The sequence below is a fragment of the Bos javanicus genome, chromosome 12, assembly GCF_032452875.1.
Source record: "Bos javanicus breed banteng chromosome 12, ARS-OSU_banteng_1.0, whole genome shotgun sequence".
Classification (NCBI taxonomy): Eukaryota; Metazoa; Chordata; class Mammalia; order Artiodactyla; family Bovidae; genus Bos; species Bos javanicus.
The window spans coordinates 86,145,978-86,217,401 of NC_083879.1; the positions used below are offsets into that span (position 1 = coordinate 86,145,978).

General features: G+C 51.2%; 1 long non-coding RNA gene across 1 annotated transcript; it reads right to left on the reverse strand.

Annotated features, from left to right (window-relative positions):
* Positions 1 to 25,527: 25,527 nt before the first annotated feature.
* Positions 25,528 to 30,883, reverse strand: LOC133258621 (uncharacterized). Its single transcript, XR_009740105.1, has 3 exons — positions 30,107 to 30,883; positions 28,005 to 28,178; positions 25,528 to 25,923 (listed from the first exon to the last, which is right to left on the reverse strand). It is a non-coding gene; the product is annotated as an uncharacterized LOC133258621 (long non-coding RNA).
* Between the last annotated feature and the right edge of the window lie 40,541 nt (positions 30,884 to 71,424).

Below are 71,424 nucleotides of genomic sequence, written 5' to 3' on the forward strand. Positions count from 1 at the left end.
AGGCTCTGGGATCCGGGCCAGGGTCTTGGCTGGGGTCTGGGGTCCGGGCTGGCCCAGGAGATAGGCCCGAGGGGGTTGAGTCTTTCCCTCCAAGGACATCAGTGGCCTTCCAGCACCTTCTCCTCCACCCCCGTCCCCGCCCTGGGCTCCAGCAGCAGAACGGCAATTTATTTTCCTTCTCAGCTGCAATTAGGCTTCCAAGCAGGGTGGGCCGTCCCCTCCATCCCGACTGGAGGCCACAGGCGCGTGCGCAGGGTGAGCCTTGCCACCGGGCAGTGCTTTATTCGGGGGCTCAGGCCTGGGGCGCGAGGGCCCTTCTTTCTGCAGCAAGACCCACGCCTGCATGTGAAACGCCATCAGAGCTCCCGTCCTCCAGGGCTGTTCTCTTTAGAATAACAAAAACACATCAGTGGTGAGTTTCAGGGTTAGTTTTAATAAAAGAAAACCCTTTAATTTACATATATTTCAGGCTAAGTAAATGAAAATGCATTATATCACCACTGTTCTAGGGAATAATGAGCTGCAGCTTCAGGAGAATGTGTGCCTGTCAGAGTCTGCACCCCCCGCTCTTGGGAGGGGCCGGGGCCTCACTCCTGCTCTGTGATCTGGGCCGAAAGTGCCCCCACGGGAGGCTGGGGGACAAACGGATTTGACGTCCAGCTGCAGACCCAAACCTTTGCACCCGGGTCATGTGCCCTGCAGGTGCATGGAGCTCGTTTCCACAGGGCAGGGCAGCCCTGAGGTGGGCACTTCTGTCTCCTGAGAGCCGGGCTGGTGGCATTGGGCCTCCAACACCCACACAGAGCCAGCTGGGAAACCAAAGAAAGGACATACGTGCACACACATGCACACACACGTGTGCATGCACATGCTCATACATGCACACATATACACATGTGCACACGCACACACACACACGCTCACACACATGCACACGTGCATATATACTCATACACACACACTTAGGTGCACACACAGACATCACTTCCCTGCACTGTATTGGAAGGAACGCATCCTTGGGAATCCCTTAAAAGCAACATTTCCAGACCTTAGTGGAGCCTGACGTTTCCTGTCCTCTGAAGGGCACCCCCGAGAGGCTGTGCTGGAGCCGAGGGTTGTCGTGTGGCACGTGGGGCCTCAGTCCAGCCCCGAGGACCATCCGTCAGCTGGTGGAGTGGTCACTGCGAGTCCTTCGTCACAAGCACCTTGGCCAACCCCAGCGGGGGCCAGGCTTCCCCTCCAGGAGGACGCCCCCTTGTCCATCTCAATACGGAGGACAGCTGGGAAGGGAGTGCGCCGGGAACCAGCGCAGGGATTGCACCTAGCGAAGCGCACCCACAGCCACTGAGGCGAGGACTTGAGGGTTTGGGGCCAGGTCCAAGCGGCGTCTGTTGGCCGCTTGGAGGATGGGGGAGATTTGGCGGGTGGTCCTGGTCAGGAGCTGGCTGTCCGTGTTCCATACTCAGGCATCTGTGGGAACTCTGTCTCTCCCCTCTCAGGCCTTGGTTTCCTGTGGGCACAGCTCTCAGTTTCTCCCTTTCACGTCCTGGTTTGTTTTAGGTTAAAACCCTTTCGGTTCTCGGATCTTGAACATTCGTTCGGGTCTGGGAGTCCAGATGGGCTGAAGGAGGAAACCACCAGCTCGGAGCCCCGACCTGCTCCTCCGTCGCATCTGGGACCTTCCCCTGACGTGGAGGAGGCGGCCTGGCACGCGGAGCTGTGACCCGGCCCTGGAGTGGTGGGCAGGGGCTTCACGGAGGAGGCGGGGGCTTTCCTGCTGGCCCGGGAGGGCAGCAGAGGACAGAGCCAGCCACCTGCAGGCCGAGGAGTGCCGAGCGGCCCCAGGTGCCCTCAGAGCTGCAGCTGCAGCCTCCGTCCCCCGGGCTTTCAGTGGCATTTGCACCCTGGGCAAGGATACACTGCCTTCTCTGTTTCTCCAGTTAATCAGGTGACCTGAAACCAGATAAGAGCACTGGTTGCCCTGATGACACCCTGATGACACAGCTGGGGAGATGGAGGGAAAGCTCGCTTTCTGAGCAGTGGAGTCATTAGTGAGGCCTGGAGTCACTGCGTTTCTAGGTTAATGGCCACAGAAAATCTGGGAAGGGACAGCTATAATTTTTCTCCAAAAAGTGCTGCTTTTTCACTCTCATGACAATAAAATGCCCATGAAGGAGCCTTGGAGGGCCTTGTCTTGAAGCTCAATGACCTGATAATTTCCCCAGAAGGCTGTCTGCGCTCCTACTCGAAGGAATGCCTTATGCATCTGTTAATCTGGGCAGCAGGTCATGAGCTGGACTCATGCATTCCCCCACCCCCCAACCTCCCAGGGGACTATCGATCATCCATGAAGACACGAGTGTACCTGCTGAAGCGTCTCACTGGGAATCGGAGACCCTGGCGTGTGCCGGCATACATGGCCACCTGGGCACAGCTCCTGTCTGCTTGTAAAATCCTAAGCAAACACTCAGCTAACAGTACAAGGCAGCCAGCTGCTGGCTCTGCCTTATCATCGAAGTCACGGTAAGACCGTTACTATGAGCCGGGGTAACCCTCCTGGGGGCTTCCCGGGTGGCGCTCGTGGTAAAGAATCTGCCTGCCAATGCAGGAGATGCAGGCTCAATCCCTGGTCAGGAAAATCCCCTGGGGGAGGAAATGGCAACCCACTCCAGTGTTCTTGTCTGGAGAATCCCATGGACCGAGGAGACTGGCAGGTGCAGTCCATGGGGTCATAAAGGGTCGGACACAACTGAAGTGACTCAGCACGCACGCACGCTTGTTACCCTCCTGATGTTTAGAAAAAGGAATCAGACAGTCTGCACCTAGAGGCCGGGGAAGGGCTGTGTTCCTGCTGAAATTTCCTGGGAGGGACGTGCTGCTTTCGTGGCGGTGACATGTCTCCCCTCTCCTTCTTAAACTGAGTGGAGCGGGAGTGAGTCCTGCTCCGGCCTGGCTCCGGGGGCAGCTCTCCTGCTGCATCAGACCTTCCTGGGGGAGGGCGCGCTGTGCCCCCAGCCTGCATCTGCGCTCCATGCTCCTTGTCCGCAGACTGCCCGCCCTGATGGCATGTTGGTGACAGATGCCTTCTGACATGCTGAGAGGAATCTTCTGCCACTCAGAGGGGTCGGGGGAAAGCTGCGTTAGAATCTTCCTCTTCCTGTTTCTCTCCCCACGGAACGCAGCCGGCCAAGCTCGCCTGAGCGGGTCCTCACGGGGGCTGGGCGGGGTATGGAGGCTCTCTGAGCAGCAGCAAGGCTCCAGAGGGCGATGCTGAGCCAGAAGGGCAGGGCTTCTTGGTGAATCCTGGGTCCTCTGTGTGGAGGGGCCTCGAGCTGGGGGAGGAGGGCCAGGGCTGCAGAGCAAGAGCGAGGACCTCCTGGGTCTGCGGGCGTCGGGTGGGGGTCTTGAGTCAGGCACACATCGCTGCTTCCGGAAGGCCCTCCCAGGCTTCTTGTCTTCAGCACGACGTCTGGAATTATGTCAGTGGTGGAGTGTCTCCGTGGACAGCAAGCTCCGTGTAGGGGACCGCGCTGTCCTTGCTGGGGTCCCCTGAGAACACAGGACCCCTCGGGGGAGGATGGACAGCTCATAGTCAGTGTGGTTGGGCCCAGGTGCCCCCAGCTACGCTGCTCAGCGACCAAGGCCACAGCCAGAAGGCCCTTAGAGTGTCCCACCCTGAACGCTCTACAGGTCGAAGCAGGTGGCTGCCCAGGGTGTTTTTGTTTGATCTTGAATCATTTGGATTGGGATTGTGGGGCTGTTTTCCAAGTGGAAGGCAGAGCGTCTGCTAAGCTCATTCCTTGGGTTACACGAAGCTCGCATTTGGGATGAGCTGACATGGGTTAGGCTCAGACGACCCCCCCACTCACCCAGCCTCCCTTGGGGGGGAGGTCGTCACTGTCAGAAGCGTGATAGCAACTGTCAAAAGTGCATGAAATCAGCCGTGCAGATGGTGAAACAGAAGTCACGGCTGCCTTTGTTCTGTGACAGGGGGAACATTTCAAATTCTTCATCAAGGAGCAAACGGAATTCCAACACTTCCACATCTAATAAAGGGGCCCAACCCCTTCTGGGGTCTCGTAGCTGATGCTGGGTTGTGCAGAGCAGGTCAACCCCTCTAGCCCAGGAGTACAGGCTGGTAGACCGCGGGGACATCCTCACCAAACGGTTTTGTCTGATATGAAATCTGAATCCGTGCGGCAGCCAAGACACGTGTTCAGAAGCGACCCAGGCCCACCCTCTGTGCTCCAGGCTCCTGGGTCCTGCACACAGGTGGGGGTCTCCCCGCCTGGGTCCTGTACACAGATGGGGGTCTTCCCGGCTGGGTCCTGCACACAATGGGGGTCTCCTTGCCTGGGTACTGCACACGGATGGGGGTCTCCCCTGGCTCCTGCACACGGATGGGGGTCTCCCCGCCTGGGTCCTGCACACAGATGGGGGTCTTCCCGGCTGGGTCCTGCACACAGATGGGGGTCTCCCCGCCTGGGTCCTGCACACAGATGGGGGTCTCCCTGCCTGGGTCCTGCACACAGATGGGGATCTCCCCGCCTGGGTCCCGCACACGGATGGGGGTCTCCCCCCAGGTCCCACACATGGATGGGATGTCCCCACCTTCTCCGTCGTCCGTTCCTGGGCCTGGGACAGACCCTCCCCAGGGCTCTGCAGCTCCGGGTCCCCTTGCTCCCCAACCTCAGTGATCCTCATGGGGTGGCCGCCTGTGTCCCGGGTGGGAAGACCAGAGGGTCTCTGGATGGAGTGAGGCTTGCCTGGTCAGCCACCCTGATGGATTCCTGGGGAGACCATGCAGATGAGACCTCCAGATGCCTAGAGTTCCTCAGAAACTCCCCTTCTCGGGGGCAAACTAGGAGCTTCACTGTCCTAACCTGGCTCAGAGGTCAGGAGGGTGTGACTGAGTCGCATGCGTGTGTGCTCGGTGGCTTCAGTCTTGTCTGACCCTTTGTGACCCCATGGGCTGTAGTCCACCAGGCTCCTCTGTCCATGGGATTCTCCAGGCAAGAATACTGGAGTGGGTTGCCATGCTCTCCTCCAGGGGATCTTCTCAACCCAGGGATTGAACCCATGGCTCCTGTGTCTCCTGCATTGCAGGCAGATTCTTTACTCCTGAGTCACCCGGGAAGCGGAGCTGAGTGTTAGGAGCTCCCAAGCGTCCTGCTGGGGCAGCTGTCTTCCTGCCCCTGCTCAGACTAAACGGTGCATGTAAGGGTCAGTGGGGCCCACGATCTGGGTCGGGTGGGGATGCTCCCCGGAGGCGGCTCCACTGTCCTCTCCGCAGCCACCAGCTGCCCCGGGTGGGGAAGGAGCGATGAAGGAGTGGAGTGGTGGGGTCAGGGGGTCACTCCATTTCTGACTCCCGAGGACCCTCCGTACTGTCTCCATAGTGGCTGCAGCCACGTGGTCCCCTCAGCGGTGCACAAGGCTTCCCTTTGCTCCACACCCTCTCAAACGCTAGTTATCTGTGCTCTTTTGGATAACAGCCCCTTTGACAGGTACGAGTTGATGGCTCATTGGGGTTTTGACTTGCTTTTTCCCGGTGATTAGTGATGTTTCCAGGTACCCTTTGGCCATCTTCATGTCTTCTTCGGAAAAATGTCTATTCAGGTCTTCTGTGCATTTTTTAATCTTTTTTTTTTTCTTGATATGAGTTATATGAGTTATTATGCTAAATGAAATTTCAGAAGGAGAAAGACAAACCCGGCATGTTTTCACTTCCGTGTGGACTCAACAAAACAAATGAACAGGTGGAACAAGGTGGAAGTAGACTCGCAGAGAACAGTCTAGTGGTTACCAGAAGGGTGGAGAGTGAGGGGCGGGCACGATAGGTGAGGCGCATTAAGTGGTGGGAATTACCAGTTAGAGAGTCAGTCAGTCGTGGGGGTGTGATGCCCAGCACGGGTGAAATAGTCAATATTATAACAGCTTTCCACGGTACACAATCTATAGAAATACTGACAGAATCAGCGTGTCGCACCCCTGAAATTAACGTAATATTGTAAGTAACTGTACTTCAGCCTCAAAAACGACTGTTAAAAAGGGGCAGCTTTGAAATCTACACATCCCCATCCAAATACAGGTTTTCCTCCAACAGAAGGAGATAAGGAGTCAGGCACCGTGTGCCTTTAACTCACATCAGGAAGTAAGCTTGGCTCGTAAGTCTTATAGACTGTCATGCGATGGGGTCAAAACAAATACGCTGCGAGGTCCTGTGTACATGATCCAAATAAATACGGTGGGCGGGCGGCTCTGAGCACACCTGTCTGGTCAGCCTTGAGTGTGAACAAAGCATGTGCGTTTCTCTGGCTTGTACACGCCTTAGACTTTCATTCCAAATGCTAGAAACCCCACCAAAACTAACTTGAGCAAAACAGGGGCAGTCCTCAGCTGGTTATCCCACATGTGTGTCTATGTCCTGACCTCCTCCTCTAAGGAAACCGGTCGGACAAGATCAGGGCCCGCCCACGTGGCCTCACTGTAATTTAATCACCTTTTTAAAAGCCCAACTCCACGGGCAGTCACACTCTGCATCCTGGGGGGCTAGGGCTTCAGCATGTGGTTCTAGGAGACACAGTTCAGTCCACGGCAACAGCCTGCCCCAGCCTTGCCCTGCACACACGACTCTTGTCCCCGGATGGTGGCCCGGTGTCTAGCAGCAATGCTCAGAGCCAATGCTGTCAGGAATCTGGTCCAGCCTCGTGAGTTTAGTAGGGCTTTGTCAGTCATGTTTCAGGAATAAGAACAATGCTTTCCAGTTTAAAATATCTAAAAATACTAAGTATCTAAAATATTAAACTATCTAAAAATAACCTCTATGTTATCATTTTCTTCTTAGGTTTTCTACACATTTTCCCCCCATAATTTAAAAAAGCAAGGTAAGAAACTAAAATTATCAGTGCTTTTAAATTCGGGAAATTTTGTTGAGAAAATGTGAGCCCTGGTTGTTTAAAATCAATGTCCACCTTTCAGAGGGTGCTTCCCCAAGCGTGGGCATGCACCCCAGGGACCGCCGTCTGGGGGCTGAGATGGGACCGCGGTGGCCTTGCTCTGATACATACCTGTCACTGGTCTTCCGTGGATTTGGGGGAAGGAACCCTCTCCCACCATTAAGGTGCCCTGAGAGGGTTAGTCTGCTTTTGTAACCCTGCCAGAAATGGCAGCTCTAATCCAGCTGTTGAGGAAGCCCGGCCGGGCGGGGCTGGGGTGTGGGGCTGCTGCTCTGCCCCTGAGCCCTCAGTCCCCGCGGTGCTGTGGGGAGCATCCTGCTTCTCCTGCGGCCGTCTGTCCTGTGCCCATCCTGTAACTGCCCACTGCCGCCTACTCCGTGGAACGTGAGTTGCTAATCCACGAGAGACCACTGTAAAAGTGCCTGTGAGCTGCTGGGAATTACCCAAGGGAATGACGCATCGTGCAATGTTATACTTAACAAGGTGATCTCAATGTGAAGCTGGGTACGTTTTTATTTGGAAGACTGGGCTGTACATATAACGATCTAGTTAAACCTGTTAGCGTAAGCCTAGAATTTTGGTTCCAAAAATACAGCTTTTAACCAAATGGGAAAGCTTCCTAGAGGATGCAGGACTTGGATTGGCCTTCTGAGTAAGGCTGAGTGCCAGGCTTGGGGCAGCAAAGCGCTGCAAACCGGGGCCTGGGGTGGGCAGGCAGGGAAGCAGGCATGAGTGTTCTGGGCCCCGCGCTGGGTCCCGGGCTCGCCGCCCGGCCTGCTCTCCTGGGCTGGACTCGCCCGCGTGGGGACAGAGCAGGGCTGGTGGGAAGTCCGCTTCCTGTTTGAGGCGATGTTTCTCTGCGGCTTCTCTGGCTCTTTTGTTATTAGTGATGCTTACCCAGTGCCTGGTTTGTGGCGTGTATAATTAGCAGGAGCCCCGCTTTCCGTCAGTTCAGACGTGAAAGTCTATCTAAGGAAAGTGGAGCAGAGCAGAGCCGGGGCGGGGGGCGGGCAGAGCGGCATCAGTGCTCCTGGTCAGGGCGGTCAGCCCGGGGACGCACTGCTCGTGTGCACGCGGGCGGCCATCCGCCTGACACAGGCCCTCTGACAGTGACTCGTCTGTGATTTTGCTGTGATTCGGAGTCAGTGTCTCCAGCTTCCTGCAGACTCTGAAAAATGCATATGGGACCCGGAGGGGAGGGACGTGAGCCTGTGTTTCCAGCAGCTCCCAGGAGATGCTGGAGCCTTGGGGACCATGCTCTGTCTGCGCAGCAAGGCTCCAGGCCCCTCTGAGTGGAGTCTGAGGACCGTTGGTCCCTGAGCCCTGCACCTGCCGGGTTGGAACCCCTGGGAGGGAGGACCCAGCTGCAGGATAGAACATGTGTCCTGGCTCAGCGGGGCTCCGCCTGCAAGGGACCCCTCCCTGGCTCTGCCCTATCCTAGACCTGGGGCGCCTGAGCCAGCTCGCCTACCTTGAAGTTCCCAGAAGGAGACGCTGGGGCACCAGTTCAAGTCACGCTGGTTATTTGGGAGGGAAGAAAGCTGAGTGTTGAAGAATGGATGTTTTGAACTGTGGTGCTGGAGAAGACCCTTGAGAGTCCTTTGGACTGCAAGGACATCCAACCAGTCCATTCTAGAGGAGATCAGTCCTGAGTGTTCACTGGAAGGACTGATGCTAAAGCTGAAACTCCAGTCCTTTGGCCACCTGATGCAAAGAGCTGACTCACTGGAAAAGACCCTGATGTTGGGAAAGATTGAAGGCTGGAGGAGAAGGGGATGACAGAGGGTGAGATGGTTGGATGCCATCACCGACTCAATGGATATGAGTTTGAGCAAGCTCCGGGAGTTGGTGATGGACAGGGAGGCCTGGCGTGCTGCAGTCCATGGGGTCGCAGAGTCAGACACGACTGAGCGACTGAACTAACTGAACTGAGGGGCCGATACTGAGCCCCTTGCTCTGCTTAGGTCTCTGCAGAAGAGATGCCTCCCAGTCGTCTATGTCAGAAAACGCGCTTTCTTCCCCTAAGCCTTTTCCCATCTAGCCTCCATCCTGTCTCCTAAGTATCTGTAAGCCCCTTCTCTGAACCTTCATCATGGCCGCCTGCTCTGGGCGTGGACGCCCAGCTGGCCTGCACTCTGCTCTCTGTCTGGTCCCAGTCCACGGGTCTCTCCAGAAATCTTGGATTTCCTGCTCTTTCCTGCAGAGGTGCTTGGCGGCTCCTCCTTGTCCGCAGGAGGGGCTCTAAAGTCTTTTGTGAGGCTGCAGAGGCTGTGTCGTCGGCCCCCACCTCCTCCAACCTCACTTCACACCCGTCACCCCGGGTCTAGGAATCACCCCTTACTGTGAGACCCTAACCCTGACACTGCAGGGGTTACCCAGCTGCCTGGCATAATGCTGGGGAGGACCACGTGTGGAGGCCTTTCTTACCAGGCAGCGGGCAGGCAGCTAGGTGGTTGGTCAGGAAAGGTAGAAGGACAGTGAATAAACTAATAATCGTTTATTGGTGGGACATGTGCTCTCCCATCAGAGGGCTCCCGTGTCGGGAGGGGCTTCGGTAAAGAGTCTGACCAAGCCTGCCCGTCACTCTGGCCTCCTGTGTGCCCCTCACGGTGGTCCGCACGGGGCGGCTGAAGCGCCAGCAGCTGACTGCTCTGCTGCTCTTCACCGCGTGCAGCCTTTTCTTGTGAAAGGACTCTTCTCAAGACTCTTTATCCTCGTCATCTTCTGTTGGTTTAAATTTGATGTTCCTCGATCTCCATCTCATCGCTTCTAGGGTTTTTCCACTTCACCTCTAGTGGGTTTTAAACTTGTATCTTAATCTTCCCTCTCCCTCATCTTTTGAGCTTTTTATCTCCATGGGTTTTGGATTTAGCTTTTATTTAAATCTCACCAATCGTATCTTATTTTCAATATTACTTCGCTTTTATAGGAGCATTCCCACATGCAAGCACTCTGGATCAGACAGTTCAAACACAAAGTATCTCTGCGTGAAATTCGTAAAGATGTTATCCTGTACTTTCTTCTAAATGAAAAGAAAACGCTGTCACATGCAGGCTACTAATGCCGGGGTTTTGTGCGTGAGGTGAGGTGGGCAGCCGGCTTCTGGGTTTCTCTGGACGACCAGGGGTCCTGTTCTCGCCTCGCTCATCCACAAGCCCTGTTGGAAATCAGCTTCCCGCATGTGGACCCATTTCTAGCCCCTATACCGGACTTCACTTGTTCATCAGCCACCACCACGCCCCCTGATTACTGAAACTGCACGGCAAGTCTCTGAGTCTGGTTCATGGTTTTCCTGCTTTGAGCTGCTTGTGTGGTGTTTACAGTAATGTGGGTTTTAATGTTTTTTGTGCAAAAGTAACCTCGAAGTCCTGTGTGCACGCGGCTTTTATTTGCTAATGATTTTGTCAGTATTTTTGCACTTGTGTGCATGCAGGTTTTTGCTCACGTGAATGGTTGGCCTGTCGTCTCTTTTATATTATCCGTGATCTTGGTAACTAGCCCAGTAGGATGAGCTGAAGGAATGTTTGTTCTTTCTATGTTCTCTGGAATAGTTGACTGATGGAGTTATGCAATGACTGGTAGTACTCGTCTGTAAGACCGCCTGTATTTTCTTTGCAGATAGATTTTAAAATATTGATTCAAGGCATTTAACGGTTTCAAGAGCATTCAGTCCTGTAGGGGTCAGTTTAGATAACTTGTTTTATGTAGGAATTTGTTATTTTCGCATTTTTTGCAAATTATTTGTCCTAGATGTATTCTAATAATCTTGGATATTTAAATTTTGTTGTTTATACAGTTACCTAATTTTTCATTTATACTAGGCATATTTTATCTTGACTCTTTTTACGTTTATACTCATCTAAGATTTGTTAATTTGATGAATCTTTTTGAAGAATCAAACCTACGCTTTGCTTGTCCTTTCTCCCTTTCTCTCCAGCTGCATGGCCTCTTGTTCATCACTGTCTCCCTTCTTTTGCTTTGCTGACTTTACTCTGCTATTCTTGCAGGCTAGTCTGTTCTTCCAGCCTTTTAAAATTGTCTAATATAATTTGTGCGTGTACTAAGTCACTTCAGGTATGTCTGACTGTTAGCGACTCGATGGAGCGTAACCTACGAGGCTCCTCTGTCCATGTAATTCTCTGGGCAAGAATACTGGAGTGGGTTGCCATTCCCTCCTTCAGGGGATCTCCCCAACCCAGGGATTGAACTCACATCTCTTACATCTCCTGAATTGGCAGGTGGGTTCTTTACCACTAGCACCACCTGGGAAGCTTCTGATATAAATTAAGACTATAAATTTGCCTTTTATCATGACCTTGGCTGCATGTCACAGTTACTGACACCTGAAATTTTTAGTGAGTATTTTCTAACTTCCATAAAGATTACTATTTTGACCCAGGAGGCTTTTCCTTCTTCTACTTGTATTGAGCTATAATTGACGTAGAGCACTGTATAAGCTTTAAGTGTACAGCATAATGATTTCACATCATGAAATGATCATCAGGTTTTTGAAAGTGTATGTTTTGCTTCACATGAATTTGTGTTAAATTCATTTCATTATTGATTTTGAACTTAACATATTTATTGGACCTAAAATGCTACACAAGACGTATTAAGATTTCAGAAAGGTTAAGATGTGGGAAATGCCAACAGTAAGACCCCCCGATTGTAAGACACATCCCAGTTTAGATGCTAAAAACTGAAAAAGAAGACTGTGTTTTAGAGTCTGTAAAATTGTGAAGTCAGAAACGATGTGGCTATATTATATCAACGTATTAAAATGCAGTGCCCTTAACTTTATTTGCTTGTATGTGGTCAGTATTTGTAAATGTTTCTGGAGTCTTTGGAAAAATTTGATTCTTATCTCATTTTATCAACGTCTCTCAGAGTATCGTTCATATACTTTATATCCTTACTGAATTTTGTCTATTTGGTCTACTGATTATTCACAGGATGTATTTTAAAATCTGCTTCTCTGATGCTGGATTTCTCAAATTTTCCTTACAATTTCACCTATTTTTGTTTTATGTATTTTGATCAAGTTATCAGGAACAGAAGTGCTTAAAATTGTTATACTTTCCTGTTGAATTGAGCTGTTTATGTCTTTTATCAATAGGTAACAACCCTTTAAAAAATGTAACCATTAATACCTTTGGCCTTAATTTTTTGTTTTCAACTTATACCAATATGTTAATATCAGTGTCCCTTGGTTACTTTTTTTAGAACATATTTTTCCTTTTTGTTTTTGAGTTTTGCCTGTCTAAGCTCTCATTTTTTTATCTATCTTTTATAAACAACATATAACCGGGATTTTAAAAATTCAGCATGATAATCTTTATCTTTTATTTAGAAAGTTTTATTCATTAGTACTTATTATGATTAGTGATAACTGAAATTTCCTTCCACTATTTTACTTAATGCTTTCTATTGAATATCTGCCCTCCCTTTCTTAGGCTTCTCTCTGTCTTACATCCTTCTAAATTAATTGATTTTTAATTCCTTCCCATCTTATTTTCCAACTCAATTTGGAATAGATTCTATTTCTAGGATATTGTTGATTACCGTAAAATATTAATAATCCATAAGTCATTTGACTTGACAAAGTGTACAGCTAATGTTTACCCTCTTTACAAATGATACAAGAAACTTGGAGTTCTTTTATTATAAATTACATGTTGCGGTTGTTCTGTTTCTTAGTTCTATTTTGTTATTTTTAACCGCACAAATTATATGTTATTATTTTCCACAGCTAATGTTTGTTTAGACTTATCCACATATTTACTATTTTCTTTCATAAACATTCTTTGTATCTCACATCTTTTTTCTGGGGTCCTTTCTCTCTTCCTAGAGTTTTCCCTACAGAAGTGTCTCTAATGAGGGTCAATCGTGAGATTTTTGAAATATACTTCATCATCATTTTTTAAAAGTACATGGAACTGACCTATAATTTAAAGTAAACATCTATTTTTTTCTCAGCAGTTTAGATATTATGCCATGGTCTTCTGGTTTTCCCTATTACCATTGAGAAATCAGCCATATTTCTAAATCCTGTTTTCTTTTAGAAAATCTATTTCTCTCCTCCCATTAAGAAGTTTCTCTTTGTCGTTTGTATCCATCAGTGTCATTAGAATGTGTCTAAATGTGAATTATTTTTAACTACCCTTCTTGGGGTTTATGGACACCTTAAATATGAACAGTCATGTCTTTTAAAAATACTGGGAAAATTTCAGCTATTCTTTTTTCAAATACTGTGTCTCTTCCATTCTATTTTCCCTCTAGAATTCTGATCAGAAACATATTCTATTTTCTCATATTATGCTACACCTGTAAGAGGCTAGTGTGTGTTTTCTTTCTCTTTCCTTTCTTTCTGTGCTCCATTCTGAGAATGTTTTTGCCAATGAGGTCTATCTTCCAATCATATAACTCTCTCTTTAGCTCTATCTAGTCTGCTTTGTAACTTTTCTATTACAGTTTCTATTTTTAATTATCAAAATTTTCATTCTTTTAAAAGTTGAAGTCTCAGTCCACCATTCTATATACAGTCAAGAAAGATTTTAGCTTGTGTTAGTACACGTCACTCACTGTTATATTCACCACCACCTGTGGAAAGCACATTAGGAAGAACAAGATGGTTGTCCGATATCACTGACCTTCCCTTAAGTCTTGACTCTGAGACCGGAAATTGATTAGGGCATTTGTCCTGGCAGCTCAAGAGAAACCCGTATTTACTGACGTTTAAACCAAACTTTTGCACCAATACTCCTTTGAGCTGTGGCCAGTTTGTCCAAATAGGGAGGAATCCCAGCGGGGAAAAACCAAACCGTGCTAGAGATCCTCTCTCATTTAGATGATTACTTAATGACTGAAGACTAGTTTAGACAAGCTAGGTACCACCTCCTTGACAGACTGGATAGTAACATAAATGCTCTCCTGTGAGTTCTCATAAAGTAACGTTTTGTGGCAAACCCTGACTCCCGCTGCTGTGAAGCTATTTATGATCTTTATACCGTTTGTTGTGAATATTCATACACTTAACTGCAGAATCTGTTTGATTACGGTCTGCTGCCTGAGATCCCCTCGTTAAGTCAGATTAGTATTTTGTAGCATTTCCTTTCTAAAATACAAAAAGTTATTGATTCTGAAGAACAACTGGCCTTGGGGGCTTTAGATAAGGGATCGTGGCCCCTCATACTTATGCCATCGTGTTCTAGCAAGAATGAAACACCACAAAGTGTAGACTTTACACGCTGCTTGGTTCAGAGTAAACCCTCGATGAACCTGAGCGCTCTGGTGGCTGTTATCAGACCACTTCAGAGCCCCTCTGATTGTCGTACTTCCTAAAGTGGTCTTGGGGACAAGGGACAGGAAACATTGAACTTGGCCCCTTGATGCTTATGTGAGGTCTTGCATTTTACACGCCAGTGTGCCAGCAACATGAGCTTTTGGAAATTCACTAGGCACTGATGTGGTTGGAGCCAGCCAGACTGAGAGCTTAAATCTAAGTGACTCATGGGAACGTGGAACGACAAGCTTGAGAAATCAAATGAACGAACACAAAATTGTAAGACCCTCCCGGGGCCCTTAGAAGGGGCCATGCAAGAGGGAAGCCAAAGTCTCAGCTTCAGTGGCTTCTCACTGGACACGAGCCCTGACTCTGGATGCAGTCTGAGCTCCCGTGCAAACCGCGCTTTCGGAGCATCCCTCTGGGTTTGCCGTTGGCTGGTGGCCCTGCCCTTCCTTCACCCCCAAGTTCACCACAGAAGGTTTGCACAGCCCTGAGCCCTCAGCCCCCTTCATCCCCACTCAGTCTGGAAGGAATGGTTGTGTCTTCCAGGCAAAGTCTGATGGGCTTGAGGCTGAGCCTTCCAGAAACAGATCCAGCTCCGTGACCCCTGCTGCTTTCTGAGCGCAGCCCTGGGCCACTCCCGGCTGCTAATTAGGAAGACCAGATAAAGGGCGCGCCCTTGGAGTGAGGAGGGAGGGGCCAAGCCCAGAGGGGCGCCTCGCTGATCAAGGCCAGAGTTTGGGTGCAGGAAGTGGGGGTCCAAGTTCACGCCCCCATGCATCCAGAATAATCTGGAATCTAAGGCGGGCAAGAGGTCTCCTGTCCTGCTCACTGCTGACCCCCAGGCCCCCGCCCGTGGTCGAGTGACAGATTCACAGAGCAGGGCTCTGAGCGGGGCAGGAAGGCGAGCAGGACTCTGAGGGGCAGGGTCGACGCCAGAGGGAGTTGGAGACGAAACAGAGGTGAGTCCTCCTCTCTGAAAGAAAACGAGTCCTGCCAAGGAGTGTGGAGACAGACCCCAAGCCGCTGGTTGGAGAAAGACGGGGAAGTCGTTACCCGAGGGCTCCGCGGTGAACGCAGGTCTCAGGGAGCTGCCTCTGGCGCCGGGCAAGGGCCAACCACGCGGTCCCGAAGCCGCCTGCTTGCTTCCGAACACCGCCTCCCGGGGCCTTTCCCTCCGCAACCCGCCGCCTCCCTCCACGGTGGGAGCGGACGCGGCGGCCTGGGAATGTCTGAACTGACGTGCTCCGGGGACCCAGCGCCGAGACTCGGAGCACAGACCTCACACTGTGAGAGCTGGAGAGCACAAACGAAACAGCATCAAGTTACTCCCGGGGCAGAGCAGCCCCCGCAGCTACCCCGGTGACACCCTCAGATGCGGAATTTCTATGCGCCAAGCCTTTCAAAGTCTGTAGCCGTTTTAAAGCAAGAGGGAAAACCACTTTGCGAAGTAAGCATGTTAAATTATAGAAGCCTAAAATATAATCTAGTATTCAGCAACGCGACCAACGTGTTAAAAATATCTTAAGAGGTGGGAAGAATCTGAACTGGAAGAACTCAAACCTGGGGTGTGAGATCGCCTTTCCACTGAGCACTCGGTGAAGGAGTTGAAGCGATGTTTACCCAACATGCTTACCGGGAAATAAGAACACTGAAAGACGGGGTGGGAGACCAGGAGAGAGGGATTCCCTTCAAACCGTTAAGCTAGCCAGCGTGGGAAGAAGCACAGGCCTCAGGGCTGCGTTCGACAAGCCCGGCGGCGCCGCTGCTGGTGGCAGAGTAGAGGAGCCGCGTCTTTCCTGGGAGGGCGCTGAGCGGAGCCCGGCTGTGGGGCGGGAAAGCAGGCCAGGGCTGCAGGGCGCCGCTGGACGCGAGGGCGGCCCCGCCGTCGCCGCCCCTCGGCCCGGAGGCGCGGGACGAAGGCCGGGCCCGCCCGGCGGCGGCTCCGGCGCGAGGACGGTGCCGGCCTCACGGGCCCCGCCGCCGGCTTCCCCCGCTGGGCCCGGGTGCTTGGTTCGCAGCTCGGTGGTCGCGCGCTCGCTTCTAGGAGTAAGACCCACCGACCGCGAGCTCCGGGCCGCTTTGCCAGGTAGGACCCGACACCGCCTCTGCAGCAAGAGAGAACCTGGGCGAACGGGATACTTCAGACGGAGGGAACCAGACAGGCGGGGCCCGCGGCGCCACCGCCAGGCCCGGAGGTTGGGCTTAGGCTTCCCATCCGATTCTCTGTGTTTGAATTCTCAGCCTAAGGAATGACTTGACGGGCCAGGTCCTGAGCCCCAGAGGCCTCACTTGGCGATGCTTCCTCATCACTGGGGCTGCCCCGTGGGTCAGTAGTAAACCCACCTGCAATGCAGGAGACATAGGAGAGAGAGATGCTGTTCGATCCCTGGGTGGCGAAGATCCCCTGGAGGAGGGCAGGGCAACCACCGCAGTACTCTTGCCTGGAGAATCCCATGGACGGAGGAGCCAGGAGGGCTACAGTCCCTGGGGTTGCAAAGAGCCAGATACGACTAAAGCAACTGAGCACCTCATTGTTTGCTTTTTAGAAAAATTATATTGAGTATGATTGCTCTAATTGAAAAAAAAATAAATACATGCTTGTTGTAGGATAAGTGAATGTTTTAAAGTAGAGATCATAACATATGAGAAAGTGTATATCTTGTGCTTACACTTGACATCACATCATGAAAATTTCCCCATGAAACGCTTTTCTAAAGTGATTTTTGAATATTATGCAATGGTCCCTTATAAATGCACAGTTAAGGCAATTTATTTTGAAGAATGTTCCTCTTGATGAATATTTAGGCTTTTATTCCCCAAGTTTGATATAGAAAATGACAATTTAAGTCCTTGGTCATAATCTTAGTGTTTCTTTCTAATTATTTCCTCAGGGGACAAACTACAGTTGCTGGTTCAACAGGAGGGAAACATTTATGAGACACCTGAGATACTTGGAAGATCCTGACTCCAGCAGAAATTTGCACAAATGAACACACCCATCAACAAGGTAGGAAGCAGTTTCTGATTCCTAGCTACACTTGGCGGTCTGAGTGTCGGTATTGTTTAAACGTTGGCCGTTTTGACCACGAACAGTGGTATCGAGTTGTAGGTGGTTTGCTTTTGGCCATTAGTGAGGATGGAGAGTTTTCCCCTGGTGACTGGCTGCTCATTGGTCTGCCTTTCTGAATTGCCTATTTGTAGCCATAGTCTGTTCTTCTACAGAGTTACCTTATTCTCCTATTGATTGGCAAGCTCTTTTTACATATTAGGGTGTTTAATGGCTTTTTGGGTACTGTATATATTTTAAATATTTCCCCATGGTCATTTTTAACAGTAAAAGATAGGAACACTTTACGTTGTCAAATCTATCAAAATTTTTCTAAGTGTTTCTATTTCAATGCTATGTTTACAAAGTCGGTCTTCACGCTCTTAGAAAAAAGCATATAAAGTTTCTTCCTCTGGTTTTCCCTGGTTTATTCGTTGGCGGTTATCTTGTAGTTTATTTAGGTGCGTGATGTGAGTACGGGTCAAAATTTACTTATTACTAATAGCAAAGCACTTATATGGGAAGAATTCACTTAATAATTTCTCCTCCACTGATTTAAAGGCATGTCTCCGTCACGTTAAAGATGCAGTTCGTTCTGTTTCTGCGTCTTTGTCCTTGTTGTGGGGCTCTCTACCTCACCTCTGGCCGCTGCATGCGGCTGGAGTTAGCGTTACCCCAGGTGTTAGCTTTAATAGGCAGCTGCGGTCCTTCTCATAAAATGATCTTTATTTTCCTTGCCCACTACACTGTCTTATAAAGTTTGATATAACTTGGTTAAAATGTACAAAACTGTGTTGTTGTCTTTTTACTGGAATTTCTTTCAGTTTATGAAATAATCTGGGGATGAATTAACATTTCTGGAATACATACTGTGGCTTTCCTATCTACGAATATTAAATACTCCTTATGTTACTCATATCTGTTCCCTCAGGAAATATTTGCTTGATGAAGACGCGTTTCATCATATTTTAGCGTCTTTGATGTTGTGTGGTTTTTCTGAATGGATTTTTCATCATTGCCAACATTTGGGAACTATATTATTCTGTGTGTGTGTGTTTTTCTACTGGTTGTCTAAATAGATCCTGAAGTTTCTATTTAGACTTTACTTTGAAATTTATTATTTTTTGAGCGAGTAGTGGAGGAGAAAATCTTACTGCAGGAAAACTGGCGGTTTTGCCTCTTCCCAGTTCCTCCAGTTTCCAGGTGCTGGTGAACACAGGGCTGCAGGGGCGCCCTAGCTTTCTCCTGTCAAAGCGTCGTCACCATGACGATGCAGACTGCAGGCCCCCACTTGGAATTCACGTCTCTTGTGAGCTGTTAAAATAATACATAAATGTTCCCGATGTTCACCAACTGATCTCTAAATCAAATTTCCTTATTCTCCACGTCTCCTTTACCCTTTTCTGTCTGAAGAAACTATACAGCTTTACCTCTGTTGGCTTGAGGAGTATGTGTTGTGCTTAGTCGCTCAGTCATGTCCAACTCTTTGCAACCATAGGAACTGCAGCCAGCCAGGCTCCTCTGTCTATGGATATTCTCCAGGCAAGAATACTGGCATGGGTTGCCATGCCCTCCTCCAGTGCATCTTCCCAACCCAGGGATTGAACCCAGATCTCCCGCATTGCAGGAGGATTCTTTACTATCTGAGCCATCAGGGAAGCCCAAGAATACTAGAATCGGTAGTCTATCCCTTCTCCAGGGGATCTTTCCAACCCAGGAATCGAACTGAGGTCTCCTGCATTGCAGGCAGATTCTTTACCAGCTGAGCTACCAGGGGAGAATAGAAACTTAGGTGTTTTTTCTTTATTTAGTGGTTACTCTTGTGTTTCTAAGACCTGAGTTCAATCTGTTGTCCTCTAATTATCAACATGGGAAAGTAATTCTGCTCTGAAAGACTGGGAACTTCTCTCTCCTCCTCACCCCGAAATAATTTCTAAACATTTTTAATGTAACCTGGGATGTTTTAAAGCCATACAATAATGAAGATAATTTATAATACTTTGTTTTCCAAGAATATTTTTCATTTTACTTTAAATTTAGAATCACATTTACAATTGTATAGATGTAATTCTATGGTTGTATTGGGAGGTGCCCATACTGAGTTCTGTGTTCGTGTCCCCATTGGGTTCCCTGAGTCACACACACTTCATTCAGAGAGATTGGGAAGGTGGTTTTTTTTTTTCCTGAATTCTTCATCTCTGAGAAGTGGTCTTGCTGCTGTTTGCACGTGAAGTCTACTTGCATGGGCTGGGGCTTCTCAGCTCAGCACTGTGCACCCCAGAACGTGGGCCATGCATCCCTGTCCTCTGGGGCCACAGTGATGGAGCTGGGAGAGCATCAGCTTGACTTATTTACTGGTATTTTTACCAGTAACACCTAACTGTAGGATTATTTTCTCTATGCTTTAAATTTAATCACAAGTTCATGTTTTATCTCCCATCAGGGAGTGGGCTCATCTCCCATCAGGAGGTGGGATCATCTCCCCATCATGGGGTGGGGTCATCTCCCCATCAGGGGGTGGGGTCATCTCCCATCAGAAGGTGGGATCATCTCCCCATCCTGGTGTGGGGTCATCTCCCATCAGAAAGTGGGCTCATCTCCCCATCAGGAGGTGGGGTCATCTCCCCATCAGAGGGTGGGGTCATCTCCCCATCAGGAGGTGGGGTCATCTCCCCATCAGAGGGTGGGGTCATCTCCCTATCAGGAGGTGGGGTCATATCCCATCAGAAGGTGGGGTCATCTCCCCATCCTGGAGTGGGGTCATCTCCCATCAGAAAGTGGGCTCATCTCCCATCAGGGGGTGGGGTCATCTACCCATCAGGAGGTGGGGTCATCTCCCCATCAGAGGGTGGGGTCATCTCCCCATCCTGGAGTGGGGTCATCTCCCATCAGAAAGTGGGCTCATCTCCCATCAGGGGGTGGGGTCATCTACCCATCAGGAGGTGGGGTCATCTCCCCATCAGAGGGTGGGGTCATCTCCCCATCAGGGGGTGGGGTCATCTCCCTATCAGGGGGTGGGGTCATCTCCCCATCAGGGGGTGGGATCATCTCCCATCAGAAGGTGGGGTCATCTCCCCATCAGGGGGTGGGGTCATCTCCCTATGGGGGGTGGGGTCATCTCCCCATCAGGAGGTGGGGTCATCACCCCATTGGTAGATAGGGTCTATTTCCCCACCCTTGGATTCTTGACTGGCTTGTGACATCCCTTGACCAGTAAACTGTAGTGGACGTGACAAACTGCAGTGTCTGCCTTCGCCCTCCTGACATACCCCGAGACCCCTGGTAAGACAGTGGCCTAACCTGCCTGAGTCACCATGTGGAGGAGAGCTGGGTGGCCCAGCCAACAGCCACTGCCAACCTCCAGATGAGATTGGTCCAGCCAGCCCTCCAGCTGGACACGGCTACGGGGGGAGCCTAGGCAAGGCCAGCCCTGCCCACCCAGACCACCCACGCGACGGAGGACAGCACCTCCTTGTCGGCCACTAAGTTTCGGGGCCGGGTTGTTATGTAGTGAAACTGAAGGGACGCTCAGTCGTCCTGACCCCGAGGAGGAGGGTGACCCAATAAGCCGATGGACTTGACCACCTGAGCTCCCAGAGGATGTTGGGAAGACCGCATTGCCGACGTCCTAAAGGCCTCTCTGCCCAAGCCAGGCTCACAGCTCTGCTGGAAGCACAGGTGGTTTGCGGGCACGTGTCTCGTGGGGTGATGCGGGCTGAGGTGAGACGCTGAGCCGGGTGGAGGTGAGGGAGCTCTGGGCGGGGCCTGGGGGCTCGAGGGGCAGCACCCCCAGCCCAGAGCGTCGTTCCCTCCAGGCTCAAGGCCCGGATGCCGGGCTTGCGGGCTGACTTGCTCTGCAGGTGGTGTGGGCGGAGGACGGGACGTGGAGGGTCTGTGGTCCCTGCTCCTTCCCACTGGCCCTGCGGCACAGGTTCAGGCAGGTCCCTGGAGAGACAGCAGGTTCTCCTCTCTCAGAAGGAATCCACGCCTTTAAAGCCAGTTAAGGAGCTGATGAGATCAGCAGAGGCTGGGAGGGACCTGACAGTTCCTTCCGTCCAGCAGACACTTAGGAACACGTGAGGCGGTGCTCACTCCGAGGCGGAGGATGGTTGTGGCCCTGCAGGAGCTAGAAGAACAGGTCAAAGGTTGGAGGTCATGGGAAATTACATGAACTTGAGACTCAGGGCTGAGGGAAAGCCAGGTTGAGGCTGCTGGGGGTGGAGGGGGGAGCATCTTTATGGCCAGAGAGGCTGACTTTCCTCAGCTACTGGCCAGAGAACCAAGGGCTGAAAACAAGCAGTCCTCTCTGTCCTGTGCGGCTGGGTCTGGCTAGATCTGATGTGTCCCGGAGTGAGGTGGTTCTGGAATAAACCAGCACGCCTGGCCGTGTTTTGTCAGACGGGCACCGCTGTGTCCATGTCTGATGGCAGGATACCGGCTTATAGACTAGGACGAGGGCCCCCAGCATCAGGGAGCAGCACCCTCGGCTGAGTTCTGCCGGATGCAGGTGGAAATCCTTCAGGCAGGGCAGGACGGCCGACTTTGGAAAACCTCTCCCCTCCTGTGCAGAGGGTGCTGGCTGTGGTGGCCGTGGCCTTGCCGGGCGGGTGTGTGGCCTCTCCCCTGGCCACGAGCAGCTGGGCCTGGCTGCCCACTCTCTGTGTCTCAGGGGCAGCGGGGCTGGGCCTCTGTTGTTGGCTGGTTCTCACCAGCCTGTTCCTCATTCCTCACTGTCTCCATCTCCCGGGGCTGCAGTGATAACGACCACTCGGTGGTCCCGGGCTGGAGGCTGCTCTCCTGCACCCTAGAGCCCGGAGTTCAGAACCGCGCTCAGCAGGGCCCTGCTCCCCCCGAGCCTGCAGGGAGGCTCCTTGCAGCTTCTGGTACTGCGACAGTCTTCAGGGCCCTCGGCCCGACCCCTGCCTCTGCCTGCACGTGGTCTGTCTCTGTGCCTCGCCCCCTTCTCATCAGGGCACCAGTCACCCTGGGTGAGGAGCCCAGCCTGCTCCCGGGTGACCTCCTCTAACCTAGTCACGTCTTCAGTGACCCAGTTTCCAAATAAGGTCAGGCTCACCAGCGCTGGAGGGAGGCTTGCCAAGCCCAGGCCCTGCTCCAGGGCTCTCCCCAGGCCTGCCGCCTGCCGCGGGACTCAGGCTGGGCCAGGGTGTGTGAGGAGGGGGAGGCAGATGATAAAGACGCTGCACACACTCGCCCTGTCCTGCTTCCTCCTGGTGCTCCCGGCACGCTAGTCACAGCCGTCACCAGCGCCCCTCCATACAGCTTCTGGTTCTGAACCTGCCGGCTCCTCTACTAACTCACGGCGAGTTCTCCTGCTGCAGACCACAGAGAGATACTGTGTCACTCAACTCAAATGTCCAGTGGAAGCAGTATTTTCTACTGAGATGAACCAACCCGTTTAGGCAGGGAGGACCTACCTGGGGAGAAAGGTCTGCATCCCACACAGTGACAGCTTGCCCCCGATTTGGAACAACAGTAGTTTAAGGCAGCTCAGTTACTCAACCAGAGAAACCCCTGGATGTTAGGATTAACACAGCAACAGTTTACTCCTGGTGGGGCAGCTCTGGAGCTTGGGGTCAAGGATCCAGGCCCACTCTGTCTTAGGCTCATTATGTTGCCCCTAAGGCTTGGGAAGGAAATGGCAACCCACTCCAGTGTTCTTGCCTGGAAAATCCCATGGACGGAGAAACCTGGTGGGCTGCAGTCCATGGGGTCGCACAGAGTCGGACACGACTGAAGCGACTTAGCAGCAGCAGCAGCAAGGCTTGGGATGGTCTCCATCCCAGCAAACTAGAAAGGAGACAGAGAGCTTGGAAGATGCGAGTCACTTTCCTTCGTGTTCTGCTGTACCTGCTGCTTGCAAGGCCCAGCAGGAGACACGGAGCTGGACGGGACAAATGGAGCCCTGCTTCATGGAGTGTCTGGTCTTCCTGGGTTTGCGTCACCACGCACCTATCAGCCAAAGTTCCATGAGTCAGTCCACTTCTTTTCAATTTGGTTTCCAGCTAGGATTTCTATACCCAGCCCAAATCTCAATCAAGACAGATGTTCGACTCTATATCCTTGCTTGGTGTCACCTGCATCTGACCGGCCCCTGCCCCTGTGTGGACTGTCTTCCCCTCCTGCAGTGGGTCACCACTCGGCTGACTCTGGTAAACAGGAAACTGGATTGTGGTGTGGTTCCTGCACAGTCATCTCCCAAAAGTTTTTACTCTGCCTTCTGGGAGGCTTTTCGCTTGTTGGAATCCAGTGTCACTTATGAGCTTTTCATTTCCAACGCCATGTACTTCATTTCAGTTTGGGGCTCTGAACGATCCCCTTTGTATAGCCTCTTGTCCTTATTTCTCTATTGGAATATCATCCCTTCTCTATTTAAAGACGTTAAAGTTCCTGCAAAGTTTGCTTCTTCTTGTATGGTCTTTGGTTTATGGAGATGAATGTTTTCCTACTCACTCAATCATGTAACCTGTTTATTTCACGTTAGAGCCTCTGCTCACACGTATGTCTGATGACCCTTGGTCCTGGCTCATACTCAGGAGAAGGCCCTAAAGGCTCATCTGAAGCTGAAGGTGGGGGGCGGGTGGGGAATCGATGATTATGGGATTCAGTGAAGGGAGGGGACTATGCCTTTAAGTTGGGAAATGTTACTACTGGTATCTTTGGGTCTTTTTTCATCACCCAGTCAGGTGGCTCAACCTCCTGTCTGGACCATGGAGGGCCTGGCCGCTTGCATTCTGAGACCCTGGGTGGCAGGGCCCCGAGGGTGCAAATGTTTGCCTAGTTCCCTGACTTAAGCATGGCTCGCCTATCATGACTAGACTGAGGCTTCCTGCTTTGCTCACCCAGAGGATCTGGTCTTCCCCAGACTGCCCACTTCTACAAGAGACATTGAACCAGCCCACTTTTTTCAGCCCCACTGGGTTCACAGCTTTCAGAGGCCCCTGGGCAGTTCTGTAATGTCAGTCACTCTCAACGCCCCCACCGCGGGCCGAGCTGCAGCCTTCCCCAATCTCGCAGGCAGTTCCAAGCATTCGTCACCTCCCGGCTCCCGGGATGGTGTCGCTGCTCTTGCTGTCCCTCTCCTCCCTCCCCTGTGGGTTTGTACCTTTGGAAGAAACCCTGAACTGTGTCTTTGGCGGGGATTCGGAGCATGTTTCAGGGGAAGGGAAGCACAAGCTCACCCGCCTGGGCACAGTAACTCCCCCATCTCTGTCCAACCGCCTGCACGGCCGGCCACGCCCTGCTTGTTTGGCTCACTCCTCAACCTCAATCACACCGTCCAGGCTGCGTCTCCAACTGGACGAAATGGGGCCGGCAAGCACGGCATCTCGGGTCATCCACCTCCACCCTGCCACGGGGCCTGGCGCTCAGTCACGCACTGATTATCAAACGTTTCTAGAAGGGTGTTCTGCTCATAAATGCTCATAAATGAGCAAATGCATATGTATTTCACACATATGAGAGCACAGAGAGATGCAGGACAGGGCTTCTGGCGTTGGGAGGCAGACCTCATCCTCGCAGGGTGTGGGTGAAGACCACGTGAGACAGCTAATTCAGATAGCCTTTGAATTAGTGTGTGACCCTGTTGTATGCTTCATATACACATCTGCATATTAAAAATGCATGCATGTGTGCATGCTCAGTCACTCAGTCGTGTCCAACTCTTTGTGACCCCATGGGCTGTAGCCCACCAGGCTCCCCTGTCCATGGGATTTCCCGGGCAAGAATACTGGAGTGAGTAGCTGTTTCCTTCTCCAGGGGGTCTTCCCAACACAGGGATTGAATCCAGGTCTCCTGCATTTGCAGGCAGATTCTTTACCAACTGCGCCACCTGGGAAACCTCCATTAAAAATGTATAACACTCAATATAATTTGTATAACAAATGATATTTTCTTTCAAAATATGTCCAAAAGCACACAGAGCTGATACGTGAAACCTTTGCCCCACTGTCGTGTTTATAAATGTGACATCATCCTATTAAATGTGAGGGACTTTTTCTGAATCTGAAATGTGTGTGTGTGTGAAATACATATGCATTTGCTCATTAATTCATTGGCCATACCTTGCTGGAGATGGAAGCAATAAGGAGGTAAATTTGTCTATTTAAGGTTATTTCTCTATTTCTGAACTGCGAGCTACATGCAGGAGTCACCTCTGGTTCATGTCCCCGCCCTGCCCCCCAGTGCCCAGTAAGCAGTTTGCTCAGAGTGCACAGTATATGGAAACGACTTAATAAATATTTAATAAACGGATAGGTGGATGGGTAGATGAGTGGATGGATGGACTGGGTGAATGATGTGCAAACGGACAGATAGTCTTTACTTTTTACTAGTGATCTCAAAGTATGGACAGTTTTACAAAAATTAAGTGACATGACATGCCAGAAAACACGTGGAAACCCCCAAATTAAATGCATGAATTACTACTAGTAAGATAAACGCATGACTGTTGGGCTTACATTGTTCATATTGTAGCTCTTCTCAAGAACATTGTGAAGTGCCCATAAGACCTTGGGACGACGGCTGCTGATTGGTGTCCATCTGGTTGCTGGAGCAGACAGACGGCCCAGGGACCCGTCTGTGCCATTGCTGGTTTTCTCTTTCTTCTGGACCTAGGACAGGAGATGAGGAAAGGGACAAATGCCCTTTGTATCTTAAAGTGCTGGAGTTAATCAAGAAGAAAGTGCTTCAGAAAGTCAGAATTTTATTGATTAACCATTTGTATCCTATTATTAATTTTATGTCTGATGTTTTTGGTGTAGTTTAGCTTCAAGATTCCTCTCTTAAAAAAAGTAAAAGAAGAAAAGAAATGGTGAGAAACCTTAGGCAATTTTGACTATTTAGCCTACGGGCTTGAATTAACCATATTTAGTGCTGGGGGGGGGGTGTGTGGGGGCAAAAAGGTGAAGGGCTTTCTTGATTTTCCTGTCCTCAAGATCTGGAACAGTCGTTCTCAGTGGTTTTCACTTGCCAGGGCAAATTTGGCATTATTTGGAGAATTTTTTGATCATCCCCACTGGGAGGGGAAGGGGGCCACCCTGGCATCTGGTGGGTAGGGACCAGGGATGCTGCTGAAGGCACAGGATGGCCCCATACAGCAAAGAGTGACCTGGCCCCAAATACCCGCAGCGAGAAGCCCGGGTCTAGATGCAGTGGAAACAGCAAAAGACTTACAGGCCCGTGAATCCTGGAAAAGGAAGGAAGATTTTATGAGACGGTTGCACACAGAACACCTCTCTCTCAAAGACACCTGAAGACTTATATACCCTCCCTCCTCCAAGTCAATGAAAAAAAAAAAAAACTGGTCTAGAATTTTTTGTTCAGTTTTTGTAATAATTGATTTATCTACTAAATTATCTACCTCATAAGGCAAAGCAGAAATGCCTTCCTGCTAGAATAAAATATTAAGTCCAAAAAAGCTAATTTGGGAAGGAAAAAGGAGGAACAACATTTCTAATAATCTCTTCTAAGGACAAGAGAAGCCAGATTGTTTGGCTTTGAGATCACATTTGTTTTAGTCTAGGATTTTTCTGAGTACACCTTCCTCTCTAGTTCAAGAAATCTACCTTAACATCTAAGATACAGTCTCCTTTCAGAATCACTACAGTTCTCCATCCAAGAATTTGAGTGAAATCTTGGATCTTTGTTTAGGAGAAAAAAAATAACCAAAATTTACCAAAAATCTAAAATACTAAGTACAATGATGACTAGTGGAGAAAAATCCTCAATGGAGCCATTGGATGGAAAAAAGAAAAGGGTGTTGCTTTAATTGGCTTTTTAATGATTCTGTATTTCTCTCTTCTGGCCTTTTTTTTTTTTTTTTTTTTGAGGGGGGAAAACCCCTTAAAACAGAAAGGTTAATCTAACTATACATTTTAAGCTTTTAAAGGCTCCATTACAGGACTTATTATGCTGAGAGAAACATACCTGGCACATTGCAGCTTCTAAATGTATCAGCAATGCATGTAATGATTCACTTAAAACACCATGGTCAGAATTCTTCCACGTTATTTCTATGTAAATTGGATGCTTCACAATTACTATAATATGTGTGAAATTCCACTTATTATTTCTTTTAACATAGAAACTTTTATCACTTAACTCACTGGACAGAATATTTGAGCCATTTGCAATCATTAGAGCATCTCTGTTTGGTCAAACCCTTGCGGATTATACTTTGCAAAAGACAGTGAATTATATTCATTGCAAGAAAACAGCAATTTTAAATATATAAGGGGCAGCAGGAAACTTTGCATTTCAGTGAAAATTCAGTATTATATCTTACTACTTTTTACAGCAGGGTAAGCTTTTATCTCTGAGCAATTTATAAAGCCCAGCACGGACCAGGCCTGTGGCTCACAGCATAGATCAGCCCTATAGGCAAACAGGGACCCGGGTCAGGGTGGAAGCCGAACCCGCCGGGCGCCAGGGCCGCCGCTTTTCCCTCTGGGCGCCTTCCCGCGTGAGCCGGTGGAGGTCCCGCCCGCCGCCTTCTCCCCGCTGCCCGCGTGGCTGCCTGTGCCGTGCCATCCCCTCCAGTTGCCCCAGCCCGTCTTCTCCCTGGACACCTGAGTGCCCCCATGAACTCTGGGCACCAGCTCGCTGGTAACGGGCCCTTCTGGGAAGAACACTGGAGTTTTTCAAACAGATTTGGAGAAGAAACGCAAAATCAGAAAAAGAGGGGCATTATTACCTATCGAGCTGCTGTCTTTTTGGGTCGAGGGACTCTGCTTGGGAATCTGGCGCTTGAAACAAGTGTTCTAGTCGTGGCTTGGCATGTTTGGAGGAGCTGTTTCTGCCTCGGTCATTTGGGATGCTTTCCAGGGAGGAGAAACAGCAGCAAAGTGGAGATTTGCATGCATGCCACCTGAATTTTAAGACAAAGTGTATGTAGGTTTGTTTTTAGTAAATAGAGGAGAAAATTAAAATCAGAACTTGATTAACAGCTAATTATGTAAACATCTAAATTATTGGGCGAGGTTTTTTTTTTCTTAAATTGTGCCATTTTAAAATGAGGCAATTTTTCAGTGACATGACATAATATTGATTTCCCAAGTTTTATTCTCTAAAAATTAACTAACAAAGACAAGTTGAGAACATCTGATAAAAGCTCTTATATATGGAATAAAAATTAAGTGATTTTTACTTAGACTGTTTTTTCAGCTATATCCCTTAAAGGAAAGATAGTTATACTCTCCCAGAAAATTGAAACTGCAATTGTCATTTTTCTATTAACATAATGTTACTTCACATCTTGATTGTAATCTTTTTAGGTGCCCATAGGAAATTTGAAATGCACCATGTAACAGACCCGTGTTTGTGTGTGTGTGTGTGTGTATGAATGAACGGTGAGTTATGCTTTGGTTTCATCTGAAAGTTACCTTGCATAGATTTAATATTGGAACTATATTATTAATAGTTGAACATATAATGAGCTTAGTCTTTAACTAAGACTAAAGAAAGAATGGTTTTGGTGTTTAAATAAAAGACAGAGACTGAAATTCAAGTTCATTCCAGGTTCAAATGAAGAGTTAAAAAAAAAATGCAGGCAGTTCAACCAGGCAGGCTGTACCTCTGCGCTCGGGAAGCAAATTGTTGTCAAATCAGTCGGTTTTCCTAGGTCAGCACCAGCCGGCCCAGCCGCATGGATGGGCACACCAGGTCCTGGACAGGCTGGTCATGTAGCCTCATGGAGGAAGAAGACACACACACACACACGTACAGCATAATCTGGGCGTATCCTGCAAATGACTGAAAGAAACAGCAGCTACCAAGTGCAGGATAAAGGCTCCTCAATCTGGGGCAGATTAAATAAAACGTATAAAGATCACATATCCATTCTCACTTCTCTCTCTGGTAGAAATGCATGCATTCCAGACGCCAAGATGGTGCATAGACTTCTGAAAAAGGTGTCGACACCCTGAAAGAATTAAGGATAGAAACCTGGAAGATGGGCACTACCCTGTTTGGGTTGAATTATCAAGAACAAACTATTTTATACATTTTAAATGGTTTGTCTATTCATAGCTAAAGCAGAAGAAAAGCCAGTATGTTTTTATTCCTTTTTTTTTTTAGCCCGCATATTTTCAAAGCCCTCCTATAGTTAACATTATAATATAGTTAGTTGCTACAAATAATCGGGGTGATTATAGGAAAACTGTCAGTGTCGGCTCAAGGTCTGAAAAGGCTGCAGCAAATGGCTTTTCTCTTTGCCATGGAGACTGGGCTCTGTTTTTACGGTTACTCTGGAAACCGGAGCCTTGCTGTTGTTAGTCCTTTTCAGTTACTTGAGCTATTAAACCCTCCGGTTGAGACAAAAGGAGGGAGGTATGCAGACACTTCCTCGGAAAGAAAACCTTGGGCCCGCGAGGGGCAGTGCCCAGGCCGGGGACAGGCGGTGTGTGTGCCGCCGCGTCTTTACCGAGGAGGGGCCTGATGAATGCACCCTTGCCAGGGGACACCACCTCTGAACATTCGGGTTTGTCATCAGATGTCTGCAGCACGCCCCCCACCCCGCACCCTGCTCCTTCCCCAAAGATGGATCCTGCCCCGCCTTGGGGACCGGAACTTACCGCCTCGAGCATCCAGGCTCCTCTGGGCGGGGGCACACGTTTTCGCGTGGACAGGGGTTAGTGGACTCGGGACCTAGCAGTTCAGAATCTCTGAGCACAATGGGGCTTCTTTTTCATGCAAATGTACGTTTGGAGACCGGATGCATTTTTTGTTTTTGTTAAGAAATTGGACCCCACAATCAGTCATATTTCTCTCCATCCTACTAATAGATCAAGTACTAACCTAAGAAGACGCAGCACCCTGTGTTAGCAAATATTTCACAGAGCAAGGAGGCGATCTGGAATATTGAGTTAAATTACTGGCCAGCTCTTCGTTATGGGTCCCTTCATTTTTTCTTTTCCTTCTCTCTTTTTTTTTTTTTTCCTCCAGCTAGGAATGCTTTCTCACCTTCCATAAGAGTTTATTGTTGCCAGCTTTTACCTTCTCCTCACTTTTTGGTGAAAGTGCTCTCACCAAGAAGGAATCCTCCGCAGAAGCAGCACCAACCTAAAGAGACGTCACATAACACGCTGCTGGACAGGACGGAGCTCGATTCCAGCCTGAACGTGGCCACACTGCGTGGCACTGAACGCTGCTGGCCCCGTGGGGAGAAACTGCACGCAGTGGGCCGACTATTCCGTTGTTTTCCATTTGAGCCGTTTGGACCACGCGGCAAACCACCCCAAATCCCCTGTGCTGTTTCTCTCCATCTGCGCATTACTAAGGGTCCCGTCCTGGCAGCAGAGTTAAAACTGAAACACTTGCTTTTAAAAGTAGCAACCAAATTAATAACAATGGATATTTGTTAACAAGAAGCAGCATTAAGAAGGAAAAAAAGAAACACTTTCTTTTTCACTCTACCCCCTGACTGCTGTTCAGTGGTTTTATGTATTTTGCATCCAAATGCCTGCAGGCGGGGTTTGCCTGCCCACCCTCCCCGGTATGTGATGTCTGTCCTCTTAGACCCAGGAGGGGGTGAGGACCTTGTGAGCACACACACACACACACACACACACACACACACACGGAAGCCCTTCTGCACTCTCTGTTCTGGCAAATCAAAAACAGCAACAACACAAAGAAAGTTCGCACCCAAGGGAGTGCGGCAGAGTCGTCCCTGGGGCTCCCACCCAGGCCAGTGATTCTCACGGTCAGCATGGCTTCTGTCCGACTGCACCCTGACATGGCTAGGATTTTCAGTCATCTGAAACTCAGGATTCAAGTGGCACCAACAACACGCCACAGAAGGCAATATCCTTAATGATCCTGCCATATTTTCAATCTAAGTCACACTGATTTCTCACCGAACAAAAATTACATGCAAATGGATAGAGGCTTCCCAGTCAAGATTCAACTTCTATTTAAAGAGAATTCAGAGCCCAAAGATATACGGTGGGTAATTTACTAATGATCGTGAAATTAGCTTTGGTTTTGAAAAAACACAAGTATCAGGGGTTCCTAGAGCTCCACCCCACCGATCTACACTGTCCTTTATCCTCTGGATGACATCATTCTTCCCTCATTCATTCAGTTTTCCAGGGATGTGCATTTAGCGCCTACTGTGTGCTCAGACCCACTCCTGCTGTCAGGAAGAGTGTCCGGAGCAAAGGCCAGCATGTCCCTTGGGATCGCCTCTCTAAGGTGCTGTCTGGTAACCAAGAGGCCTCCTCCACCCATCCTAAAGGGAGAGGCGGGGTGTGATTCACACACCACTCACAATAATGGAGTGGAGAGGATTCCGACCCGGGGAAGACTGGGCTTGTTCCATATTCCTTTTCTCTTCCAGCTCTCTCTGACCAATCAGGATAGGAAAATCCGGAGAATGGTGAGGGCTGCCTCTTTTCAGCCACTCGCTACGCTGTAATATTTGGGTAGCTCAGTTTCTTTTCCTGATGTCTCTGCTTTATTTAGTGTGGACTAGTGGCTGAAGGGTAACTTTGGACTGATGGCTCATTCTGCACATTTTCACCTTGGTATTTCACCAGACACCAGCCTTCTGGATACCCCCTTTGTTTTGCACTTGTTATTAAAATTGTAATTGGATTTTGGTTGACTATTAGTAAAGTAGTATTTTCTGTAACTTTGTCAAAGTGCATTGTTTTCCTAAGTGAATTTGGGTGGCTGCTTCGGAGATGCATATAAATTCTTAATTTGAATTTTCTGTTATTGTTCGAAAATGGTTCTGCAGTATGTATGTCCTTTGTGTAATGTCAGACATAACTCTAGGGGTTTCTATATTAAAGGCTGCCGTCTTTTATAAATTGCTGTTTAAAACTGAGTTATTGCTCCTTTGAAACTAGAGTTTTCCAAACAGTAGCTTGTCGTTTATCAGCGTGAATGCCAGATTCACGCTAGAATTTTCAGTCAAATCCTGAGCTCGTTTAAGAGTGATTGCATGGGTTTATACACGCTCAGGAATACCGAGACTTCTGTGGTTTTCCTTGCGAGCCAAATTCTATTCAGATCTCACTGGCGCTTTCCTTGATCACTTCAGCTAAAAGTGAGCTTTTTCTACTTGATTCATAGCACTCATTGCTGTAAAGCTAATTTGACAGTCAAGACGATTGAGTCCTGTACTATTTTTTACTACAGTAGTACCACGATATTCTCCGAATCTCACTGTAATTTCATTTTCTGCTAGTTTATGTCTCATCCCACGCGGTACACCATTAACTCCTCGAGGGCAAGGGTTATATTTTTAAATGCCTGTGGCATCCTTCCACTCCTAGCCAGGTGCCCCATTCCCAGTTCCTGACATCCTGCCCTGCTCAAAGTGTTGCCTGTGGCTTGAATTGAATCATCACTAGCTGCCAGCATGCTTGTCTGAATGGAAACCATTTCTGATTTGTGGGGACGAGGGGTTGGGATTCCAGCCCAACCCTTTCTCCATGGAAGTATCAGAGCAAGTCACTTGGACCAGGGTCTTGTTCCCTATGAACCTGAGGTGGTGATTCTCTTCTGTGTGGTCTGAGCACAGGAGGTGACTAACGAAGAGCCTGGTAGATGGGCAGGCTCGCTAGCGCCAGTGAGAAGGGACAGGGAAACACAGTGGCCCCAAGACCTTGGGATGGAGGGAGGCAGGAAGGCCAGTGGGCCAGGGGGGATGCCGTGGGCTGGGGGGGCCAAGGCGCAGGCGTCCCTTTGGGGGTCTTACCTGCCTCTGTCCCCTTTATCCGTCCCATCCTGCTTTGCTAACACTGGCGTGGAGGGGACTGTCCTACGTCAGTTGACCTGCTCTTCACACCACTCCGCTATATCACTATACTTGTACCATGGGGACACGCATAGCGAGGGGAACCGGGCACCCAGTGCAAAGGTTCTGACTTGGAAGAAGCCAAGAGATGGCAGATTTTGAAGATCTTTGATTTCAGTTGCCTCTTAAATAATATTATGCTCTTTGTGACGATAAGGCTTTTCAGAAAATATGGACACGGTTTATGGAGGTTTTCTTTTTACTCATATTTTTAATAGAGTCTTGTATTTTCTCCTCACTTTGTTATTGGTGCAGAATATATAAAAATATACAGCAGTAAATGAAGAGATGCAGGGTGAGTCTGTATTTTTATGCAAAGGATCTTGTATGCCAGGACAGACAATAAACAAGCCTTTCCTTCTCTCTGCTCTGTTCTTTGAATTGCTTCAGGACCAGAAGCTGTGCCCATTCACAGGTGGCGAATCTAGTGGTTGATCCATTTGTCTGTGGGAAGCTTAGTTGGTGGGGAGGCTTTCTTTGGGGGGGTGCTTGGAGGATTTTGTAAATACTTTGTTTCTGTGTTCCTTATTTATTTGTGGCCAGTACACAGTTCTTTAAGGGCCTCTTCTAGGTCAGAAATAGTAGGAAACACTGATAAGACATCGAGCTAAGTTCCAAAAGACAACTCCTGAGTGAAATGTTACCGTGCACGCTGAGGTGTGTGGAATAATACTTTCCCCATCTCTCCAGTGGTCTGAACACCTGTAGTGAGTTTCTATTGACACAGGAAGTCTAGACCTCCTCCCCAAACGTTTCCTGGGTCTCTTTGACGTTTCCCGTCACTGAATGCCTCTGGACTTCTCTCTCCTAAGTTTTGATGTTACACTTCGTCAAACATGCCCGGGTGCATGTGCATACACACACGGAAAAGGAGGAAGAAAATGCAGAAAAGGGAGGCTCAGGCATTCTGCACCTAGCAGGAGCCTGCCGACTGGTGGAAGACGAATCTCTCGGGACAGCATTTGCGGTCCTGGAGTTAAGGTGGGGGCCGAGTCTGCACGGGGGTGTGGGGGCCTGGCCCCCTCGCGCAGAAGGTGAGTGCAGCCGTGGGCGTGGGTGCAGGGAGACACAGCTGCTTCGGGAGTCCGGGTGCTCGAGATCCGGCCGCTCCAAGATTCCTCCCCGCGATGGAAAAATAAGGAGAGATGAAGAGGCTAGGTGTGGTCTCAACAAAGCCCGGGTGATGGAGATGTTTCAATTATAGCTATTTCAGGGAGCGGGCAGTCGCCGCGCTCTGCACGAGGCTTCCCAAAGGACAGAGGGTCTCCCTGTGTTTATGCTTTTTATTACTATATAGGATTAGATCTGTTGCGCACACAGAAGAGGAAGTCATTTTATTTTACACAAATCAGCTACTTAAAGTAAATTGAGATATATAGAATTTACCAATGAAATGAGTGATTTGATGTGAATACAAGAGGTGGTGTGTGGTCAATGGACACTGACAGCCAAATGCGGAAAATTGACAGGGCGCTGTAATCACTCCCAACATCCACTGAAGTTATTGATCCAGAACCTCTATAATCCCCTTCACATAACACAGGCAATTTCATATAATACCTGTAATAACGGTGCATTCAAGCTCAAGTAGCCATCTGAGGCATTGTATCTAATGGCGGAGCGGCCTCCGTGGAGTAAGTGCGGCAGAAAACGCCAGCGGCTCCTGCCTTTCCCAGGTAACAGCCTCCGGCGAGAGCACGTTCAGAAGAAGATAAACAGTTTCTGATGCCCAAGAACGCGAGCTATTAATTGCCGGCTTGCTAAATACGCTGTAAACGCGGGAGCGCGGTGGGGCCAGCGTGGAGCGAGTGAGGCTGGGTCCCGGGGCTGATGGACTTCGCGGGCCAGCGGCGCGCCCCGTCTGATGCTAATTACACGCGGGGAGAGGCAGCTGACAGCGTTTAGCTGCCGGGTCGTTACACCCTTCCCAGGTGTTTTCCCATGAAACGTTCCTCCCGTTTTACAAGCTCCTTCCCCACTGATGGATTATTCTGCAGCCTTATCAAAGCCTTGCCAGCTCCTCATTAATATATAGCGCGCTCGGCGCTGTCCTATGTATCATTGTCTTCCTCTTGGGGAGGGTTAATCTGTCAGGCATTATCAGCCCGTCGGCAGAAGGTAGGCAATCAGACCTGACGGCGGAGAATCATGGGAGATCAGCGGGGTTAAATGAGGCTGACAGTTGCGATAATGATGATTATACTATAAATTAAGATATGATGATAAAGGAGAATAAAAGACACAATCTGAAGCAATATTTGGTTTAACATGTCTCTCTTTTTCGTTACTGTTACACGGCCATAACATTTATCACACCGAACAAGAATGGACGTTTAACTACCATGATAAAACGGGACAGCATCAGATTGAAAACCCAACAAGTTGTGATTACGGTCTCAGGCACTTTCCCACTGGTTGAGGGGAGGGAAAAAAGGGAGATAGAGCATATGTTATAATCATTCATGCATTATTCTGCAGAATGAAAAGAAAATAGATCTATTTTAGAAATGTCTTTCAGCCTTCGATGGAAAACCAAAGGAAATGGCTAACATATTCTGCCGCTTCCCGGATCATTTTTATCAATGAAACAATAGGAACTTAAGCGATGGCCCTCCCATCAGCCTTCTCCCCCAAATGCATGTTTATTAGGCGCCGATTCAGAGGCCGTGCGAGGGAGGTCTGGGAACGACTCACTCCCGGCTGAATTCTGGAATAAAGCAGCTCGGATCAGCCAAAGAGGTCCTGAGTGTGGCTTTTCAGAGGAGGCGTTCGCAGGCTGCCGTGAAACAAAAGTGACACACAGTTTGCTCAAAAATTAAGAAGCAGGACGTCTGATGTGGAGGGCCGGTTATTAAGCCCCCTTTACTGACGCATTTCTTTGGGGACAGAGGCTCTAATTCGAAACCTAAGAGAAATCTTCCCATCTCCGTGGGAAAGATTGCTTAAAGGAGGCGCTGTGTCTCTCCACACACCCGCACGATGACCGCCATGGTGTCTGACCTGTGAGCTTCCCACGCACGTGAGCAGCCGCCACCATCACCCCGTGTCTGTGTTCCACGCCACCCACACAGCCCCGCAGTCTCGCCCATCTCTGCACATGGGCAGGCCGGCAGGTAACATGATGTGCCAGCTCCACAGTGCAGTCTGCATCCACAGAAGGAAAACGGGCGTTCTGCTCTTGTCTTCCTGTTTCTAGTAGAATCAGCGATGGAGGAAAAAGAAATCCCTGGATCCTCCTTGCCCCCGTGACAGTTTCTCTTTCAGCTGAGAAATAAAAAAACGTATAGTTGAAAAAAAATCCCACTCTGCTCTTTTCTCGTGTTTACATTTCAGGAGCTGGGAAGTTCAGGGAGGAAAAGTTTAACGCTTCAGCTGTATCTGGTGTTGATTGAGCACAAGGCTTTCAGGCTGTGATTTTTTTTTCTTGCAACGAATATTTGTCCCTTTAAACCAGGGTTTGCAGAGCTCAGTTCCTTGGACATTCGTAACAAGTAGCTCTAGCTGAGGGCAGGCTGTCCCGTACATTGCAGGATGCCAGCTTCTGCCACCCACCAACAGCAGCCCCCCACCCCCCCGTGTGACAACCCACCTTGTCCCCAGACATTGCCAAGTGTCCCTCAGGGGTGAAGTCACCCCCAGTTGAGAACAGTTGATTTAAATCCATACAGTTAGCACAGCACTGACCTGAAACCAACACCTCTAGCTCCGAGAAGCCTTCCCCAGGATTTGGCATTTCCTCCTGTGCCTGGTGGTTCAGAGGAGATGAGTGGAGGTATTTTTGTAGCATGCAGTCCACATGTTGGAACAACCGCTTCAGGATGTGGGTGCAAGCTGACCTCTGGTCAGTTAACTTTTAAACTGCACACATATTAACTGACTTCTAGAGTGTACACTCCCTGGAGGAGGAAATGACAACCCACTCCAGTGTTCTTGCCTGGAGAATCCCATGGACAGAGGAGTCTAGCGGGCTGCAGTCCATGGGGTCACACATAGTGGGATACGACTGAAGCAACTCAGAACACACACAGTGTCTACACTCAACTTCAGTCGAGTGGAAATCACATGCGTCCTCCATCGAGATGCAAAAGGAAATTACGAGGCTGAGTCTATAATCCCGTTGGTCTGTTTTGGAAAAGCTCAGGTGAGCTCCACGCTCTGGCGTTGGTGTTTACCCCAGAAGGGACTGAAGAGGCAGTGCCCAGGATGCCAGGAAGGACACTGGCGTGGTTTGAAACAAGGGGTGTTTGCAGTGGTGCTAGTGGTAAAGAACCCGCCTGCCGACGCAGGAGACGCAGGAGATGTGGGTCCAGCCCCTGGGTGGGGAGGCTCCCCTGGAGAGGCAAACGGCAGCCCACTCCAGTGCTCTCGCAGGAGACGCAGGAGATGTGGGTCCGACCCCTGGGTGGGGAGGCTCCCCTGGAGAGGCAAACAGCAGCCCACTCCAGTGCTCTCGCAGGAGACGCAGGAGATGTGGGTCCGACCCCTGGGTGGGGAGGTTCCCCTGGAGAGGCAAATGGCAGCCCACTCCAGTGCTCTCGCAGGAGACGCAGGAGATGTGGGTCCGACCCCTGGGTGGGGAGGTTCCCCTGGAGAGGCAAACGGCAGCCCACTCCAGTGCTCTTGCAGGAGACGCAGGAGATGTGGGTCCGACCCCTGGGTGGGGAGGCTCCCCTGGAGAGGCAAACGGCAGCCCACTCCAGTGCTCTCGCTGGAGAATCCCCCAGACAGAGGAGCCTGGCGGCTCCGGTGCGTGGGGTCCCAGAGTCAGACACGGCTGAGTGAGCACACACGCAGTGTGTGCCTTGGTTGTGACACGCGGCCCACGTAGAGTGTAAGCCTCACAGGGCGTGTGTACTGAGCTGTCACCGCAGCGACACATTCCATACGCAGACAAGCCTAGGTCATTTCACGGCTGTGCCTGGGATGCTGTTACTGCTTCAGAGTTGAAGCTCACTGTCTCCGTGAGGATGGGGACGTGCTGGCCATTCCCCCCGGGGGTCGGTCCTGCATGACCCCCTCAGTGCACAGGCCGAGCAGCGGCTTCGGGCTCCAGGAGCGTGGGTTCTGCCCGCCTGGGGGCATTTTGGGGTGCCGGGGCACGGCCCCCGCATCTGAAGGCAGCCCTCCTCAGCCTCTGCCCCAATCTGGCAGCCCTGGGCCCACCTGTCCGTGGGCCACGACTTACGGACCTTCCTGCGCAGGGCCTCAGAGGATGAAAGCCCAGACCGCCCCTGGTTTCTGGCAGAAGGACTCCCAGATGCGCCTGCGGGCGCGGACCCTCTGAGACCAGGGCGCGTATGCCCTTCACCGCCTGCCTGTTGGTTCTGGCTCTGGCGCGTGAATCGCAGCTGGAAATACCTTGCTCTTTCGTCCGCTTTATTAACTTTGTTCTGCTGGCTGGAGCCGAGCCCTGCATTAGGCCTCGGATAATCACAGCTGCCCGGAGCTCCAGGAGCGGGAACGAGAGGCTTTCTTCCAGGGCCACGATCCCGCTGAAATGATTCGCACCCCTGGGCTGATTGTCCCCGACGGAAAATGAGAAGCCGGGACATTCAATGCAAAGTAATGCGTTCCGTACAATTACTGGATTAATAATTTTATTCCATTACCGTGCGGGGAGCGGGGACACGGGCCCGCAGGTCTGCAATTCTAGTGTATTTCTAAGCGTCCTGTTAAGAGAGTGAGCAAGGGTCAGGAAACTTAATTATGCTATAACTAGATAGAAATTGCCAAGTGATAAAAAGAAACATCCAGACAGATTCGGCAGGAAATTACAGCTTTAATAATATAGCATAATGCCTACTTGTATACAATTATCGGAGAGACCCTGAATGGTTCAGAATAACAGGCTTGAGTTTCCAGGAACGACAAAAAGAAATCCCACTGAAAATGACATTTTGCATCTTGCTGTAAATATTTTTTCCCCCCAAAATAAATAGCATCATTATTCAGTGATCAAAAATCTCATCCTCAGGCCAGACCTGATGTGACGACCACATTGACATTTTGAAATGATGAGAGGGTTGGGTTGTGAGGGAGAGTCATTTACATTTTCAAATTAGGTTTCTGGTGTTATACGTTAAATTAAAAAAATTGTCTACCCCACTCAGTCTTTGAGAAAGAAAGAAAGAAAAAAAAACAACTGGTGGGTAGGGGTGTCCTGGTTGCGTGTAGCTGGGCGCGTGTGTTCCCGCTGAAGTGGGAGGGCCGGGCACCCTTCTCAGAAGCCGCGGAGGAGGGCCGTGGATGAGGACCAAGATCAATAACCACGTCCTCAGAAACCGCGGAGGAAAAACTTTCCAGAGAGCACGCGGAGGGAGGCCTGGGAGGAAGCCGTCAGGCTCCGCGACGTGTGGTCGCACAGCCGCGCCCTCCACACGGCTCAGACCCACTGCCTTTGGCGCCGAGTCCTCCCCCCACCACCCCGCTTCCGTGGGGGGCAAAGTCATTTCTCGCGCTTGCCCAAGGGAGCCCCGTGCTTCATTTTGTATTCCGAGGACGCAGATTAATCAGCCAGCTCCCTACCCAGAGATGGCCATCCTGCCCAGAAATCTGCATATCTGCATATTACCGTTCTTCCCCGAATTTAATTTCCTACAGGAGCTGATATTAATCACCCTGTTTAAACAGAGGGGATTTGGGGTCTATACAAATATGACTTTTTTTTTTTTTTTTCCCGTGGAACTCACAGAATATTTTGCTTTCTTTCTGTTTTTCTTTTTCAATTTAAAGGGACAATAGCCTTACTGGCTTAATCCTAAATAGTTGCTGCTGTTGTTTATTTATTTTATTTCTACTTGTCTGCTGGTGATTGGGGCGGTCGCCGTGGGCCGGATTCGACTTTTCCGACTCTGGAAGCGAGTCCAGGAGCCGCAGAAATTGAGCGGCATCTTGTCCTCCGAGGGCGACCCACGTGTCCGTGTGAGGTCCCTCCACCTCTCGGTGACGGCTGCGCAGGGAACCTCACCGCATCGGCTTTCGGAGCCTCAGCTAGAAGCGCCTGGCGTCTGTTACACTGGCTTCCGGCAACGCAGCGGCGGCCCGGGCAGAAGAGAAGACGGGTGGTCTCTGGGCTCGGTGGGGACGCAGTGTGCCTGGCCTCGCCCGCTGGAACCAGAGACCCGCATCCAGCGGAGTGGATGCACCCCTGCCGTGACCCGGGAGCCGCCTGCAGGTCCCGGGGTGGTCTCACCCGGCCTCTGGTGGCCACAGGGGCTGATTGGGGCGGGGGGTGGGGAGCTTTCCCCTCGGCGCCTCGCACTAAGTCCCAGAGGATGGTGAGAGCCGGAGGGAGGAGCGGAGAAAAGCGGGGAAAGATGCGGTTTCAGGGCCTCTCTCGAAAGCCAGGTGCCCCCGCCGCCCTGGGGTGTCCTGGAGCGGATGTCCCGAAGGGCAGCAAGGCTGTGGGGCCCAGGGATCCGCTGTCCCACCAGGTCCAGCCCCCCTGACGGCCTCACTTGGAGCATCTTTGGGGCTGTGCTCAGATGCGGGTGGGGCCAGGCCCCTCAGAAATGAGAGGGCATTTCCTGGGGCGGTGGGCCTTCCTGATTGCAGCCAGGTCCAACAGGCACCTGAAAAGCAGGCTTCTGGGACTCCAAGTGGACACTCATGGGTGACCTCACTTGCTACTTATAAGCAAAAACAAAGACGAGGTGTTTAGTATTCGTTTGCTTGGTTGAAATAAATGAGTGACTTCTCACGCTCAGGCTCAGTGTTTCCTCAGATCTGTTTATGCCCCGCACATGAAACCAGGAGCAGCTTTGGGAGCACAGGGCGAGGGGTGGGCTGAGGGGCTGAGCAGGTGTGAAGGGCCAGGCATGAGCGGTGCCGAGCGCCTAGAGGAGGGGTCTCCACAGCGTGTCAGTCTTTCTCAACGAGGGGCCTGCTGTATTTTCTTTGCCCATTGTAAATCACAAGGGTATCACCCCAGGCAAATAGCGGCTTAGATTGTTTATCTGTCTGTGCTAATAGCGTTTTATTTGAAGTCTTAAAAAGTCCCAAGTGGCTTAAAAGGGCGCTATTACATGACTTCACATTTTATTGCAAAATGACCGGGTCCAGCTTCGTCTGCTTTGAAGTCTTAATGCTCCTTGGCTGTCAGATCCCCACGTCCTTTCCAATTTAAACTCGGAGCAGAATCCTCTTGAAACGAGCCTCTTTCTTCTGCAGGGAATCAGGGGCATTTAATAGTTCGTAAAAGGATAGTTTTCAGGAGTGTGTGTGGTTGTCCGTCGTGTGGTACATCTTATCGTTGGTTTATTGCCAAAATGTCTGAAAAAGATGACAATGTAAATTTTACTTATTAGGGGAGCATACCTGACTGAAGGGTTGTGGATATTTACTTTCCATTAAATTAATTTGAAAGAAAATCTTCAATACCCACCCCACGTATGTACATATACAGTAAACACATTGGAAAGTCGTACAGTCCTTGGAGGAATCAGTAAATTCATCCTCAGGAAAGAGGCTGTGCTCAGACGCTCAGTTGTGTCCAACTCTCTGCGACCACGTGGGCTGTAGCCCATCAGGCGCCTCTGTCCAGGGGATTCCTCAGGCAAGAACATTGGAGTGAGTTGCCATTCCCTTCTCCAGGGGATCTTCCCGACTCAGGGCTTGAATCAATGTGTAAACTATAAGGCAGGATGCGTGTGTGCTAGGTCACTTCAGTCGTGTCCGACTCTCTGCAACCCCATGGATGGTAGCCCATCAGCCTCCTCTGTCCATGGGACTCCCCAGGCAAGAACACTGGAGTGGGCTGCCATTTCCTTGTCCAGGGACCTTCCCGACCCGGGGATGGAACCCGCATCTCTGTGTCTCCTACCCTGGCAGGCAGATTCTTTACCATTAGCATCACTCAGCCTCAGGAAAAAGTGCCACGAAATGTGGGCTTACCCGCAGCAGAGTTCCAAGCAGTGGAGAAGAGCAGGGCTTCAAGACAAAACGGGATGGGGAAAGGTCGGTAGGGAGCTGAGAGGTGATGCCGACCTTACCGGGGCACCGTCAGCCGCGAGTCCGTCCACGTTCTGGACTGACACGTGAAGCCCGTGTGGAGAAGGGAGATCCTGCGGAGGAAACCTGGCGGGCGCTGCCTGCTAACTGTCGCCTGGCTGGCCCTCTCGCCTGACGGGCCACTGTGGACCTTCTGCACCCCGGCCACCCCGTCTGTGGGGCAAAAATAAAGGCGACCCCTCCCCCACGATGAGGGAACTCGAGAAATCTTTTAAAATAATCCTCGTAGCATGTGCTGTGGACGCCCCTGTGTCCCGCTCCTCGTCAGGAGATTCATGATGGCAAATCGAGTCAGAGACACACAGATCTGTTTGTTTCAATTCATCTCCCTTTTCATCCCTGCACTTCTGTGCCTTTTATGCAGAAGTCAGGAGAGAGCCCAATGTACAGACCCTGGTGTAGAGGAGACGCACGTCGGAAGAAAGGAAATTGACGGCAAATGTCAAATATTAAACCCTATCTGGTTATTACCCAGCGTATTAGCGATGTGAGTAGCTTAACAATCGCAGCCGTGATTGACTAGGTGGGAACCAGGCTCCTAAACATCAACTGCCAGAAGGGATAATTATAACACATTAGCACCTGCGTAGACGAGATTGACAACTCCGGGGTAACATCTGCTGCGTCTCACTTTCATACTTTTCACGTATTTTTCTCCCTTTTGAATGGGGCAACACAAGATTTCCTCGAGGATGACAATAACCCGCATCTATGTTATTCATCGAATCATCCAGCTGCTGGGTGACTGCGGCCATGCGTTCCTGCTGACGCTGGTGCAGTTGAGTGAGGAGGGAGGGGTGGGCTCCCGGCGCCAGGCAGGCACAGTCCTGGGACATCTCAGCAAAATCACGTCATTCGATGCATTGGAAAGGCCTAGCTTGATGGTCGGGTTTGTAAGAATATTCACATGCACTGGAATCGGATTGGAATCTGAATGATCACAGAATCCCACAGTTAAACCCCAGTAACCATGTGGGCATCCTTCGAAGCCAGTGTCTCACCTGGAGCTCGGGGTGAGCAGCTTGTGCCCTGAGACCAAGGGCACCTGGAATTCCGCACCTCCCTTCCACGGAAAGTGTCTGAGAAGCACGTCGCGAAAACCCACCTGTCCTTCCCGGCTCAGCTTGGCCACGTCTCTGTCCTTCCCGGTTCAGCTTGGCTACGTCTCTGTGGAACTAAAACTCCAGAACTCTTACCTGTCTATTCAATGACTCCATAAGCAGTTGCTCTTTGTTTAATGAGATCTGTTTTGTTACTTCTCTTCTTAGGAGTTCGGGGTAGGTTTTTTCTGCTGGACAATTCCGTACCTGCATGGTATGTGCCCAGTGGCTCAGTCGTGTCCAACTCTTTGCGACCCCAAGGACTGTAGCCCGCCAGGCTCCTCTGTCCTTGGAACTTTCCAGACAAGAATTCTGGGGTGGGTTGCCATTTCCTTCTCTCAATCGCAAGGTGAATGCTTTGGTCTATCTGGGCACATCCCCGTGTAACTCCAGGTGAGGCCATCAGACAGGCAGCAGGTGGGAGAGGATGGCAGAATCAGACAGATTAGAGTTTAGACAGATTAAGGTTAGAGTTTTCTCAGAGGTGCATGGTCTGCGCGCTGACACTTAGTTATGCGTCCATTCGCCTCTCCATCCTCACCACGCACGGATTCTTTCAGCTGACAGGCACTCAGGGACCTGCTGCGTGCCAGGCCCTCTGCCAGGCAGCATGGGCACCTTGTGGACGAGATGCAGGCCCAGACTTTGGACTCTCTTGACCTGAACGCACTCTGACTGGCTCACTGTGGTCCAGGCCTTGGGAAGGGTGGTCCCTACCTCTGTGGAGCTTACCCCGCAGGAGGAAAGGTGGTCACTGAACAGTCACACACAAACATGGCCAGTATTCCTGGGGCAGGGAGAGGGGCTGTGGACCCCTGGAGCTAAGACCCCTGGATTGACCTGGGCAGTCAGAAACCTCAGCCTGGAAGAAGTGGGAATTTGAAAACTGAAAGGTAAGTGAGAATTAGTCAGGAGGAATAGTTATTTCCCTCATTAATTTAGCCTCCAAAAGCTGGATTAAAAAAAAAAATTAATCAAATCACCTTTGTAGCAGTGGGTACGTTTGTATCATAACACTCAGGCCCTGTAATAATGAGTAGAATTCTATAATAAAATAGAGTGTATTCACAAACACAGAAGTGTAATAATGAGTAGAATTCTATAATAAAATAGAGTGTGTTCACAAACACAGAAGTGAAAAGGTGACAATTTGATGGAATCTGGGAACAAAAGTGAAAGGTCGTCGGAAGAACAGTTGTTTCCCTTATTCAGCTTCTAACACCCGTAACGACAGAGCGCCACGGCGCATCTCTTCTCTGCTTGAAATGGTGCCATTTTATTGAAGAAGAACAAGCCTGGTGAATAACTAAAGATTTAGTGTGCAGAGGCGAATAATCAGCCTGTGTGAAGACAACATTGGTAAAATATAAGCTTTCAACAATCCGAGGTCATAGTTTTGCTGGCAAGATTACCCCAGAGTGGGTGTGGGTTCCTAGATCAGTTCTGATAAAAAATAAGACAGGAGCCTTTTGATCGGTGCTTTGCCAAGAACTGTGACGGCAGCCTTGCCCAGGTGCCAGAGCATCCAGGACCACGCTAGCCCGGGGCGGGGGCAGGGGTGCGCCACGCCCAGGGAGAGCGATAAGGGAACCTGCCCCGCCTCCCCCTGGCCAGGGCGGTCTTGGCAGCCCGGCCAGTTGTGCACACTTGTTTTGCCTTGTTTGGAGTGTCTGGTAGCAGAGTCTCACAGCACAGTAGCCTTTTGAGACGAACGTCTTTAGTTGATAAAAACTGACTCAGGGTCTGTCCATCTGCAGCATGAATCAGTAGCCGTTTGATCCTTACTATCACTGCTCTGAGCATTCCTGCAAAGCTGCTATAAGCTCACACACAGCTGTGGGGTGTTGGGGTGTTTTGTTTATTTTCTTACTGATTGTGAGAACACAAGGCTTCCCAGCTTGCACCAGTGGCGAGGAAGCTGCCTGCCAATGCAGGAAACCTAAGAGCGTGGGTTCGATCCCTGGGTCGGGAAGCAAACAGCAATCCAGTCCAGTATTCTTGTCTGGAGAATCCCATGGACAGAGGAGCCAGTGGGCTATAGTACATTTAGTACATTAGTACTAAATTTAGTATGTAGATTATAGTACATCTGATTGCAAAGAGTCAGACATGGCTGAAGTGACTTAGCATGCACACCTGGGATTGCTGGGTTTTATGGTTATGACCAACCTAGACAGCATATTCAAAAGCAGAGACATTACTTTGCCAACAAAGGTTCGTCTAGTCAAGGCTATGGTTTTTCCAGTGGTCATGTATGGATGTGAGATTTGGACTGTGAAGAAGGCTGAGCGCTGAAGAATTGATGCTTTTGAACTGTGGTGTTGGAGAAGACTCTTGAGAGTCCCTTGGACTGCAAGGAGGTCCAACCAGTCCATTCTGAAGGAGATCAGCCCTGGGATTTCTTTGGAAGGACTGATGCTAAAGCTGAAACTCCAGTATTAATTGAAAAACGAATACCAAACCATAAAGTACTTAAGTACAAAGCTAACAATGTGCAGGGTCTGTATACTACAAACAACAAAATGCTAGCAGAAGAGATCAAGGAAGGTTTAAATAAAGGGAGAGACGTCCTGTGTGCCACGAGATAGAAGGCTCACTGCTGCCGAGATGTCCATCCTCTAGAATCTGATCTGTAACATCTCAATCAAAATCTCACCAGGGCTTTTTGCAGATGTTTACAAGCCGATTCTAAATTTCTACAGAAGGCAAAGGGGTGTCAAGACAGTGCTGACTGGAAGCCCTCATGTTACTCAAACTCATGTATGTAATCCTGATAGTGGTGAAAAAGAATGCAGACAGAGATCAACAGGCCAGGATAAAGTTCAGAAATCGACCCACAAAAATAGGGTCAACTGATTTGGGGCAAAACAGCAACATCAATTCAATGGAGAAAGGATTTTTTAAAAAACTAGAAATATCATATGCTGCTGCTAAGTCTCTTCAGTCGTGTCCGACTCTGTGCGACCCCACAGACGGAAGCCCACCAGGCTCCCCCGTCCCTGGGATTCTCCAGGCAAGAACACTGGAGTGGGTTGCCATTTCCTTCTCCAATGCATGAAAGTGAAAAGTGAAAGTGAAGTCGCTCAGTCGTGTCCGACTCTTTGTGACCCCATAGACTGTAGCCTACCAGGCTCCTCCGTCCATGGGATTTTCCAGGCAAGAGTACTGGAGTGGGGTGCCATTGCCTTCTCCGAGACCTAAGTAAATAAATGAATAAATAAATAAGCCTTGACACATACTTCACCCTTTATCCAAAAATTGAACTCAACGCAGCTGATGTGCTTAAATATAAAATATAAAGTTATAAAACTTTTATGAAAAACAAAACCTGTTTGACCCTGGGTTTGGTGATGTGATTCAACTTGTTGAGTTGCTCAGTCATGTCTGACTCCGACTCCATGGACTGCAGCGTGCCAGGCTTGCTTGTATTTCACCATCCTCTGGTGTTTGCTCAGACTCATATCCATTGAGTGTGATTCTAGATGTGACACCAAATGCATGGTTCAAAAATTTTGATAAATTTTACTTTATCAAAGTAAAAACTTGTCTTCTGTGAAAAGTACTGTTAGAAGGATGAAAGGCCACAGACCTGGTAGAAAATACTTGTAAATCAATATCTGACCAAAAAAAACTTCTATCTAGACTATATAAAGAACATTTAAAACTAAACAACAAAAAGGAACAACCCAATAAAAAAGTGACAGAATATCTGATCAGAGATATATTGAGGAAGATATATTGATGGCCCATAGGCTTTGGCTTATGAAAAGGTGCTCAACGTCATGAGCCATTAAGAAAATGAAAATTCAAACCATGACAAGATACCAGTCATCACACACCAAGTAGAATGGTTAAGATTAAAAACAAATGAATAACATTTTTAAAAGGAGCAATACCAAATATTGGCAAAGATGCAGAGAAACAGATCCTCTTGTTTATTACTGGTGGGAACACGTCCAGACACTTTCTAAAAACAGTGGGAATTTCTTATGAAGTTAAATGTAATTGCACCATCAGATCAGATCAGTCGCTCAGTCGTGTCTGACTCTTTGCGACCCCATGAATTGCAGCACGCCAGGCCTCCCTGTCCATCACCAACTCCCGGAGTTCACTCAGACTCACGTCTATCGAGTCAGTGATGCCATCCAGCCATCTCATCCTCTGTCGTCCCCTTCTCCTCCTGCCCCCAATCCCTCCCAGCATCAGGGTCTTTACCAATGAATCAACTCTTCGCATGAGGAGGCAGAGGGGGAAGGCCTAGAAATTTTAAAGCACTGGGTACTGAGTCAGAGCAAAGTGTCTTAGAGAGTCTCCCATCCTCCCAGCAAGGAGATCTCAACAGCAGCACCTGAGGAAGGCCCCAGATAGACAGGCCCCCAAACAGGGATGTCCATCCTGGGAGCGTGGACACACAGGGGCCTGAGGCCTTGGTGCAACTCCCCTTAGAGGCGGTGTCCTGGCTGTGTCCCAGGTGTGCGGTAGAGGGCACGGCCCCTGCGAAGTCTGCCCAGTAGCATCTTTGTGATTTCTGTGGTCGGGCCTGCAAGATCACACAGAGATTACACGTAGGTTTTGGGCCAGGGTCCGTACTCCTCAGCTGGTATACGGGAATGCACTGCATCCTGGGACCTTGCTCTATTCACTTACTAATTTTAGGAGTTTTTGTGGAGATGCTTTGTTGGCATCTATTAAGACAAGAATCATCGAAAAAGCAGGAGAGTTCCAGAAAACATCTATTTCTGCTTTATTGACTATGCCAAATCCTTTGACTGTATGGATCACAATAAACTGGAAAATTCTGAAAGAGATGGGAATACCAGACCACCTGACCTGCCTCTTGAGAAACTTATATGCAGGTCAGGAAGCAACAGTTAGAACTGGACATCGAACAACAAACTGGTTCCAAGTAGGAAAAGGAGTATGTCAAGGCTGTATATTGTCACCCTGCTTATTTAACTTCTATGCAGAGTACATCATGAGAAACGCTGGGCTGGATGAAGCACAAGCTGGAATAAAGTTTGCCAGGAGAAATATCAATAACCTCAGATATGCAGATGACACCACCCTTATGGCAGAAAGTTTAGAGGATCTAAAGAGCCTCTTGATGAAAGTGAAAGTGGAGAGTGAAAAAGTTGGCTGAAAGCTCAACATTCAGAAAACGAAGATCATGGCATCTGGTCCCATCACTTCATGGGAAATAGATGGGGAAACAGTGCAAACAGTGTCAGACTTTATTTTTCTGGGCTCCAAAATCACTGCAGATGGTGACTGCAGCCATGAAATTAAAAGACGCTTACTCCTTGGAAGGAAAGTTATGACCAACCTAGATAGTATATTCAAAAGCAGAGACATTACTTTGCCAATAAAGGTCCGTCTAGTCAAGGCTATGGTTTTTCTAGTAGTCATGTATGGATGTGAGAGTTGGACTGTGAAGAAAGCTGAGCGCCGAAGAATTGATGCTTTTGAACTGCGGTGTTGGAGAAGATTCTTGAGAGTCCCTTGGACTGCAAGGAGATCCAACCAGTCCATTCTAAAGGAGATCAGTCCTGGGTATTCTTTGGAAGGAATGATGCTAAAGTTGAAACACCAGTACTTTGGCCACCTCATGCGAAGAGTTGAGTCATTGGAAAAGACTCTGATGCTGGGAGGGATCAGGGGCAGGAGGAGAAGGGGACGACAGAGGATGAGATGGCTGGATGGCATCACCGACTCGGTGGATGTGAGTTTGAGTGAACTCTGGGAGATGGTGATGGACAGGGAGGCCTGGCGTGCTGCAGTCCATGGGGTCACAGAGAGTCAGACACGACTGAGCGACTGAACTGAACTGAAAGACAGTCATGATTTTTCAGTTTTAGTGCCTTAATACGGGAAACTGTGTGAGCTCACTTTTGAATGTTGCACTATCCTTGAATTCCTGGGATGGACCCTGAGCAGCTGTGTGGTATTATTGTGCTTGCATGCCACTGGGTTCTATTCGCTGCTTTCTACGTTTTTATATCTGTATGTCCTTCTTTTTCTTCCTTTCCTTCATTCTCTTGGGTTATTTGGGCATTTTGTTTGAGTCCATTTAATCTCCTGTCTTGACCAATAGTTTATAAAGTGAAAGTGAAAGTCGCTCAGTCATGTCCGACTCTCTGCGACACCATGGACTGTACAGTCCATGGGATTCTCAGGCCAGGAGACTGGAGTGGGGGGCCGCTCCCTTCTCCAGGGGATCTTCCCAATGCAGGGATGGAACCCAGGTCTCCCACATTGCAGACGGATTCTTTACCATCTGAGCCACAAGGGAAGCCAAAGCACACTGGAGTGGGTAGCCTATGCCTTCTCCAGGGGATCTTCCCGACCTAGAAATTGAACTGGGGTCTCCTGCATTGCAGGCGGATTCTTTACCAGCTGAGCCACCAGGGAAGACCCCAATAGTTTATATCTCCTGAGAAAAATTTTACTAGTTGCCCCACAGTCTAAAATATGTATATAAATGTCAAATATGTGTTTAAGGATTGAGTCTATGCTAAAATAATTTTATGCCCATTTTTGTGGCACGTAAGGCCCTTACAACAGTAGATCGCCAATTGCTCTCTCTTCCTGTGCGCTTTTTGTCATAAGCTCCACTTTCACAGGTACTACACACAAGGTACAATGCTGCTGGTTTCTCTTACACCTGGGCTCAGCAAAGGTTTTCTTTAAAGGCCCAGATAGTAAGTGTTTTAGGCTTTGCCAGCTCCATCATGTCTACTGAAACTGCTCAGTTCTCCAGCCACAGCACGAAAGCCTGCCAGGATGATGTGCAGATGAATGGGTTTAGCTGCTTTCTAGAAAAACAAAAACAGGAGCGGGTCAGATTTGACCAGCTGGAGGCACCTCTCCTGCCTTCACTCCAGGCTCCGAAGTTTACATTTCAGAGGACGTTAAAAATGAATTTTTTGGTTGCTGTTGCTCAGTCACCAAGTCGTGTCTGACTCTTTGAGACCCCATGGACCGCAGCACACCAGGCTTCCCTGTCCTTCACCATCTCTCGCAGTTTGCTCAAGCTCATGTCCACTGAGTTGATCCATTTCAGTTTGCCTTCGTGCATTTTGCTCCAGAGCTTTTCCACTTCTTTGCGCAGATCCGGGTTTTGTCTGACCCTGCTTTATGGTTTTCGCTGTTGGAACACGTCTGCTGACACTGAGTTCCATCAGTTTTAGTTCTTTCCTGAGAACGTCTTACATCTCCTTTCATTTTGAAATATGTTCTCTTTGGGTGTAGAGTTCAGGGTTGGCCGTTTTTCCTCCTTCTGCAGTTTTGAGGTGTGACCCCATCGTCTCCTGGCTTCCTTGCTTCCTGTGCACAAAACCCCACCCCCTGACTCCCTTGGGACGTCTGTCTCCTGCTTCAGTGGTTTAGCACGATGTCCTAAGTGACTGTCTTTGTTCTGCTCCACGTTCATCCTGTTTAGTGTTTCTGTGCTCATCGGACATGTGGTTTGGTGTCTGTCATTCACCCTTGAGACTGCTTAACCAGTATTACTGTGTCTGTGATGGACATGGAGGGGAGACTCGGGTGGGCTTCTGGCCCTTGCTCCCTGGTGCCTGCCACTTTCTTCCCTGGGTCTTCACTAGAAGGGCTAATTCTGGGGCTCTCTCTAACCTTTTCCACTCGTGTCTGGTTGACTGAGGAGAGAAAGAACCTGTGAGGTGGTGTGGCCTCCCTGACGCCTGCAGCCCCAGCTCACGCTGACCTCCACCGGCCCCTTGGCCCTCCTGGCTGAATTCCTCCTGACTGTGTCTTGTTCTGTCTCCCCAAGGTGGCCCCATACAGGCATCTCTTCTCTCCCTGAGTGCTGGGTCTCCTTCAGCCTTGGGACAGTGGCTTGCTCTGAGACATCAGCTTCCTGGCAGGTTCATGCAAAGAGGTGACTTTGAAGTTAGGCTGACTCATTTTCAGGGAAGGGGAGATGTTTCCTCCAGCTCTACAGACGTGGGGTTAGAAACCCAAATTTCTAGGATCTTCCTTTGAATAGCACCTGCAGGTGGGTCCAGGCACACTGAATTTGGGGATGTCCACATTCCAGTGGCTGGGAACCTTGGCTGCAGATCGGTTTCATCCGGATTTATAGGCATGAGACTCAGGCTTCAGGGTTTTGGAAAGCTCAACAGGTGGATCCAAGGTGAAGCCCAAGCTGGGAACCTGCAATCGAATCCTGCAAGAATCTGTTGTTTGTAATCTGTGCTGGTCACCACGTAAGGAACCCTCTTCTGAACCGATGGCTGTTGTTTGTTTTTATCCATCCACGGAACAGAAGCACCAGCAGCCTCCTTGTCATTCTTCCCAAAAACGTGCCTCAAAAATGACTCTGACGAGATGAAAAACGGTCTTGATTTCTCTATTTGGCTGCTAGTACTTACTTAAGCCGGCCAAAGGGACTGCTGATTGGAACCTGGTATTATTGGGTTCTCTGGAAACAGAAATAGAGTCAGTCTCAGATAGTCTTCCAGTCTGGGGGCACATGTTTGTTCTTTCCTGTCCTACTTCCCAGCCCAGTCTCCCATTACAGTGCTCCGTTCCTTTCACACGGCTGCTGTCTGGCATTGACCTCTGCTCCCTCACAAAAGCATCGTGTTTTGGCATTTCATCCTCTCATTCCACCCTGAAGAGCCAACAGCTTTAATTTCATTATTGCCCCCAGAAATAGTGATGTTCGTTGGAACGGCTTGAACTAGCTCTCATCTCTGAAAGGAATGTACTCCATTAGGCGTCTTCATATTTCAGACGATGCCACTCCAAGTGCTCTCTCTCTCTGTTCCAACCTACAGTCCTCTCTAAGCGCGCAGACATTCCAGAGGCCAACAGGCCATTGTTTCCAGGCGTCTCTTGTTTTCTCCTCTGTGGGCACCAGGTGAGGAACAGGAACATCTTGTGTTTCCTCAGACTGTCGTCCTGGCCTCGTGGACTCTGGCGAAACGTGTCACACCTCGTGCCAGTCCTGGAGCGGTGCTTCTCAGATGCGTGCTCACACCCAGTTCCCTGAGGGTCTTCAGATTGCAAAGGGATCAGATCGAGAGGGCTATCCTGCTTCTCTCAGCAGCCCCAAAAGGGGCTGAACATACTCCAAGCATCCAGGTACTAGAAGAATGAAATAACATATACAAAGCTAGATTCTAGAGTTTCTAGAACTTTTTATCCTCTCAATTTTCCAAAATTCCCAGCACAGGTTGTTAGATCCAAATCTGTGCTTGTGATCACTTGCTCAGTCGCTCAGTCGTGTCCAGCTCTTTGCAACCCCCGTGGACTGTAGCCCACCAGGCTCCTGTGTCCATGAGGTTTCCTAGGCAACAGTACTGGAGTGGGTTTCCATTTACTTCTTCAGGGGATCTTTCTGACCAAGGATCAAAGCTCCCTGTCTCCTGCGTCTTATGCATTGGCAGGTGGCTTCTTTACCACTGAGCTAACAGGGAAGCCCCTGAGGTTCAAATTAGTTTTGTGTGATTTTTTTTCTTGATGGTATCCTGAAGGTTTTCCTGAAGTTCTTTGAGGACAGGCCAGTGGACACTCAGCACTCATCAGCTGAGAAATCAGTGACCTGCTGGGGTTGGAAGAGGGCAGAGGAGGTGAAGAGGCAGGTGGGGTCAGTCCCCAGCAGAACTTCCCAGTCCTTCCAACTCTTGCGCAGCGCAGCACCGTCTCTGGGTGGACACCTTCTGCGTGGCCAACCCAGCAGCTCCCAGTGGCCCCCATGTGTCGGAGGAGAAGGACAGCTGGCAGCCCCTCCCTCTGCTCCTGCCCTGCCCCTACCACATCCACCGCCCAGGAGCCAGGACACTACCTGAGACCTTGCTAGTCAGCCTGACCTTTGTCAGAGCCCAGGCACGGCCTGGAGACACGTCCAAGGCTGGTGCCCCTGGCAAAGGGAGCCGAGCGTCCTCGTAGGAGCCTGGCTCCGACTCTCCTTCCAGGCCAGGGCTGGGGACTTTCCAGGAGGACCAGGCAACATTTCCCACCTTGAGCTAAGTTTAAAGACCGTCCGCACCCTGACAGTGATGCCCCACAAGACCCCACACTCTGCATCCCCTGCAGCTGTCCTTGTGACCCTCAGCAACCAGAAAGCTGTGTGTGTGTGTGTGTGTGTGAGTGTGTGAGACTCACTGACTGTCTGGCTCCCTCTAAGTGCAGTATTTCTGGATATTCACTAAAACGAGGAAATAGATCACCCTGTCCTCTTGTCCTCTGCGATAGAAAGATCTAGAGAAAACTGACTTCCATTCACAAGTAACCGCCCTTGAACTTTTCCAGAGCCATTTGTTCTTTACTTGGCTTCATGGCCGTGAGCATGACGTCCTCCCCCAAGGGTTCAGAGACCCAGACCACAGTGTGGGATGGACGCCGCGCACGCTGACCCCCTCGACCTTCACTTACTCTTCAACCAGCACCCGCTGAGCCCCCGTGAGCGCTGAGGCCCGCGGTCGGGGTGAGCGCCCTCGAGGAAGCTCTGGATGTGATCCCTTCCAGGAACGTATGACCGACGGGACCCGCACCACCGGCGCGTGTGCCTGAGGAGCTGTGCCAAGGGTCTAAATGAGGTGGCCCGGCCTCAGCAGAGGTGGTGGGTGAAGGTACCAGGGCAGGGCGAGGTGTCGACGGGTGCCGAGGCATCCCAGCCCTCTGGCGAGAAGGTGTCTTCACCGGGAAGGGGCGCCGTGTGCTGGTCATCTGGAGAAGGGGTCGGTGCCTCTGTGAGACGGTCCTGCTCCTCTAGTTTCTCACAGGCTGTGTGCACTGGACAGCACCTCCCCGTGGCCCCCCGGCCCCCGTGGCATACCCTCGTGGGGCCAGAGTCCCCGCCCCCGCTGAGACTGTGCTCACGGCTGACCTGTGTCCGCGGTCCCCCGGCCCAGGGCCCTCTTCCGTTGTGTTTTCATTAGGTTTCCGTGCGGGTTGATGGTCAGTCAGTTCCGTCTAACATGCAGGCTTGGGAAAGCCCTGTTCTCTTGTCCCCAAAGGACACTGGCCCCTGTGCCCAGCACGTGCCGATGCCAGCTTCCTCGTCTCCTGCTGTTGTGCGTCTGCTGTGTCTGCATCTGTTTCCTCCTGGCGCACGTGGGGTGAATTTATCTGGCTTTGATAGGATGGCCCCACGCGTGCATCCTGAGTCACTCAGTCGTGTCCGACTCTATGTGACCCCATGGACTGGAGCCCGCCAGGCTCCTCTGTCCATGGGATTCCCCAGGCAAGAGTACTGAAGAGGGTTGCCATTTCCTTCTCCAGAGGATCTTCCTGACCCAGGCATCAAACCCAGGTCTCCTGCGTTGACAGGCAGATTCTCTGCCACTGAGCCACTGGGAAGCCCTGGGTGGTCCCAGTGAAAGGGGTTCTCCTACCACTTTTCGTTACTGGTTTACTTCTGTTGTTCTCAGAGGGGCAAGCACAGAATATGCCCTGCTTTACAGAACGTGGCATTTTCCCTGGGTTTTACACTAAATGCATGGGAAAAGCTGATAATGACCAAATGGACAGGTGGCACATTCTGAAATCAACACTGCAAGCCCCTTTCCTCCATCAGCTCAGAAATCCTCCTGGTTGGAGATACGGGGCGAGGAGGACACAGTCCCTGTGGGGGAAGGTTTGGGAAGGAATCCTTTCTGGGGTTGCTCTCCTGGGCTCTTTCCTCCACTGGTCGAAACCCTGACGTAACGACGGCGCCTTGCAGTTTGTTTGCTGAATGCATTCACAGAAAGACCCTCTGGGGTTCAGCCCTGTGAGCTGGGCGGTTAGGGCAGCCCATGGCCCAGGATGGCAAGCGGGCAGGAGAGGGGAAGGGTTCTGAACGCACACTCACGGGGATGCCCGCTGCTGGAGGGTCTGCGGATCGCAGCAGGGGAGCAGGCACAGCACAGGGGCACGGCCCCAGTGCCCGCCGGCACCCCGCACCCGCCACGGCCCTCTGCATGGACACTCTGTGGGGCCTGCTGGACCAGCAAGGGAGCAGGCGGGCTCTGGCTGGCAGAGCGCTCACCCTGTCTCTCTCACGATTCTCTACTGCCCATCGCTTGAAACCACTCAGGGAACCCCGCAGGAGACTCAGCCACATCCTACTCATAAAATATCATTATTTGCAGTCAACAAAGGGAAAACACATATGCTAGCCTTCATCAAAATGAAAAGCTTGTGTGCATCAAAGGACTCACTTTCACAGAGTGAAAAGGCGGCCCACAGGACGGGAGAAAAGGCTTGCAGATCATATACCAGATAAGGGGTTAATTATCAGAAGACAGTGTTCTGTTGGCTTCCTTTGATTCCCCTTTGCACACACTGTGTTTTTACAAATTGAAGGTTTGTGGCAACCCTGCATTGTCAGTGATGGTTAGCATTCTTTAGCGATAAAGTATTTTAAATTAAGGTGTGGGCACTGCTTTTTTAGACATAATGCTGTTGTACACTTAATAGACGATGGTGCAGTATAAACATCACTTTTGTTTTCAGGGGAAAACAAACAAAAAAGACTCATGTAACTTGTTTTCCAGTGGTATTTGGTTTATTTAGTCATCTGGAACTGAACCCAAATTATCTCCAACGTGTGCCTGTACCCAGAATAAATTATAGATGCAAACAAATGTGATACACCAGTGTCCCTGGGGGCATTGTTCACAGAGGCCAAAAGATGGGAAAAAACCCAAATGTCCATGAATAGAGGAACAAATAAACGAGGTGGAGACAGTGGAACAGTATTCAGCCGTGCAAAGGAATGAAATTCTAACACATGCTAACACATGGATGATCCTTGGAGATATGATGCTCAGAGAGACAAGCCAGGCACAGAAAGATGAACATCATGTGATTCCACTGATGGGAAGCACCCGGAACAGTCAAAGTCATGGAGACAGAAAGTAGGGTCGTGGTGACCAGGGGTAGGGAGTGTTTGATGGGGCAGACCTTCAGTGTGGGAAGATGGAAAGGTCCTGGAGGTGACGGGGTGGCTGCACAGCAATTAATGTGCTCACTGCCTCTGAGCTGTGCCCTTAGGAATGGTTGTGACGCTGTCTTTTATATTACATATCTTTTGCTACAACAAAAAAGCAACATGTCAGGAGAGCTGATGCTGGGTGTCAGGAACACTGTGTCCACCAAGATGTCATCTCCTGCCTTGCAGGCCTTTCTCTGGGGTGACTGTAATTCCTCGGTTGTTAAAAATAAAAAAAGGAAGACATAGGATAAAGAGGATTCTGAGGGTATTTTGCTCAGATTTTGTGCTAAGATATTCTAAGAGTTGTCTCAGACGTGGAATATTGCTTTTGGTTTGGAAAGTATATAAATGATGATGGAATCTTGGGTTGGAAGGGAATCAGGAGGTCACCACCTCGTCCCCGCCTGCAGAGGTCACCATCTTGCCCTTGCCTGCAGATACTGTCTCACTTAAATTACCCGAGGTGGATGACAATCTATCTTCTTATGAAAAAGATCTCTTCATATTCCATTTCAATTTTAAGCATTTCACTGACATGAGACTACTCTTCATAGATAACCTCAAACAGTCACTCCGACCAGAAGAAATTCAGAGCGCCCACGTGACAACGCCCTGACTTGGGCACCATGGGGCCCAGAAGCGGACGGTAATCAGCGAATGAGGTCACGTCCTCACGCCTCACGGTCCCGGGGAGGGGCTGGTTCATCCCGAGCATCATCTGAGGCCCTACTCCGACCCTGCGGACTGGGGAGGCCTCCAGGCAACCATTCTCCAGTACAGAGCACAGATGAGATGTGAAGACCAAGAATCACCTCCCGGCCGCCTCCTCCCCAGGCGTGGCATCCCATTTCCTCTCTGACTCCATCCAGGCATCGTTTTCCGACTGTTCAGTCCTCTCTGAACCCTCCTCCATGAGCCCTAAGCATTTCCACAGGCGCCTGTTGCCCATACCTTAGAAACAAGCATGGTTTTCTGGAAAGACTCCATGGAGTTTAAAAGCAATGGGATAAAGGCCTATGTCGCACAGTCATTAAAATGGAGCTACAGTGTTTTCTTTTCAGTAACCCAGAACACTTGCAGACTTTGCTGGGTGGACAACTTCGTCTTCCATTCCCAAAGTCCCCTCATCTGCAGGACAGCTCAGAGGTCAGTGTTAGGATACGGTCAGTCTCCAGTTGGGAAGCCTCCTCCGATACGAGGTGTCACAAATACACCTCTAATGTATAGATCTTAGCAACTCAGGTTTCTGGCAAATTCCGGCTTTCCATTTTCAGAGTTAATGTGTGTATGTGTGTGCACACGTGTTCAGTCACTTCAGGCAAGTTTGACTCTTTGCCACCGCGTGGACTGTAGCTCGCCAAGCTCCTCTGTCCATGGGCTTCTCTAGGCAAGAGCGCTGGAGTGGGTTGCCATTTCCCCCTCTGGGGGATCCTCCCGACCCAGGGATTGAACCCGCCTCTCCTGCATCTCCTGCACTGCAGGCAGGCTCTTTACCCACTGAGCTACCTGGGAAGCCCAACGTCTGTTTACATTATTTTATTATCTGGTCACTGAGCAAAACACGTTCATCTGGGGCAAGAACTGACTCACACATGGAACAGGGGTTTATCAAGTCATCTTGTCATTTTATTCGTTGCTCCACTGATGCCTGTTCCCTCTGATCCGTCTGTCCGTTTGCTTAGAAGATTCCCATACGTGTCATTTGAGACAGATTCCTCTGGATGAGGAAACTGGAGCTTAGGGGTCGTTCTCCTAAACAAGTCAAGCTCAAATCTTTGTCTTTGGTCTCCAAATACATGACATCATGAAGAGCCAGTGTGCGCAAGAATTCCAGGTATCAAACAGGTCGCGGACGCGGAATGACTTTCCAGAAAACGGTGCTTGTTTCTAAGGGATGGGGGGAGTGAGGTGAAGCCTGGACCGACAGGGAAGACTGACCAGGGTCCCGTCCATCCGGGGGCTCCTGAGTGTGGTGCTGGTGTTTCCCCATGACTCACCCGGGCCAGTCGGATGGTGCTGAGTACTGGCAGGAAACCCAGAGGAGTGGGTATTGATGTAAAGATTAGCTTAAATGCTGTTATGATATACAGCCCCTGGTCGAGCTGTTTAATCTGTCATTGTTGTCTGTCACGTTGCCGGACGACTGAAGCAGCTGCACTGCCGATCCGCAAAGCGGGGCTGCTCCCTGGGTGATAATTGACCGCGTTGGTATTTCTATTCATGGGTTTTTAAAAAGAAGGTAGAAGTGGGTTGTGTCCAAGTACGGCATTTGATTGTGCTCACAAATGCGATAATCAGGTGTGGCCGTACAACAAAGTGCCTCCCACGAGTGGCCTGGTGGCCCGACCTGCTGGGCGCCTGTAACCGCGGAAAACCCAGGGCCTCTGTCCCCACACCGCTGTGCTTGTCGTGCGAGACGGCGTCCGCTGTGCCCACTGGAATTGTTTGTTCCGAAAGAAAGTTCTACATGACAAGTCACACAAGGAGAACATTTTGCTCCCTGCGTTTCCTTCCCTTCCTGCATCAGTGCTGGAGTTTGAGCATGGGAGGCGGGAGCCCCTTCAAATCCCAGAGAAAGTCCTTTCCAGACTGGGCTCCTAAGGTCTGCATGCAAGCTTGTCCCGTTCTCAGCTGGGCAGCCACTGAGACCCACCGGGGGAGACCCGTCCAGGGGAGACCCATCAGAGTGAGACCCATCCAGGGGAGACCCACCAGGGTGAGACCCACCCTCCAGAGGGAGACCCATCCAGGGGAGACCTACCAGGGTGAGACCTATCTAGGGGAACACCCACCCTCCAGGGGGAGACCCACCAGGGTGAGGCCTATCTAGGGGGAGCCCCACACTCTAGGGGGAGACCCACTATCCAGGGGGAGACACACCATGGGAGAACCCCCAGGGGAGACCTGGGTCCTGGCGGGGCAAAGTCCCACTGTCCTGCATCTGACCAGCTCCAGGGACATCTTCGCAGCTCAGGGCACCTTGCCCCCCTTCCGTGGGACTCAAACTCTCGCTGGAGCAGAGGCTTTGGGACTTGGGACTAGCCTTGGGGTGGAAGGTGCTGGGCAGACATGGGGACGGCTCTGCTTCTGTTGCTTCTGAAAATTAGAAAACCCTTCAGTCTCCTTCCTCCTCATGTCCTCTGATGTCTCCATCTGTGGTGTGTGTGTGCTGAGTCATGTCCGACTCTCTGAGACCCCTGGACTGTAGCCCGCAAGGCTCCTCTGTCCGTGGGCCTCTCCAGTCAAGATTGAAGGAGTGGGTAGCCGTTCCCTTCTCCAGGAGATCTTCCCAACATAGGACCAAACCCGCTTCTATGTCTCCTGCATCGCAGGCGGGTTCTTTAGGGCTGGGCCACCTGAGAAGGCCTCCATCTGTGGAAAGATGCTAGTATTACCCACCATGTGGGTTTACTGTGAGCTCCTGAAAGGGGTCCCGCAAAGCCATTGCCTCTCAAAACAGCCACATCAGTGTCATGAGCAGTTCTCACATTTATAGTGTTTATTACATCTTTCTTCCCTTGTGGCTTGGCTGGTAAAGAATCCACCCGCAATGCGGGAGACCTGGCTTCAATCCCTGGGTTGGGAAGATCCCCTGGAGCAGGGAAAGGCCACCCACTCTATTTCGGCCTGGAGAATCCCATGGACTGTATAGGCCATGGGGGCACAAGGAGCCAGACGTGACTGAGCGGCTTTCACTTAACTTCACACCTTTCTTCCTTAGGCTTTGAATCTTGGAAGTCCAGTTTTCAAGGTAAAACACAGCAGAACTGTGTGATTAAAGTGGGTTATGTGTAAAGAGCTGGGCTTAGTTCTCTGCCCTTGACCTTGTGGGTGGTGGGGTGACCCTGTGTCTGTAGACGCCACTGTTTGCTTTAGACCGCCCTTGAGTGTTGGGGCTGGGAGTTCCTGAGGCTTTTCAGGAGGTGACGGATGGGCGTAATCACCCCCTGCCTCTTCCTTTGCCCCGGGGTCCTGCGAGCTGCCGCTGCCTCCATCGATGCTCAGGTAGGTAAAATGCTGCGGTCCCCGTAAGCTCTCTGTTTGCAGGAACATCTGAGAAAGCAGAGGGTGAATTAGGGGGTAGTAAGTGTGCAGCCTCCAGCTCGCGGCCGCTTATGCAGGGAGCACAGAATGCAGAACCTTTTAGGCAATTGATCTTCCGTCTCTATTTCTATGACTCCCATCACCATGGAATCTCAGATCCTGGCAGGCGCGGGCTAAAAACAGAAGCCGGGGGTGGGGGGAGTGCCCTTCCTGACTTGATCACCAGGAGTTCTGTTCTTCTGGGAACAAAATAGGAGCAGAAGAGTGACTCCCTCCTCTCAGGCGCTGGAGGAGGCCCGGCCTCCAGACCTCGGGCCGGGCTGGTTCTGAGCGGCGTCTCAGCCTCCAGGAGGGCATGCTGGTCCAGGGGACCGCAGCTGGTGCCCAGCTTGGGCCTGGGTGCCCAGGGGTCCCGCCTGTGCATGTGCGTGGCGGGGGGTCGGGGAGGTCAGCCAGGAGCCAGATGCGGTGCCGGGGCTGGGGTGGCGGCAGAGGGCAGGGGGCAGGGGACATGCACAGCCCTGTCCTCCAGGGGAGAGCAGGCTCATCTGCATGCAGGGCCACTGGAAACCAGGGCTGGGCGGGCGGAGTGGTGGAGTCCCTGCAGGAGCGCCATGGGGCCCCGGGTGTCCTGGAGGCTGCAAGGAGAGAGCAGCGTGAGCCAGGCTGACTGGCAGATGTGGGCAGGATGCTGGGGGGATGAAGTAACCAGAGAACCAGGTGGGCACCTGTGGCCTTGTGGAGGGGCCTGGGGCAGGTGGACAGCCCCCCCAACCCTACTCAGGGCTTGTTGTCCCATGGACACTTAAGGGGCTCAGGCCATGTCCCCAGACAGCAAGTAAAGGAGATTCTAGAGGCGTCCACCAGGCCAGCAGGGCAGTGTCGGTCCAGAAGCCTTCGCCCAGAGACATCACTGACCAGAGGCTTTCAGAGTCTTAGGTGCAGGGCCTCTCCAGGGACGTGAAGGGGTTTTTAGCCATCGGTCAGCGCTCGGTCCACACGGTTATGCCTTTTCCACAGCCTGTGCACTCATTTACATTCATAGCTTAGCTCTCTCCTGGGAAAAGGACCGCCTCTCTGCAGAGCGGTATTTCAGATTTCTTCATCACCTACAAGGTATTTTCCGATCCATGGTTTCTGATTCCGTGGCACAGGGCTGGGGGTGTTTTAGCTGCTGTCTGACAGTGCAGACCAGGAACCAGCACGTGGGCGCCACTGGCGGGCGGGAGCTGCTGGAGGAGCAGTGTTGTTAGTGTAGAGCTGAGGGAGGTCAAGGCTGAGACTCCCCGGGCCCGTCCCCCACTCTGCAGGCTCTGCTGGAGGTCGCGTGTCCGGAACCCTGCAGGCTCTGTGTCTGTCCTCACCCTCCCTTTCCTCCTCCCACGCTCCCGGGGTGGAGTTTAGCCAAAGTCTTTACCAGCTTGTGGAGGGCGGTGTGATGGCCTGTTGTGGTTCCGCCGCCCGCACATTAACAGTTGTAATGATTTTATTGTTGCTCTTCACGTGCTACGTTGTGTCCAACTCTTTGAGACCCCCTGGGCCACAGCGTGCCAGGCTTCCCCGTCCTTCACCATCTCCCAGAGCTTGCTCAAACCCATGTCCATTGAGTCAGTGACGCCATCCAACCATCTCATCCTCTGTCGTCCCCTTCTCCTCCCCGCCTCAATCTTCCCCAGCATCAGTGATGGGCTCTAAGATCATTTATATTTTATGCTTTTAAGATAGGAGGATTTTTTAACTGGAAGAGCCCGACATTGAGTGATCATGTTTCCTCCAGATTTCCGGGCCTGGGGCTGTTGCTTTTCTTTCCTGGATGGGCTCCGAGGGCAGCCAGTGGCTCTTCCCGTCTGGATGGTGACTCAGGTCATGCGTCTGTGGGAAGCCATACCTTCTGGGCAAAGCTTCCTAAGAAGGAATTGCGTTGAGTCTGGTTGTGAAAACCACCTTGAGTGGACTTTCAGGGTGAGAGCTGGCCATGCGAGGCGGCTCGGGGATGCTTACCTGGCCCCTGGGGCTTGAGCCGTGTCCCCTGGTGTGCTGAAGCTCTAGTCTCCCGGGACTTGTGAGTGTGAGCGTGCCTGGAGGAGGTCTGGGGGGACAGCGAGTGCAGACGCGGCCTTGGGGCAGCCCTAAGCCAACATGACCCGTGTCCATAGGAAGAGGGAGAGTCGGACAGACACAGACAGAGGCAACGAGAAGATGCGGGCAGAAGGTGGTCACCTGTGAGCCGAGGGGTGTCCAGGGCCGCCCACCCCGAGGCGTCCAGGAGCAGAGTCTCCATCACAGCCCCCGGGGAGCCCACCCTGCTGACACCCCTGCCTTGGACTTCCGGCCTCCAGGCTGTGGAAAAGTGCATTTCTGTGACTTAAAGCTGGCGTTTTCAGAGCAGCCCTAGGAAACGAATCCACTGACTATTAGAGTCGGTGGCACAGATCAGGCTGGCACCAAGCCAGCTGACCTCTGGTCACGGAGAACATCTCACCCCTTCGCCAAGATGCCCCAGGGACGTGTACTTGTAACAACTCTCTCCTGGAGATGCCACGTTCAGGACGTGGGGTTTGTCTCTGAGAGAAACGACCGCGTTTAACATGCTGCCTCTCTGGTCCCACCAGCGTCTCTGGGATGGTTTCAGGAAATCCAGGGGCAGATCGGGGAAGCTTCCCGTCAATAACGACGGAGTGGTTGCCTTCACTTCGTCTTTAAATTTCTGATCTTTCATCAGTTTGGTCGCATCCGCGTGAAGAAAGCTTTTCATCAAATTTGTCCGTTTTTCTGCCTTTTGTTCTGGCTCTGTTAAAGTGCTCGGCTGGGATCACTTTCAGTTTCATCGCTTGGAAAAACCCCGATAATTAGATTTAAATCATAAAATATGCTAATGAATGCAGATAGACACAGGATAGAGATTTCAAAGGCAACCTAATGGGTTCTTCGCCAGCAGGAACAACGCTGAGCCACGTGGGTAATGGCTTCTCCGTTCTCGGAGGTTACGTAAGAGGAGCCCAGAGCCGCCAGGCCGGAGAGCTGGGGGCTGTGTGGCTCCTGCAGCAGGCTCATGATGACCCTTCGCTCCCAAACGCCCTCTGGGCGTGTCTGGCTGTGTGCCCAAGCCATTTTGTGCTGCCAGGCCTCGTTTCTGCACCCGGGGGTGTCTGCTCCCTGGAAGACATGCGTCATATGCCGCGGGGGATCTTGGGGTCTCAGCGTGGCCCTGCCCTCAGGGGACCACTTTCAGGGGACAAAGAACGGACACAGAAGCACCACCTGCGGGGTTACAGTGGCTCCTGCTCGCCCGGAGCAGAGGGGCGTGTGTGTGGGGAGATGCTGAACCCACAGAACAGAGTCTCCTCCTAGGAGAGCGGACGCCAGCCCCACCGGGGAACCGATGGCCAAACGAGCATGTCCTCACGGGCTGCCCATCAGCCCACACAGCCCGACCCTGGAAACCTGCCAGCCTCACGGAGGAGTCCCGCCCTGTGGCCTGGGAAGGGTCTCTGGGAGGAGTGGCCGGACGGCGGGGCAGGGACCGGGGGTGCTCTGCATCTCTCTCCAGACTCAGGAGGCCTGGGACCTTGGCGTGGGGGCGGTGGGGGGTTCCAGGCCAAAGCCACAGCCGCCAGTGCCTCATGTCAGAAGGTGGGGTTTTAGGGAGCCTCTCATGTGGGGCTGAAGACGAGGACACTCGGCCCATCAGGAGGGCAGGGGCTTGGGCATGCGAGGCCAGCGGCGGACGGGCTGACACGGGTCCCAGGAAGCTCCAGGTCTAGATCCACTTTCCTCCCCAGAGGGAGAAGGAAGGACAGTGGTCAGCTCTCCAGCCCTGAGACCAGGCCGGCCTCGCCCAGAGGGGCCTGTGGGTACAAACAGGTCTAACGCCTGATGCGCAAGGAAGGGGAGTCAAGGAACTGAAGCTGAAATTCCAACACCTTCCAAAGTGTGAGGCCTGGCGCTGACCTCCCGATAAAAGTCTCACCCCTGCACCCGCCTGCCTGGGGCTCCTCCATCTCTGAAACAGTCTAGCAGATGCTGGTTCTGTGTCCAGCCTGGAAAGCCACGGCTCATTCTCCAGCCCTTCCGATTAGAGTATGCTGTTCATGAATGACTAAGTCTTGGGTCTGCACCAGGCAGACCCAAGTGCTTGGAACAGAGCGTAGGCTCCGTGTGCTTGTGGACGGAAGGAGGGAAGGAAGGAAGGGGTGAATGGAGAGAGATTTGGGTCCCACCGCAGACAACGCCCTCGGTGGGGGGCCCACCCAGAGTGAACCGCACGGTGGTCTGGCTCTGATTGCATCTAGCTGGGTTTCCGCATCCCAGGACCCGGGACAGATCACCTCATTTCCTGCTTCTTCCTTACGTGGCTCTGTGTGGCAGGCAGCCCAGCAGGTTTATTGAAACTATCAGCTGTCTACTGAACCCCTTTAACGCAGCCACGGTTCCTTCAGCAAATGGGGCCTCAGCACAGCAAACCTGAAGCTCAGCCCTCGGGGGTCCCGGCCTTGTGACCAGAGTGGCTGAGCCCCTACAGGGCAAGAAGGGGAGACTTCAGAAAGTCACTTGCACTAATACAGGGCCGGGGCCTGGCCACGTCTTTCTTGCTTTAAATCAGAAACTAACAGCGTGTGCTCTCATGTCTTCTAAGCAGACTTTCCCTCTGTTCCTTTAGTGAATACGGTCTCATCAAACCTTGACCACAGTTGGCAGGGGTGTGGTCACTGTGAGATGAACGTGAGTCCCCTGAGGGCACACCTCACTGCGCACCTGCTCCTCGGACCCTTGGATGAGGGAGGGGATGAGTCAAAGAAAGCGCCAGCTGATGACCATGCCCTGGAGCTGAAAGCCATTGCCCACAGAGTCTACAGAACCCGAGCCCTCCCCTGCCTGTTCTGCCTCTTAGTTCAGGGGCCCCCAAGTCACTTTGCGTCCCGCGATAGAACAGTGGAAGCTTCCACGTTCGAGCATCCCTGTGATTGAAAGGCTGTTCTGTGTCTCTTTTGAGATTTAATCATCTGCTGCAAAATAGCATCTGTGAATGAGTGTTGCCCAACTCGTGCTGGAATAGAAACGATCAAATATTTGGTAGCCAGAAGCCAAGTGGTGCTGGTTACACCAAACACGCAGCCTTCCGCTCTGGCTCTCAGGAAACCAAACAGGAGGGCGCCGCAGAGGAACGAGGCGGCCTGCAACCGAGACCCGCGGTGACGGCCGCGCTGGGTGGCCTCACACACCGTACACATGTTCCAGCCGCTCTGCTGGTGGAGCCCGTGCACGCGCACACGCACACACACACACGTGCACACACGCGTACACACACGTGCACACACGCGTGCACACGCGTGCACACACAGATGCACGCACACACGCAACACATGTGCGTGCACACACGCACATGCACGCACGCATGCACGCGCACACGCATGCACGTGCACACACATGCACACACGCATGCACACACACACGCATGCATGCACACACACACACACACGGTCCAGCGTGGAGCGTCTGAGTTCTGGCGCCTGCAACCTGACCTCAGAGTCACTCGCCCTGGAGCCACATCTCTCCACCTTCACCCCACACAGGAGGGCTTCTGAAATCTGCCCGTGCTTGCTTCCGTCCTGAGGAAACATCTGAATTTCTCCGTAACTCTTTGGCACGTCTCCTTTGTCTTTTGTTTGTGTTACTTGATGCAGGCATATACATGCCCCGCTTTTAAAAATTTATGATTTTTTATTGATGTATGTTTGACATATACTCTTGTATAGGTTTAAAGTTTACCTGGTGACTTGCTGCATTCACATATTGCAGTATGATGACCATTGAAGCATTAGCTGGTGCCTCTAATGCCAAATGCATAATGATAGTAAAATGGTGGTTACCAGAGCCTCAGCGGTGAGGGACAGATGTTCTTAAGGGTGCGTATTTGCAACTAGCAGGTGGATACGTCCTGGAGCTCCAGTGCCCGCTGGAGCGCTTGCAGGCAGCGGTACTGGACACGTGTGTGTGTGGCCGGTCCCTCCGGCCCGCACCCGCACGACTCCTTGGAGAGGACGTCTTTGAGCCCCAAGGCTCTGCTTCATCTGGAAGTCTCCTGGTTCCTGCAATGTGTGGGGCCTTCCCCAGCAGCCCTGCGGGCGTGAGGCTCGGCACGGCACCCCGCATCCCCTCTGAGGTCGCCCTGAGCTCAGCCTCGGGAAGGACAGTGCTTCTCCCGTGGGGGTCCCACTGGAGTGGCCGCCTCCGATGTGTCAGCTTGTCTGAAGCCGGAGAGCCACGTCAGGAGAACCGAGTCACTCAACACCCAGACTTAACGAGTCACGGTTCGGAGCGTGAGCAGCGGCACAGAACCCGGCCACATGGCTCCAGTGAGCCCAGCGTCTCCCCTTCAAAGTTCAGCAAGCATTCATCAAGTCAGCGTTTCCTGAGTGAGTTGGGAGCCGGTTTTGCTGCTGTGGGATTTGCTGGCCCAGCAAACAAAGGTCACTGCTGGTTTTACCTTTCTCAGCCCCTGTTCACTGTGCTGCTGAGTGCCTGGGTTGTCCTTGGTCTGTGGCCCTGGGGAAGACCCTGGGCAGCTTGCACGTGTAGGGTGGAGATGCAGGGAGGGCCCCGCAAGCCAGCTGGGCAGGGCCTGCGGGGGCGGGGGTGGATGAACCCCTGGCCCAGCCCGGCATTCTGCAGCCACACTAGTTACCCGAGGCCGGCCCAGCTTCCTGGTTCCCCTCCTTCCAGGGGAGGAAGGGTGCTCGCCCGCCCAGCACCCCACCCCACCCCTCCAGCTGTGCTCCCCCGACTATGCAGAAAGCTTCCCATACAGGTAGGGATCCAGGCCCTCGTGCCTGGGCTCTGCAGGCCCTGAATCTGCAAGCATGTGACCTCCAGTGCTTGGCTCTGACCTCTGACTCTCCCTGGTCCTGGACCACCTGTGGCCTGAACCGGGACTCTCGTGCTGGGTCTTGGTCCCGTGGGTGTGCTGAGCCTTCCCCAGTCCTGGGGGTTCTCACTGGGGCCGCACAGGCTCTGGGTCCTCCTGAAGGGTCCTGACCTCTCACCCCCACCCCACTGTGATGGGGCCTCGGCCACTGCCTGACCAGGGGCTGGGCTGGCAGAGCAGAAATATCCAGCACCAGATCAGCCCCTGGCCCTGCCTGTTTCAGGTGTTTCTGAGGTCAGGGCAGAGAGGGCTGTGGTGGGGACCATTGGGCTCACCCCTGCATAGAGCGTGTGTGTGGGCTCAGTCGTGTCTGACTCTGCGACCCCATGGACTGTAGCCCACCATGCTCCTCCGTCCTTGGGATTCTCCAGGCAAGAACACTGGATCGGGTTCCCCACCGAGGGATCGAGCCCAGGTCTAGCGCTCCTGCATTGGCAGGCGGATTCTTCACCACTGTGCCACCTGGGAAGCCCTCGCCCCTGAAACACCCCCAACCCTCCTCCCCTGAAACACCCCTGACCACCATGTGAGGCACGGGACTGGGTCTTCAGATGCATTAGTTTGCACGTCTGCGTCGTGATTAATTGCATTGGGGAGTGTGAATGTGGTGGGCTCCGGTTTCCAATACACAGATCTTAAAAGAAGGAAATAGAGTTAGGTAAGTGCAAAGGACGGAAGGCTGGGAGGAAGGGAGGGGTGCCTGGGAGGCCAGAGACAGTGACAGCTGAGAAGGGACGAAGCTGACAAACATAAGCTGAAGTGGCGAAAACAGAAGGACGGCGTGTGAGAGACACACACGGTCGAGCAGCTGAGGCTGACAGGACGGGCTCTAGACCTGCGTGAGCACAGGGAGGACCCTTTCTTTGAGGGGGGACCAGTTTCTGGATGCTGTGCGGTTGGCATCGACCGTCATGGGTTGCAGGTTCTTGGCGGGCCGGCAGAGAGATCGCGCTGGGATTTTTGCTGCAGGGATGCGTCAAGGACGCCAGGCGGCCAGCCCGCTCTTTTCTGAAGGAGCCGTGCACAGAAGACTCGCTTCCCGCTCCCTGGGCGTCCGAGCCCCTGTCCACTCTGCTCCCACGGGAGGACCGGGACCCAGACACCGTGTTGCTGGAGAGCAGTGGGCAGGTGTGGCGGTCCCCTCACCGACATGAGCGGCCAGACCCTGAGCTGGTAAGGGTCGGTATCCCAAAGGGGCGCGATTGTGTGCAAGTCAAATACAAATCAAAGTCCGTCACCCTCCCAACGGGAGTCTCTCTCGACCACCTCCTTCCTCGGCACAGGGGCCCCCCTGCCAAGCCCAGGCCTCGGCCTGCACCCCTCTGTTTGCATGACACGCCTCAGATCAGAGGGACCCGAGCCGAGGGCACGGTGTCCAGCGTGGTCCTGTCCACAGCGGCGGAGACGGCTGGAGTCCTCCAGTGTTTTAGCGCCCTTTCCCCTGCTGCTGATCTGCTGTCTTTGACCCACTGATGACACTTCTGATCTCTGTCTCCATCTCCATGTCCATTCAAGGCCACCGTGCGCCTGTCACCGTTTTGGTCACCTGCCCTCTCACAATTTGTATCTCTCATCTCAGTCTCTTTCCTGTCTCCCTCGTCTGTGTTCCCCACATACCAACTCGGAACCACCCCTTTGAGTGACACGGACCCCTCACCTCTACTTCCGTCCACTTGCCCCACCAGCAAATTTCATCGCTCGTGTTGTCCTCGCTCCAAGCGTCTTCTCCCCGGGCTGGACAGGCCCTGCCCGCTCCACCGTCCCTGCAGACCTTCAGCGTCCACGTGTCTGGTTTTGGTTCCGGTGGACCCAGTGTTTGCCCGCGTCATCCACCTCGAGTGCACCGTGAGTTTCTAGATGAGCAATTTATGATTCAAGGGCTTGGCCTCCCAAGTCCAGTCTCTTCTACTTTCTTCTCTTTCGTGTCTTCAAAACAAACCGACAAAAAAGTTTATGACGCCGCATGCTGTGTGATAAGGCACTGAGCAAGATGTCCTAGGAACATCACAGTTGTCCATTGCTTCTCACTAGGTCATCTTTCCCTGGAGAAGGCAGTGGCACCCCTCTCCAGGACTCTTGCCTGGAAAATCCCATGGACGGAGAAGCCTGGTGGTCTGCAGTCCATGTGATCACTACAAGTCGGACACAACTGAGCGACTTCACTTTCACGCATTGGAGAAGGAAATGGCAACCCACTCCAGTGTTCTTGCCTGGAGAATCCCAGAGACGGGGGAGCCTGGTGGGCTGCCGTCTATGGGGTCGCACAGAGTCGGACACGACTGAAGTGACTTAGCAGCAGCAGCAGCTTTCCCTAAGGTGGCTCTTAAGCTGCCTCAAGAACCCACTGAAGGACTTTCCTGATGGCCCAGTACTTAAGACGTCTCCTTCCTATGTGGGGCGTGTGGGTTCAATTCCTGGTCGGGGAGCTAAGGTAGTACATGCTTCTTGGCCAAAAAACCAGAACATAAAACAGAATCAATATAGTAACAAATGCAATGAAGACTTGATCTTGCAATGAAGAAAATGATCCTCGTAAAAAAAAAAAAAATTCTTAAAAAAGAATACCGATGAGCAGATGCCCCAAAGCTTGGCTCCCGTGTGTTCCTCCATGCGTATGTTCCTCTGAGTGCATCATCGTTTCGGGTCAGAAGCTCCAAAGCCATTTGTATCCACTAGGAGATAAACAAGTCCCTGTTCCTATCGTCCTTGTGAAGCCCAAGATGTACCCGTGCTTGCTGGTCACTCCTGGCAGCCGCAGCCTGCAGCCTCCCTGCCCTCTTCCTGCAGCCTCGGGGGTGGGTGCGCCCGCCCCTCCGCAGGCACTCGCTTCTGGATCTCCCGTGTCGACAGGATCCTGGTTTCCTCACCATTCTCGATCCTCCCGGGGGAGACGTATGTGTGCCCTCCCCGTTCCAGCCCCCTTCGTGAACAATGAGAGAAAATATTAATTGATTTTTTTTTAGGAATTAATTATCGCAACCATGTTCCAGAGTCCCCGTTGTCTCTTGGTGACCTCCGACTCCGTCAACTTGCATTAAATCGCATGATTTATCTTAATACTTCCTGGAGCCTCCCTTTCATTTCTGAGCCTGGCTTTCTCACCTATTTTTTTTTTTTTAACTTTTTAAACTTCAGTGTGAGATAATCTCGTTCCACTCTGCCCTGGCGCTCTGTCCTGCAGGGACTTCTCTCTTAGCATTCAGTGCCTCTGTCCTTCCTTCTGCCCTGTGATAACAACACTTAGCATTTATACAGTGCCTTTCCTCCTTGAAGTGCTGCACAAACTTATGGAGGTTTAATTGTCTTGCCCTCTCGGGCGCTGCTGGATCACCTACAGGAGGCCCGGACGCTGCGTCCGAGGCTCAGGCAGGGCGCCCTCGGGCCCCGCAGGCATCGCCGTGGGCTCCCTATTAATTCTGCAGGCAGGGCCTTCTCCGGGCCGAACAAGCCAGCTGTGCCCTGCAGAGGTGGCTGTGGAGCGTGCTCTCGCAGCTCACCCCATCTCAGCTCTAATCGATTTCTAAACCCGCAGCCCACGGCCGCCCCGGGGAACGTGGCGCATTGCACACAAGGAGGGTGGGGAAGGGGCCCAGCACTCACACACTGGCTGGGTTACTGCAGCGGTCAGGCCCACGAGGAAGCCAGCTTCCTGGGAGAGGCTGGCCACGACTCGGGGCAGCAATGTGTGCACAGTGACCAGCAAATGGTCCATCAAAGCGAGGTGTTCAAGGCCCCGCAGAAGGGGCTGACGGCCAGCAAACATCGGAGATTGCTTTAGAGTTGTTACTGCAGATACAGACATGCTGAGAGCACTCAGTGACTTGTCTTATAAGAAACACCAAGGCGACGTCATAGTCAGATGCGAAGTAAGAGCCTCGTCACTGGGCCTCTTCCATTTGTACTTTCTCTAGACAAACTTACCGAAAGAAATCGCATGTCATTTTACCAGAATCTCATGAGGTTTTCCACCCAAAGACTGTCTCACCCAGCCTCCAGAGACCATATTCTCTTCAGATTTTGTCTTCATTTCTATTTCATTTTTAAACCTCAAAAATAAGTGTAAATATATAACCAAACTGCAGAGTAAACAGTTTCTAGTGGCTACTCTTAATAATCACTGACCCAATGGGCATGAGTTTGAGCAAACTCTGGGAGATGCTGAAGGACAAGGAAGCCTGTAGTGCTGAGTCCATGGGGTCGCAAAGGGTCGGACACGACTTAGTGACTGAACGGCAGCAACAGCTCTTAATAACGCTTCTTGAGCTAATTATTTAAGAAAGGAAAAAAAAA